The sequence below is a fragment of the Papaver somniferum genome, unplaced genomic scaffold (assembly GCF_003573695.1).
Source record: "Papaver somniferum cultivar HN1 unplaced genomic scaffold, ASM357369v1 unplaced-scaffold_135, whole genome shotgun sequence".
Classification (NCBI taxonomy): Eukaryota; Viridiplantae; Streptophyta; class Magnoliopsida; order Ranunculales; family Papaveraceae; genus Papaver; species Papaver somniferum.
In genome coordinates this window covers 1,161,603-1,216,335 of record NW_020622713.1, presented here as the reverse complement: position 1 = coordinate 1,216,335, position 54,733 = coordinate 1,161,603, and the positions used below count along the sequence as shown (strand labels likewise).

At 36.2% G+C, this 54,733-nt stretch overlaps 6 protein-coding genes and 1 non-coding gene across 8 annotated transcripts; 5 read left to right on the top strand and 2 right to left on the bottom strand.

Annotated features, from left to right (window-relative positions):
- The first annotated feature begins 11,606 nt into the window (after positions 1-11,606).
- On the top strand, positions 11,607-12,875 carry LOC113334171. The gene is made up of 2 exons (XM_026580521.1): positions 11,607-11,998; positions 12,415-12,875. The coding sequence occupies exons 1-2, from the start codon at positions 11,672-11,674 to the stop codon at positions 12,625-12,627; spliced, it is 540 nt and encodes a 179-aa protein (XP_026436306.1). The 5' UTR covers positions 11,607-11,671; the 3' UTR covers positions 12,628-12,875.
- An 852-nt stretch (positions 12,876-13,727) lies between these two features.
- On the top strand, positions 13,728-13,800 carry TRNAA-UGC. Its single transcript has one exon. It is a non-coding gene; the product is annotated as a tRNA-Ala (tRNA).
- Positions 13,801-17,190: 3,390 nt separating this feature from the next.
- On the top strand, positions 17,191-18,579 carry LOC113333910. Of its 2 annotated transcripts, none has more exons than XM_026580275.1 (2): positions 17,191-17,673; positions 18,101-18,579. In XM_026580275.1, exons 1-2 carry the CDS (start codon positions 17,329-17,331, stop codon positions 18,299-18,301), a joined length of 546 nt encoding a protein of 181 aa, XP_026436060.1. In that variant the 5' UTR covers positions 17,191-17,328; the 3' UTR covers positions 18,302-18,579. The 2 variants fall into 2 exon arrangements, with proteins under 2 accessions (XP_026436060.1, XP_026436061.1); XM_026580276.1 differs by having other exon boundaries at positions 18,087-18,579.
- Positions 18,580-31,263: 12,684 nt separating this feature from the next.
- On the bottom strand, positions 31,264-31,959 carry LOC113334267 (aspartic proteinase nepenthesin-2-like). The gene has a single exon (XM_026580603.1). The coding sequence runs from the start codon at positions 31,957-31,959 to the stop codon at positions 31,264-31,266; it is 696 nt and encodes a 231-aa protein (XP_026436388.1).
- Positions 31,960-32,210: 251 nt separating this feature from the next.
- Positions 32,211-47,024, top strand: LOC113334266 (probable mediator of RNA polymerase II transcription subunit 37e). The gene is made up of 5 exons (XM_026580601.1): positions 32,211-32,331; positions 44,838-44,984; positions 45,288-46,111; positions 46,160-46,277; positions 46,321-47,024. Exons 1-5 carry the CDS (start codon positions 32,211-32,213, stop codon positions 47,022-47,024), a joined length of 1,914 nt encoding a protein of 637 aa, XP_026436386.1.
- Positions 47,025-50,547: 3,523 nt separating this feature from the next.
- LOC113334188 lies at positions 50,548-52,008 on the top strand. Its single transcript, XM_026580534.1, has 2 exons — positions 50,548-50,986; positions 51,442-52,008. The coding sequence occupies exons 1-2, from the start codon at positions 50,660-50,662 to the stop codon at positions 51,652-51,654; spliced, it is 540 nt and encodes a 179-aa protein (XP_026436319.1). The 5' UTR covers positions 50,548-50,659; the 3' UTR covers positions 51,655-52,008.
- A 660-nt stretch (positions 52,009-52,668) lies between these two features.
- On the bottom strand, positions 52,669-53,505 carry LOC113334265 (F-box protein At1g11270-like). The gene has a single exon (XM_026580600.1). The coding sequence runs from the start codon at positions 53,503-53,505 to the stop codon at positions 52,669-52,671; it is 837 nt and encodes a 278-aa protein (XP_026436385.1).
- Positions 53,506-54,733: the final 1,228 nt, after the last annotated feature.

The following is a 54,733-nucleotide window of genomic DNA, read 5'->3' as shown; positions in this document are numbered from 1 at the left end:
CTTCTCCAATTATCTCTAATTCTGGATTTAGATATTTTCTTCTTATTGTGGATGATTTCTCCAGATTTACCTGGATATATTTATTGCATAATAAATCGCAAGTTTTTAACTATGTTAAACTTTTCAAAGCTCAGTCTGAGAATCGTTTTTCAACAATTCTGAAAATCTTTCAGAGTGATGGTGGTGGTGAATATATTTCTCATTATTTGCGTGATTTTTTTGCTTCTCATGGCATTCTACATCAATTTTCTTATCCTCACACACCACAAAAAAATGGTGTGTCTGAGCGCAAGATTCGACACATAGTTGAAACAGGTCTTGCTCTACTTCATCAAAGCCATATGCCTAAATCTTATTGGTCAAATGCTTTTGCAACAGCAGTCTACCTTATTAATCGTATGCTTTCTCATGTTTTGGGTGGTTACTCTCCATATTTTAAGTTATATAATGACACTTGGTCATATGTTCCTCGTCAGCCTCACATGAATATTATCGGCTGCAAATGGGTCTATTGAATTAAGCACAAATCAGATGGTACAATTGATCATCATAAATCGCGTTTCGTTGCAAAGGGGTATACTCAACAATTTGGTATTGATTATTACGAAACCTTCAGTCCAGTTATTAAGCTTGTTACTATTCATTTGGTTTAAGCATTGTTGTCTCTTGTTCTTGGCCTATTCGTCAGTTGGACGTGAAGAATGCTTTTTTGCATGGTTTCTTGGATCAAGAGGTCTACATGTCTCATCCTCCATGGTTTTTCGACCTAAGATATCCTAATCATGTTTGTAAGCTGAAAAAGGCTATCTATGGGCTAAAACAAGATCCTCGAGCTTGGTTTCAACGGTTACCTGTTATCTCTCCGAATTGGGTTTTGTTGCTTCCAAGTCAGTTGCTTCTTTGTTTGTTCGAAAATCTCCCACTGGTGTTCTGTTACTCCTTTTATATGTGGATGATATTATTATTACAGGGTCTGACTCTCGCTATTTTTCTCAACTGTTAGTGGCTCTCAAGCAACAATTCTCTATGACAGATTTGGGTGATCTACATTTTTTCCTTGCTATTGAGGCTTAACGGTCTTCTTCTGGTCTTCATTTATCTCAAACACGTTATACTCTTGACATTCTTCAGCGTGTTGATTTATTGACTGCAAAACAAGTTTATACTCCTATTGCCGCATGTTCAAAAAGTTCAGCTCATGAGGGTACTTTATTTCATGATGCTACTTTATATCGCAGTTTGGTAGGTGCATTATAGTATTTAACAATGACCATGTGGTGGGCCCGGGAAAGCGTATAAAATTGAAGCGAAATGAAACGGGCCTACAGTAATACCGCAAGTGCACGGTCGTCAGTTGTAGCTCGTGCAAGTACGGGTCGATCCACAGAGACTGGGTGTGTTTGGAGTTTCTAGCTATTTTGGGCTCTAAAATTGCTATTGGGCTTTAGGTATCAAAGGGTTGTGGTACCAATGGGTTATGAATACCCTTTGGAACTGTTGAGCTTTGAATACCCTTTGAGTAACTTGGGCGTAATGGGTTTGTTTGTAATGATGAAGTGCTTTAGGCCTTGGGCCTTTGAATGATTTTGGAATGAACTGTGAACTTGGGCTCAACAGTTCAATTGTGAACTGGGCTTGGGTTTTTGAGCCTGGCAGTGAACTAGGCTTTTGAGCTTTAAACAGATTACAATGGGCTTTTGTAAAACAAGGTAATGAATGCAGTAACAAAAACAGGAGAAACAAATGAGAAGAAAGAGCAAATAGTGGCAGTGGAGCTGTGATATTTACAAAGCAATGAAGATGGTAGTGAAATAATGAGACAATGGATGATAAAACAATAAACACAAGAAAACAGATACAAATACAAAACACAAAATAGGTGACAGAACAATGAAACTAAACAAGAACAATGGAACCAGGCCTAAGCCAAGGGCAGGGGGGAGTTTGTGCACTGATTTCAGTGCACAACAGCTTCAAAATGCAAGAAAAACAGTGAAGGAAAGTAAATTTAGCAGGGAACAAAATAGAACTGAAATTATAAGTGATTGTAAAGGATTTGTGGCTAAGCCAAGGCTTAGAATCCACCTTGTGTCCTAATCAAACAACATATTTCTAGGTTGAGTTGAACATCCTATGCATACATTAGAATGGGAGGAAAATCAGCTTGCTCACTGATATGCCTCTAGTATTGACTGTCTTTTGACAGCACAGTCAATCACAGGCATACCAGAGCACTGATTTCTTCCCATTGCACAAGCAAAACAGGCAACAAGATAACTATCCTAGCAATACATCATTCAACAGTGCACTAGGCTTCAACTGAGCCCTAACTGAAGAACTAGAACATGTTGACAGTAATTAAAAACATGATAAACATAATTAACATTTGAAATTGAAATTGAAATTAACTGAATTAAGAACTATAATTGAAATTCACAGAACATGGATAATTGAGGGCACTGGCTAGTCCAGGCCTCTGAGGTGGTGCTCTGGCTAATCCAGGCATACCCAACAACACTACAGTCCCTTCTATTTATACCCACAGACCCAATTTGGGTTTTCCCCCAAATTACAAAATTAGGGTTTGGTAATTCTTACCCATATTGATGTGATTTGACGAGTTTTTCTTCGACCCATTCTTCTCCTTGGTCCTCTGTTCCATTCCCATGCTTCTATTTCTTCTCTAGCCCTAGCTATTGTACCAATTTCTTTCCTAGGGTTTTCTGAGAAAGAAAAGAAAAGAAATTGGTAGGATAGATGGCTAGAAGATGGGGGGAATGATTATAGTGGAGTTGGTGGTGGTGTACGGTGTGAAGGAGTGGTGTTTGGTGGTACGGAAGTGGTGGTGGCGGACATGGTGTCTGTACACGGACATGAAGGGGGAAGAAGAAGGGAAGAGAAGAAGAAGTGAATCAGAAAACTCTCGATGGGCTTTAGGGTATAGGATATTTCGCTGTGGAGCAGGTACATCGGAGTTGATGATCAGCGGCGATGAGCGTTGGATGCAAAGAAGGAGGATTGATCCAACGGCTATGTGGAAGCGTATGTGGAGAAACCGTTGGATTCTGAAGTATAACGAAATTAACGGCACCAGATGGAGTTAGGTGTTGTAGTGTTAAGCGGAAGTATCGAGGTTTGATGCGCAGGCAAAGAAACGACCGTAGGATGCATATGCGATCCAATCTGACGGTCGGGAATGGAGGCGTGTATGGATATAGAAAATGGGTTTGGGTAAGGGTTTTGGGCCTTGGGTATGCCAAGCCCATATCTTCTTTAAGAACAATTCTTCCTTCTTGAGCCCATTCCTAGCTTTTTTGACGTGCGCTCCATTCTTTGCGGCTTCCTTGCGTAATTCTTCCCGGCTTTTCACTACTTTTCTGCTCTTTTCGCTCCGCGACTCATCCGAACTTCGTTTATTACCTAAAAATCCAAAATTAAGTAAGAAAAATATTTATTCTTGAAAACAATGAAAATACAGAATATGGGATAAAATGTAGAATTAATGCACAAAAGATGAGTTAAATGCCAAGAAAAATATATAAAAATATGCACTTTTTAGCACTCATCACCAGGCCTGATATTACTTATGTCGTTAACCAGGTTTGTCAGTTTATGCATGCTCCTACGGATATTCATTTTCTTCCGGTAAAGAGAATTCTTCGTTATCTCAAAGGCACGTTAGGCCGAGGTTTATTCTTTCGGCCATCATCCTCTTTTCAAGTTTCTGGGAGTTCTTCTCATATTGTTTATGCCTATAGTGATCAAGATTGGGCTGGTAGTCCCGGTGATCGTCGTTCCACAGCTGGTACTTGTGTTTTGTTGGTCCTAATTTAATCTCTTAGTCTTCAAAGAAACACCCTACGGTTTCTCGCTCTAGTACAGAGGCTGAATACCGTGCCTTAGCTCTTGATGCAGCAGAAGTTATTTGGATCATGTATCTCTTGCAGGACTTGGGTTTATACATCAAGCAACCACCTATTTTATTTTGTGATAATATCAGTGCTACATACATGGCTTCTAATCCTATCATGCATTCTCGTGCTAAACATATTGATATTGACTATCATTTTGTTCGAGAACGTGTTGCTCGTGGCTCTTTACTTGTTCGTTACATGCCTACTCAACATCAACTTGCAGACCTGTTTACCAAAGGACATCTCAAGCCACGATTTCATTATCTATCGTCCAAACTTTCACTGCGGGATACTCCATGTTCAGCTTGGGGGGGGGGGGGGGGGGGGGGGGGGGGGGGTGTTAACGCAACACACCTTTGGTGTGACATAGGACCATCTTGCTGTCTATAGATAATGTTGTACCGTATTGTATCTCATTGATTACTTTCCTAAAGGGAAACCTATGTACTTGATTAATATAAATAGATATCTCAACCCAGTTTAGGGTTAAGAGAGTTCATACAGCTTTATTTTTCAGCTTCATGACCAGCTTTGGTCGGATGATTATTCATTACCGTTCTCCTTGTGAAAAATTAGTTTGTTTTTGACAATTTCTTCTTCTATGTATAGTTTGAGGCTAGCTCCCAGCAATATCAGGGACGGAGCTATGTAGAGCTCAGGGGTGGCCCCCGCTCCCCTGTTTTTGCTTAATTCATTAGTGATCCTTCAAAATTCTTACTAATTAAAAGCAAAATCTCTTAATAACCCCTTCTAAATAAATTTTTCTGTCTATTAGCCCTTCATATATGAAATTTAGGGCTCCGCCCCTGAGCAATATGGAGACAACTAGTTGGACAACAACAAAGCGATTTTACATATCTGACGAAGCCGAAGGGGGAGGTTATATACTTCATAATTGTTATTTCTGCAGCACCATGGAGGTGTCATCAAATCATTTGTCTGTACCTGCAGCACCATGGAGGAGTCAACTAATCGTTTGGAAAATCTGGAACCATTTTCTTGAATAGTTTTGGTACAGATTAGGTTGCTCCTGAAGACGATAATTCTTACGGTACAAGTCATTTCCTCGATTAATACTTGCCCATTGTTTTCATCCTCACTGGAAATTTCCATCAAAGAAAGAAAGAAGTCTTGGTTTGTTTATACTGCTAAAATCAGCCATTTTTTGAGTGGACCTAGACATTAATACAGGTAATTAAGGTACCTCAGTTCCCTTTAATACTTTGCTTTCATTTGCTTGAAACTCCTTGGGAAATTTCGTCCTTATCTTTATTAAGTTTGGGAGTTGTTAAAAATACTAAAGCATGTAATCAATATTCATGTAATAGACTTCTTCTGTTCGAAGAAGAATAGTTAGTGCGAATTGAACAAAGAAATGAAGTACTTTTGGGTTATTTTTGCTATGGGTTGTCTTGCGTAGGTTATTTTCTCATGAATTTAACATTTTTCCTTCAAAGTGTGATTTCCATTTTGTCATGAGTTTAAGGTTTTTATTCCTCCATGGCTATTGCTCTAATATTTCAAAAACTGATTCTCATGTGATTCACACTTATCCCAAGTTTTGAACCTTTGTGACTACCCACCAATGTTTGAGACAGCAAAATTCTACCAATTATATGATTTATATTTATCATAATTTATGAACCATTGAGTCAAAGCTGAATTCAATAACGAACATGTTAACAAAAATGATCAATCACGTAACTTCATGACAATTGCACCGATATTGTAACCCAGAAAACAATAATTTGTCGTCCAAAAATTGAAAAACAAGCTTGATTTCAACCGACACCCAGGTACGCTCATATGATACAATACTCTGATCATTTATTAAATAAAGTAATTCCTGTTATAGGGGCAGGTTTTATCAGAGGGGAGGAACCATGATAGTAATGTCCCTCTAGTTGGTTAGGTGCTATCCAAATGGTTTTGTAAATTGTCTAGATTACCTTCCTCATTTTTTAACCTAAATCAAAGCTAAATTGAAAATCTGTTTTCTTTCTTCTTCTCTTCTCCTCCTCCCATCACCTGTAACCTTCATTAAAACTGAAAATTTAATCGTCTTCGATTAATCGGCGGTTCGAAAATTAATCAAGTGTAATGACTTATATGAGGTATGTTTTGAAAAACCAAGTTAGGGTTTAGTTTATTTTGTTCGATTTAAGTTTAATTTCTATCAAAAATTAGGGTTTTAGATGAAAATTGAAATTCAAATTTCTGGGTTTATGTGAGTTACGGTTGATTTTAACTCAACTACAAACCGTAACTGGAGATTTTGATGTTGTTACGGTTGGTAATAGTTCAATTACCAACCGTATGTTCTTATATCTGAGAATTTTCTTCAGTTACATTTTTTCTTTCAACCGTAAGTGAACTTACGGTTGATGTCGATACCAGAATTATGAACTGCAAATAACCCTGGAACCCAGAGTTCAGAAAGGTCACCAATTACGGTTCATAACTAAAATTCGAGATGAACCGTAAATACTGTTACGGTTGGTAACCATTTTAGTTTACGAACCGTAACTAAGTTACGGTTCGTTTCGAGCATTTGGTTACCAACCGTAACTGGTTTTACGATTGGGTTTTCCCCAAATTTAACCAGTTACGGTTGGTAGTTCATATTTTACGAACCGTAACTATGATTTACGGTTGGTTACGAGCAAAATTCCAACCGTAATTAGCTCTGAAAATGTAAAGAATTTGAATTTTTTACGTACTTTGAGCAACAAAGAACTAGTTGGGACTAATTTAGAAGTATACCTGGTCATTTTCAGGCACTGGTTCTTCACTTTATTGGTTAATTTTTTCAATTGATTGAGATTGACCTTCACTTTGGGTTAAAACATCTTTACCATCTCTAAATATTTTTTTTCAAATTCTAAAATATGATTTTATTTTGATTTAGAGTTAATTGAAGTGAAACTAAATCATTAACACTAACCTAGATTATCAACACTAAATTATATAAGGATTAATTAGTCATTTTTCAGTTTTTTGTATAAAGGGCACTTGAAATTACTATGTAATGACCCTTTTTTGTCCTATTAGATTCCGCCCTCGAATAAAACCTGTCGCCTTTATAACAGATTACTAAATAAAATCCGAAGTTAATCATCCTAATCCCTTTCCACTTGTATAAAATCACGGTTTACATAGTTATCCACTTTTCATATCAGTCCTGTGATGCGGTGTAGGATAACAAGTATGGTGGTGTAGGTTAAGAGTATTATATTCTATTCTTTTACTCTTATTCAGGCACTTGTCTTGTCAAGAAGTACTACTAGTACTATCATCATCTGCTCCACTCCTCCATTATTACTAGGGCTGCACACTAACCGCACCGAGACCGCAAACCGCACCGAAACCGCACTAACCGCACCGAAACCGCAGCGACCCGATGATCCAACGATCGGTCACGGTTTTCATTTTAATAACCGTTAGATCTACGGTTCGGTGAACGGTTCCACCCATAATCGCACACTAACCGCACCGAACAACCGATTAATAGGGACCGTCGATTAGTTTTTATCCTGATTAATCCTAGCCGTCTAGATTAAAGCCTCCACCATATATATTTTGAAACCCTAATCTCTTCGGCATTTTCTCTTCTTCATTTCTCTTCCTCTCACTCTTCATTTTCTCTTCAGCCTTCACCTCAGTCGCCTCCACCACCAGTAGACAGCAGACCCTGATCTTTTAAACCACCTCCATCAAGAGCACCACCACCTCTATGGATCTATCTAGTAAGTAAATAGATCTCATGTTCTATTTCTCATTCTCGTTTCGATTGATTTGTTTGTTTTTCAATTTCTAGGTTTTTTTTTAATTATTCTTCTGTTAGGACTTAGGGTTTCTTTTATCGAAATCGTTTGCTTGTTGTTTTGTGTTTATCAATCAATTTCTTTTGTCAAATCTTATTTTTCTGATTACAGTCATGGGTTTTTAATTTTAGGTTTTGGTTGAGTTAAGGGGATGAACTCAAGGAAGGAGTCTGAAAGCTATTATCATTCAGTTTGAGTTAAGGGAAGGAAGGATCTGATTACAGGTAACTACTAACTAGTTCAATCTTCATTTTGACTTGTTCTGGTTTTGAACTTAGGGTTTGTTGATGTAAAATGTTTTGAAAAAGGTTTGTTGATTAATGAAGTGATTTATGATCTGTGACTGTGTGAAAAAGGGTTTTAATGGGTGTTGAATTAGTCAGGTTTACTCTGAAATTGAAAGAGCAGTTTGGATTTTGCTTGTGTAATTGAGATATTAATGGTATGTGCCTGAAATTGAATGAATAGTTTCATTATGAAGTTCAGAATCAGAACTAACTTGATTGTTTTAAGAAATATGTGTGCTTGTATTAAGAAGTAAGAACTAACTTGTTTACCTTTGGCAGGGAAATGATTGGATCAAGTTCAGCTTCATTATCAAGCTGCAAGATGGCAAATGCATCTCCCTTTCCATCCACTGCAGCTGGTTCTACTGATGTGACACTATCTATAACACCTCAAGTTAATGCTACTCAAGAAACACAAGCTACACAGCAGGCTACACAGGATCCTGCACCTGAAGTTGTACCGAAGAAGAAGGGGAAAACTAGATCAAAAGTTTGGAATGACTTTATAAGGATCAGCGAAGAAAAAGCACAGTGTAAGCATTGTTATAAGAAATTGCAAGCACATAGTAGAGGAAATGGAACTTCCAGCATGAAGACACATTTAGGCACATGTCCAGAGAATCCCAACAAGAAGCTCAAGGGACAAAAGAGTTTGGTGTTTCCACCACCAAGGCCTGGACAGTCATCACAGCTGGTTGCTGTAAGTTATGACAAGGATATGTGTAGAAGAAGATTGACTGAGTTTGTCGTCATAGATGAACTGCCATTTAGAATTGTAGAAGAAGAAGGGTTTAGAAGATATAGTGAACAGCTTGAACCTAGATTCAAGGTGCCAAGCAGGATGACCATTTATAGAGATCTTTTAATTATGTACAAAGATGAGAAAGAGAAGTTGAAGAAATACTTCAAGGAAAGTAAACAAAGTTTCCCTCTTACAACTGATACATGGACCTCCCCAAACAACTTCAATTATATGTATGTGACAGTGCACTTTATTGATATCCATTGGAAACTTAAAAAGAGGATCATCCTGTTTTGCTTGATCAAGGGTCATACTGGAGAGGAGATTGGGAAAATGCTTGAGAAATGTTTGCTGGATTGGGGTCTAGAAGATTTTTTTGGTGTGACTTTGGACAATGTCAGTGCAAATAGTGTCGCAATTGAGTATCTTCAAACCAGTGTCATCAATTGGACAGGAGCAGTAGTGAGAGCTCAATACATGCAGGTATAATTACTTTTCTTAGCTCTATTGCTATGTTTATTCTATACTTCTAGTAGGTTGATAGCATATATATTCAATATGAAACTTGAAACTGACTCAATATGAAAACTGATTCTAGTAGGTTGATAGCAGGTTGTTTAAGTTACATTTTAGTGTAGGTTGATCAAGGTACATGAAATGACATGCTTTATGATATTTCTTTGTGCTTGTTACTGATTTTTTGATGATATTTCCTTGTTCCATTCTTATCAGGTAAGGTGTGTTGTGCATGTTCTTGCGCTTGTTGTCAAAGATGTTGTGTTGTTGTATCACAAGTCAGTTGGAAGGATCAGATCAGTTATCAAGTTTGTTACCGGTTCTTCCTCTAGGTTGGCCAAATTCAAAGAATGTGCTGCTCTCGAGAAGATTGATTGTAAGAAGATGGTTTTCCTTGATGTGAAGACCAGGTGGAATGCTACGTATCTGATGCTTGAAGCTGTCATTCCATATGAAAAGGTATTTAAGAGGTTAGAAAGGGAGGACAAGAGCTTTCGTTCTAAGTATATTTTCAAAGAATCTGAAAGTGAAGCTTTACCTAATACCGATGATGATACTGTTGTAGTTGATAATGAAGATTATTATCTTAGTTCATCTAGTTAATCTGAATGTGGGGGACATGTATCTAGAAAGAAGAATACTAAGAAAAAGAACAATCCCCGTCATCATGCTCCCTATGCTGCAGACTGATCATATGCTAGGTGTCTTGTTAAGTGTTTAAAAATCTTCTTTGATGTTACTGTTAAGTTCTCGGCTTCAGTTCAGGTCACTTCACATGAATTTCTATGGAAGTTGGCATTGATCCATGAACAGTTGGTTCGTCTTAGAGCTATAGGAAACCGAGATCCTCATATTTCTAGGATGGCAGAAATAATGTTTCGGAAGTATAACGCATATTGGGGGGATTATGAAGATATGAACTCTGTTATGTATTTTTCTAAGTTGTTTGATCCTCGGGAGAAAGAATCTAGTTTGAAATTTGATCTGGAATGTTTGTATGAGCAAGATGATTTCAGGGTTACCACTGTTTTGAAGGCTGTGAAACAAGATATGGGAAGACTTTATGATGAGTACACCAGCATGTATTCAAATGCCAATGCAGAGGAAGGTGAAATCATTACTTACTATTGATCATCATTAGTTCATTACTTAATATTGCTTATCTGCTTTTTATCATAAAGATTGTTATCATCATTACTTACTATTGATTGTTCTGATGTCTTATGTACTGGGTCAACAGCTGCTGCTGGTGTTGATGACATGGTTGTTTCTGTGCAAGAAGAGAACATTGAGGATATGCTTGAATCAAGGAAGAAAAGGCGAAGAATGAATGTTCATACTACTCATCCAAAGTCAGAACTTGAAAGGTATTTGCTTGATGACTGTGAAGCGTCTACCAGGGAGTTTGATATTCTGGCATGGTGGCAGGCTAATAGTACCAAGTACAAGGTGCTATCACTTATGGCGAAGGATATTTTGGCAATACCGGTGTCTTCTGTTGCATCAGAATCTGCATTCAGTACCGGAAAGCGCATTCTTACCCCATGGAGAAGCTCGCTATCTGCCATGACAGTTGAAGCACTTCTCTGTACGCAAAGCTGGCTGCATAAACCTATCTCTCTTGATTTTCTGTGTGACTATGTACTAGATGACAATTCCAACATTGAAGATGGTAATAGAATCTCTTCTCTTTTGACTTGAAATTTGAATGAATGTTATCTTCTTTTATCTGTTAGTTTTTATACTTTTTATCATTAGACTTCATTGAATATATTTGAATATTTCTTCTTTGCATTCTTGTTGCAGACATTTTGGGAAAGGATGAAGATTAAGGGGATGATTGTCTTGAGAGATGGATGGACTGCAATCTTTTACTGGTCTGCTACTTGAGAAATGAAGATCAAATGGATGACTCTTTTTCTTTTAATATCAACTCTTTATGCTACTTGCTTTTTAACTTTGGTTTTATCAGATTTTTTGGTTAATCTTTAGATTTAAGACTTTGGTCAGCTTGTTTATGTACAGGTGCAGGGTATAGGTGAAAACTGAACCGAACCGAACCGTAACCGAATAGTATCGGTGCGGTTAAAAACCGAACCGAATACTAAACAGTTCGGCTACAATTTTAATTGTGATAACCGCACCGAACACGGTTAGGTGAACGGTTTTAGCTATAACCGCACCGAACCGAACCGCGTGCAGGCGTAATTATTACCGAAAATGCTTCTCACCCATCAAAAACAAAATGAATGGTGAGAGATCACGACACCTATTGGGGGAGTGGTTTTGGGGTATGTAGCAGCTTCGATTTATTACTTTCTTTTACCCATTCTTCTCTTTTCTCTGTGCAAAAGAAATTTCTAGGGATTTCAAAAGAAACACAAAGAGATGGGAAAAACAAATGAAAACCAACAGTTAGATTTCCGCTCAATCTACGATGATGCTTGGTACACAGTAGATAGACTCGTTTTAAGCAAGCAAAACACTGTTCTTACTGTGAAATTCTTTGAGTTTGATGAAGATGATGATGAGAAGTTCACCGTCAAAGATTTCAAAACAGCGAATGAGTTGGATCAGTTTTTGAACAGGTTTCGTCCAGCTTGTCTTCAGGTACAGGATGGAGAGTGTTATGATATGATACGTGGATCGGATGTCTGTGCAGTACTCGAAGTAAGTGAAAATGATCACAAGTTCTACAATGGTGTCATTGAATCGGTGAGTTGACTCAATCATTGGTTTGTTGTGAAGTGTTAAGTTCTTTCATTTTGTTTGTATGGGTACCTGGTTTATGTGGTGGTGAGTTAGTGACTGATTCATTATTTTTATTTATGTGATACTAGCAACTTATGTTTTGATTCAGGGTTTTACCTTTAGTTGAATGTTTTATCCGACTCCATTAATCAGTAGATTCATTCCATAACGTGAGTTGTTGAATCGGCAGGTTTGCACAGTGGCTGATTCTTATTTGAGGTGTTTTACTGCAAATTCTTTTATCTCCTCCATATATGTTTGAATTCAGGGTTGTTAGATTTTGGTGTTAGTGGTGGTGTTGAGTGGACAGGAAATGCTATTTGCCAATTTGATTTTGTTTGAATGTTATTTTTGATATTGTTACATGGTGTTGACAACAGATTGAACGTGAACCTCACACACGCAAAGGAGGAGAAGAAAGGTGTTCCTGTATTTATGTTGTTGGTTGGCTAGAAGGTCCAAATGCTTGGTGTACTGAACAGATGGGGATTAATCGCATTTGCAAACTTCAACCAGGCTCCCCTCTATTTGATTACTCGCTCGCGTGTTTCATGAAGAAGTCAAGAGAACATCTTGATTCGCTTTCGAAATGATAATCGTGTCCAAGTCAAAGAGGTAATAGATGGGTTCGTAGTTTGGATTATCTGAAAGTCTTGTTTATCAGACTGTAAGAATTAAAGCAGGCAAACTTTACATTCTTCTGGAAACCACCATATACATGCTAGGTGGTGGTGGATTATAAGAAGGTAGTCTTATGAACTTTACATTCCTCTGCAAACTTCACTCCAGTCTTTTTCACTGCTAGCAGTAGATGTTTCATTCGCTTTGTTATAATCATGAATTTTCCACATCTTCACTGTGCGATCTTTCGGACGTGTCATGGTTAGACACCCATCCATTTCTAAGAATCCGTAGCAGGAACTCACAGTATACTCTAAGGAATTAGGATCACTCTAAACTTCTCAGACCCAATATCAAATGCCATTATGGATTCAACCTTTCCATATCGCCGCGACCCATCCAAGGTGCGATGCCACTGTACATAAACCCATTCGCATAAGCACTGTTATTTCCATTAAGTTTACATGGGGGTACATCTTCAATTTACCACAGAAATATAAATTTGCGTTTTCCAGTACTAGGATCGAACCCAAAATAACATTCCAAAATAACATTCCGGCTGCTCTAAACTTCTACGATGACTTTCTCTTTCTCTACATCCGTAAACACTGATGACTTGATCCATGGTGTTACTTCTCCGGTGCAGACGTTGTATATCTGAACAGCAAAGATGTCAACCAAACAGATCAATCCTCCCTCCAACAGGTCCCAGAAACAAAATTAGCTGACAAGAAAGACTCATAACCCCTTGTGTGACCCTGACTAGTTCTTGATGTACTCGGAACGGCAATAAGGGCATGCTTCCTGAAGATTCGGGGACGATTTACCAAGCTCCATTTCGTACTCATCTTGGGGCACAAAATTATCAACTTTTTACTGTTGTCAATAAGCTAATGATAAACCCAATAAAACTAGGTACCCTCCGACACCAACACATGTATTTACTTGAGCTTCAAATTGCTCGTTAAACCATGTTTACAGTTGCATTTTGTAATGACGTACAGAGTTAAAACGCTTACCAATCATGCGACTTCATATTGATGATTGTAAACAAGAAAAACTGTACAAGCATGGGGATGTAGCTCAAATGGTAGAGCGCTCTCTTTGCATGCGAGAGGTTCAGGGTTCGATACCCTGCGTCTCCATTTTTATTTTGCTTTTTCTTTGTGGTGATTTTCTTTTTTGTTTGGCCCATTTTTATTTTGCTTTTTCTTTGTGGTGATTTTCTTTTTTGTTTGGCAGAGAACTAAATACCCTGCATCAGTGCATCTCCATTTTTATTTTGCTTTATGAATTTGTACATGGCATCAAATACTGTCGAATTTTACTAAGCCAATCCACCGGTGTAAAATAAAGAGAGAAAATAGTGATTGAAACCAACAATTTTTTATTTTGCTTTTTCTTTGTGGTGATTTTCTTTTTTGTTTGGCAGAGAACTAAATACCCTGCATCAGTGCATCTCCATTTTTATTTTGCTTTATGATTTTGTACATGGCATCAAATACTGTCGAATTTTACTAAGCCAATCCACCGGTGTAAAATAAAGAGAGAAAATAGTGATTGAAACCAACAATTTTTTATTTTGCTTTTTCTTTGTGGTGATTTTCTTTTTTGTTTGGCAGAGAACTAAATACCCTGCATCAGTGCATCTCCATTTTTATTTTGCTTTATGATTTTGTACATGGCATCAAATACTATCGAATTTTACTAAGCCAATCCACCGGTGTAAAATAAAGAGAGAAAATAGTGATTGAAACCAACAATTTTTTATTTTGCTTTTTCTTTGTGGTGATTTTCTTTTTTGTTTGGCAGAGAACTAAATACCCTGCATCAGTGCATCTCCATTTTTATTTTGCTTTATGATTTTGTACATGGCATCAAATACTGTCGAATTTTACTAAGCCAATCCACCGGTGTAAAATAAAGAGAGAAAATAGTGATTAAAACCAACAATCCAGTCTTTTAAAATCTGGCGAGATTGGGGTATACTGAAACTAATTGGGATATACCCAATAAGACAAAATCTGGTCATTATAAAGTAAAACCAAACCACCCCTTAATCTTGTATTTTTTAAATGACTAATATGTCCTTGGGTAATTAACACTAAAATTCTGAATAGATTAATTAATTGAGTTTAGATTAAAAATTTGAAATTATGAATTCAGTAGATTAAACCTTTCATCTGTCTTACGGTCGGCATGTAAATATTTCCTACCATGTCGGCTATCGTAAAGTCGGCATGCACATAATTTATAACAGTGCCGGCTGAATTTTTAGCCGGCATGATAAGGATTTATAACCTCGCCGACCTGTACTTATACTAAACAGAAAACAGAATATGGGTAGATGTAATTCACTTTATTCATGCAATTTTGGTTACTACATTGATTGAAACATAAAAACGAATGCACTTAGCATGTGCATCAAGCCTTTGAACCCCTAAGCGACCCTAGTGGACGAGTTATAGTCTCGTGAGGGCTTACATAGAGGTATACCTATAAAACCTATACTAAAACTTCTAAAACCATCAATCTTCCTCCGACGAAGACGATACCGCATCCAAGTAGTCCGGGTTATCCTCTGGGATTCTTTCGGCCAAGAAGTGATAGCTTGCATCGAACGCGAATGCTTCCCCCTTTACCTCCAAGTAGCGCGCTTTCACGACTTCGTGCTACAAAAACAAACTTACATTTTTTAGTGGTGTTTCATTGGAAGATAAAACAACATGGATCATGTAAAACAAGAGTTTTTCCCGGCACAACCTATGCCCTTCTATGTGTTGAAGTCAAGGGTTTTTCACCAACACGAGGAGGTCTTGAAGGAGGACTAAGAGCTTTTAGAGCTTTCTTCTTTGCCTTTTCCAACCTAAACAAGAACAATTAAGAAAAAAATTTACAGGTCGGCAGGGTCGACAGGTTTAACCAATCCGGCGTAACAATAGCCGGAAGGGTCGACTAAAACATACGTGCCGGCTAAAGTATAGCCGGCAGGGTATCATCAAAATAGCCTGCCGGTTGATGACAAATATGAACATAGTAGAACATGAATTTTTCATATTACAGGTCGGCAAGGTCCATTACCCATACACTGCCGGCCAAATAACATCCGACATGGTCTTATATAAATACCTTTCCGGTTTTATATATTCTAGGCATCAGGAACCAAATATTCAAAACAAGGGGCCGGTAGGGTAAAAACTGATAACATGCTGGCTTCATCAAAAATTGCCGCCGGCAAGGTCTACATTTGAATAACCTGTCGGCCCTGCTAGTAGCAGTTACAGATACTAAACAGTTGGCAAGTTCTTCAACCTAAGATCTTGCCGACCAAACCCTAACTATGAAATGCCGGCAAGGTCGATAACATAGTACCTTGCCAGCATCGCAACTGCCAATTCACATTTTCGATTTTTCTGTCCTAATTTAACATGCAAACATCAAATCGAAGTACTAGAGTGAGTTTAAGTAGGCCCGTACTTTCTTAATCGCACCATTTCTTCGCTTTGAGCGGGTTCAATTTCTCCTTCTTCAACCGTTTTTTTTCTTCACTTTCCTAGGAACCAAACTTGCAATTCCAGGGTTATACTCATTGGGTTTTCGATTAGCGTCTTTCATACGAGTATCTTTACGTCTTGGCGGATCCATTCTTGCAGATTAATCGTAGTTTTCGAATGACGATTTCGATGAGTTAATCGTCGAGTTTTTTTGATGGTGGTGGTGGTGGGGGTCGGTATGGTGGGGAGGAGAAGAAGAAGAGAATAAGAAGATGAAATGAAGAGAATAAAAACTGATTTAGGGTAATTAAGATTATTAATGGGTAAGGGTAGTTTCGTAACTTACCCATTAGGACTCCCATAAAACCCTCAAAAAGAGTCCCTTTAAAATTGGGTATACCCCAATTAGTTTGAATATACCCTCAATCTCGCCAGGTTTTCAAATGTATGGATTTTTTTTTTTAATGTATGGAGAATTTTACATCCAGACCAATAGAGTTCAAGATTTGAATAGAGAATGGACACCCAACAATAACCAAAAAAAAAAAGAATATCAATTTATTTGGCTGTGTAGTAATAAGATAACAAGAAGAAATGATCAATGACATGATTTACATGAATTTTTGGCCTTTCATGAGAATTGCTCTGGTTAATATTCCAACCGAAAATGATGTATCAGCCAAAGTTGAAAAAGAAAACTTTGATCTCAACTGATCCGTGATACTCCATAATAGTTGGATGTGGACTAATGACGAAAATAAACATTTGAAAGCACATAAAGCCCCGATCAAGTGGGTCGTTTTAACAAAATCACGTGATGGTATAAATAATTGATCGCCTTACCCTGAGTGTAGGATATCAACTAGTAATGGTGTAGGCCTGTAGTGTAGGCTAAAGAGTTTAATGGTTCTGGTACTGTTAATTTTGACACATGTCTATCAATCACTTGATTCATTTTTCTAAAGTACGTTGTCCAGTACTACTGCATAAATAAACATGATGTACGATTATCATCGAATTCATTGAAATTACGTTTCACTGTTGGTTAAAGTTTTATCTTAAAATCTGCAGAACTTCTTCTGCTCTACCACCATTGTTACTATCTCATTTCTACTGCTCCTTTTCTTCTCTTTTATTTTTTCTCTGTAGAAGAAATTTTCTAAGATATTACAGGTAATTATGGTTCGGGGTCGTCCCAGAAAATTTAATCAAAACCCAGTGTTAGATTTCCGTTCAATCACTGATAATGCTTGGTATACAGTGGATAGACTAGTTTTCTGCAAGAAAAATAACACTCTTACTGTAAGGTTCATGGGGTTCGATAATAAAGATGATGATGAGGAACTTAGTGTCGAAGATTTCAAAACTTTGAAAGAATTAGATGAATTTGTGGACAGATTTCGTCCAGCTTGTGTTCAGTTGCAGGATGGAGAGTGTTATGATATGAGACGTGGATCGTATGTTTGTGCAGTATTTGATCCAAGTGAAGAGAATCACAAGTTTTACAACGCTGTTATTGAATCGGTGAGTCGACTCAGTTCCCCTTTCATTGCAAGAATTTTCATTTTCTCTGTATGAATTTGCGTTTTAGTTAGTTTAGAGCTTTCATGGTGGTGGTGGTGGGTTAACTTATGGTTTGATTCAGCTGAATGTTATTGAACCGGTGAGTGAGGCAATGACTGATTCATAATTGCTTGATTATCGAAAAAACAGGAGTTATTTGGCCCAAGTTACCGGTTCTTATATAGGTTCTTTTAGTGCGTATTTCTTTGATCCTCATTATCTGTTTAAATTCAGGATTAATTTTAACTTTTAAATTTTGGTGGTGGTGAACCTGGTGGTGGTGGGTGGTGGTGACATTTAAGGCACTGTCTACATTATACTTTGCTAGGAAATGCTACTTCATTGAATGCATTTTTTATATTATCGCATTACAGGTGGAATTTAGCAGATTGAACGTGAACCTCACAGACGCGAAGGAGGAGAAGCGTGTTGTTCTTGTATATATGTGGTTGGGTGGTTAGAAGGTCCAAACGCAAGGTGTACTGAACAGATGGGGATTAAACGCATTTATAAACTTCAAGCAGGATCCCCGTTATTTGATCAAGCGCTCGCATGTTTCGTGAAGATGGCACGAGCACAACTAACTTGAATTTGGTTTCAAATGGTAATAGTCTTATACCAGTCGGTCATTATTGATGTAAATGTTTGAATTTGGCAGAGTAGTGCCGCTTAAAGATAAATGCCGTGCGCAGTTTGGATTACTTCTTCTTTGGGGTCAGCGTAAGTTCTAAGTAGCATGGTATATGAAAACTAGGAAAATGTAGATTTTGTGGAATTATATGTACTGCTATGTCTTTTAGGACAGCCCGATATCATGAATTTTGTAAGTAATAGTAATTTGGTTAACTAGTTTTCCTCTCAATTCAATATACTTGCTTGGTGTTTTCTTAGCACTGACATCTAAGTTCTCTCCCATTTCTCTAAATGCTAAAACTACCAATCATGTATTTTCGAGTTCATAACCAGCTTTCGTCAGATGATTACCCATTATCATCCCCCCTATGAATAACTTCTTTGTTCCGGATTCCATGTTCTAAATTCATAGGCAACTAGTTAGACAATAACAAAGGCAAAGCAATTTTATATGCCAGACGATGGGGGTCTTTTACACTTCATAATTGTTATCTCTGCAACACCATGGAGGAATCATTTGTCTCTACTACATTGTCTTGTCTTGAGGAAAATCTGGAACCATTTCTTGAATAGTTTTGATGCAGATTAGGTTGCTGTCCTGAAGAAGTAAATTCTTACAATGCAAATCATTTTCTTCGATTAATACTTGCCCATAGTTTACACCTTCACTAGAAATTTCCATCAAGGAAAGAAAGAAGAAATAACAAGTCTGGGTTTGTTCATGTCGTGTTCATACTACTAAAAACAGTCATCCGCAGAAATGAAATCAATGAAATTTCTTCATTTGTTGAGTGGACCTAGACATAAATACATGCAGTTAAGGTACCTTAGTTCCCTTTACTACTTTGCTTTCATTTTCTTGTTTCGTCCTCATCTTTATCAAGTTTGGGAGTTGCTGAAAATACTGAAGCATGTACCCAAACAATATTCATTAAAGTTGTACTATATGTAATAATGAGACTTCTTCTGAGTTGGAAACAAGGATAGTTAATGCTGAATTGAAAAAAAGAAATGAAGTACTTTGATTCCTTATTCAGGGACTGACGTACATTTATCTTCTTCTTTTTCTCCGGAGCTTTGGTTCCCTTCTGTATCATCGGTTAATTTAGGCGTCACCAAAACAAGCATGTTTCCATAATTTGTCTAAACAATCTCCATGCATAGCAAGTGCAGATTTTAGAGAATTTGTAGCTGAATCAAGCTTGGTAGCAAACTTGGTTTCTACGGAACTAAAAGACATTTCAATTTTGTTGCCGAGCTTGGTTTCAAGTGCTGCGCTGAGCTTGGTTTCAAGTGTTGTGACAATGGCATCAATTTCAATTGGTGTTAACTTGTCTCCCATTGTAACGAAAGGTAGGTGGGTGAAAATTTAGGGTTTTGAGTTGTTGCGGAAGCTGTTGAAAGGATCTGTTTCTAGATAAAAATCTAAAAACTCTGTATCTGATACCAACTAGTGTAGCACATAACAGAGGTAACAGGGATAGGTTTAAGTTTCGTCAAAAACTTAATAGAAAACTGATTCTAGGATCAAGATTCTAAGACAAAAGATTGATAAACAAACTTGATAATAATACATGTTTTGTAAACAAGAGTTCCATCCTTTATATAGACTTACATGAACTGATTAAAGGAAAGAGTTTGACGAAAACTAGAAAAAGAAATACTTGCGAAACAAACTAACTTAATCTGACGTAATGGATCAACAGTCATTGTTGATCCAAAATCATGAGTTCAACTGTTACAGTTGATCCAGAAGAAAGGGATCAACAATCATTGTTGATACAGAGAAAGATGTACTACATCAATTTTATTACATGTTCTCATGAGTTTAACATTTTTCCTTCAGAATGTGATTTACATTCTTTCATGAGTTTTAAGTTTATGTTCCTCCATGGCTATTGCTCTGATATTTCAAAAACTGATTCTCATGTGATTTACACTTCTCACAAGGTCTGAACCTTTGTGACTACCGAGTATAGGATTTATACTTATCATAATTTATACTTACCATTGAGCCAAAGCTGAATTCGATAACAAACATGTAACAAAAATGATCAATCACGCAACTTATACCTATCATTTTGATGCTTCATGACAGAAGGTTGATTTCAACCGACGCCATGAACACTCATACGGCACAATACTCTAATTATTTAGAGCAGAACGGACATTTAAAATCACACTGAGCCCGCCACCAACGAGCAAAGTACCCGTCTGGCACATTTTTTATAAATAAAAATCATGCCATGAGTACAAATAAACTAATTTGAAGTTAATCATCTTTTAATCATATCCACTTTTATAAAATCACGGTTGACATGGTCATCCCCTTTTCTCTTATCAGGGTTGCCATGCGGTGTAGGATAACAAATACCGTGGTGTAGGTTAAGAGTATTATATTCTTATTCGGACATTTGTCTTGTATGAACTATGAAGCGTGCTGCAGTACACAACTGTCTTAAGTACTACTACTATCTACTATCATCTTCAGCTCCACTCCACCATTATTACTTTTACCCATTCTTCTCTTTCTCTCTGCAAAAGAAAATCTCTGGGGATTTCAAAAAAAGAAAGAGCAGAAAAATGGGAAAAACAAATCAAAACCAACAGTTAGATTTCCGCTCAATCTACGACGATGCTTGGTACACAGTGGATAGACTCGTTTTAAGCAAGCAAAACACTGTTCTTACTGTGAAATTCTTTGAGTTTGATGAAGATGATGATGAGATGTTCACTGTCAAGGATTTCAAAAGTGTAAATGAGTTGGATCAGTTTTTGAACAGGTTTCGTCCAGCTTGCCTTCAGGTACAGGATGGAGAGTGTTATGATATGAGACGTGGATCGGATGTCTGTGCATTACTCGAACAAGGTGAACATGATCAAAAGTTCTACAATGGCGTCATTGAATCGGTGAGTTGACTGTATGACTATTTACCGTAAGTGTTTTCATTTTCTTTCCATGTGCATGTGGTTTAAGTTAGGGTTTGTTGGTGGTGGTGAGGTAGTGAGTCTTATTGAATCGGTGGGTGAGTTAGTGACTGATTCATTTCTTGATTTATATGATATTGGCAATTTATGTTTTGATTCAGGACTTTAGGGTTTTACCTGTGGTTGAATGTTTTATCTGACTCCACTAATCACAACATGAGTTATTGAATCGGCGGGTTGACACAGTGCCTGATTCTTATTTGGGTTGTTTTAGTGAAAATTCTTTTCATCTCCTTATTATATGTAATATGTTTAAATTCATGGTTGCTAGATTGGTGTTAGTGGTGGTGTTGGGTGGACAGAAAACACTGCATTGTACATCTAGGAAATGCTATTATTGCCAATTTGGCTTCGTCGAATGTTATTTTTGATACTATTACATGGTGTTGACAACAGATAGAACGTGAACCTCACACACGCCAAGGAGGAGAAGAGCGCTGTTCCTGTATATATGTGGTTGGTTGGCTAGAAGGTCCAAATGCATGGTGTACTGAACAGATGGGTATTCAACGTATTTGTAAGCTTCAACAAGGATCCCCATTATTTGATCACGCGCTTGCATGTTTCATGAAGAGGTCACGCCAACATCTTGATTCGGTCTTGATATGATTATCGTATCTAAGTCAATGAGGTAACAAATGGGTTTGTTGTTTGGGTTATTTTGTTCTCTGTCAGCAGTAAGTTACAAGTAGTATATGGTACGAAAACTAGGAAAGTTAGACTTGGTGGAATCATTGATATCCTCTGCCTTTGTAAATATTGATATCCTCTAGTACAACTTGATGTTATGAATTCCGTAGTAATGGTTTAATTACTAGTTCTTTTGTCAAGTAAACTCTTCTCTCGTGTGTGTTTCCGTATTATGACCTCTTATTTCTACCAAAATTCCACATTCAGCACTGTAATTTTACGGAATGAAGGGAATTCCTTTGATTATGAACTTACTGAGAGTCTTCTTTATCAGACTGTAAGAATAAAAGCAGGCAACCTTTACATTCCTCTGAAAACCACCATATATGTGTGCATTCATACATGCTAGGTGGTGGTGGATTATAAGAAGGTAGTCTTATGTTCACTTCAGCCCAGTCCTACTGACGTACTGAGTTAAAACACTTACCAATCTTGCGACGTGATTGGTTGTCCCTAAACATGAAAAGCAGTACATGCATGGGGATGTAGCTCAAATGGTAGAGCGCTCGCTTTGCATGCGAGAAGTATAGGGTTTGATACCCTGCATCTCCATTTTTATTTTGCTTAATATTGTTCTTCTCCTTCCTCTTATCTTTGCCTGTTTCATCCATAATTCTCCTAAATCACGTTATATGTTTCATCCATAATTCTCCTAAATCACGTTATCAGACACGATGCTCTAACCAAGCAGCAAAATTTATATTTTTTTCTTGGCACATCATGTAATTTAAGGCTCAGACATTTTCTTTTCTAGGATCAAATTTCTGTCGTTTTTCAAACTTGTATTTTTTTTTCTTTTAATATATTTACTTGTGCAAGATGTATGGCTTTGCTCTGTTAGTTTAATGTGCTGTCTATATTTGTTAAAATTTTATTGTTTGTAACGTGTGTTTTAATAATGTATAGTGCATGCTGTATTAAATTTTTTGTGAAACAGTAATGCCGTTTCATTTCTGAATTAATGGTCATCCACTACCAATTAATGGTCATCCACTGATTAATGGTCATTCACTCAATTTTTGATGTTAATTAATGATCATCCAATAAGAAGTGTTGATTGTTGACATTGTCGACGGGTTACAATTGGGATTCAAATATGACTAAGATGATTCAAATATAACTTCTTTTAGCTTACAAAAAGTGATATGAGTCAGATTTATTTATTTTTTCATTTTTTTACTTCTTTCGTATACTAACGAACCACTATTTTGAAGTATGCAAACAAGAGATCCACTATCTTTAGTAAGCTATTCAACCTAAAGTAAGTGGTTGACATGTACAGTAAGATTCTCTTGACTCGTTGAGATGAAGAAATTTCTCAAATTATGCTAATTGTAGAAAAAATTTGAAAATATAAAGAACCCTAAAGTAATGTGGGTTAGGCGTACTGACTTATGTGAAGCATATGAAAAGGGACATATATATTGTGAGACAAAGATGTATTTTTGTCCCTGATAGTAATGACACCAAAGTATAAACATTAACCGAACATGGGATCAAGCTAAGATGTAATTCTAGCTCGCATCAAAAATAAAAGATTTAGGAATGAATCTTGTTAATGGTATCGGTACAAGCAATGTAATGCAGGTACCATAGTAGCAACCGATTTCCATAGGAATATCATACTTTATTTGGCAAGAAGAACTTTGTCTAGCCAATTGACTTTAGTTGATGTAGACCCATTTTATGCACTAATGAAAATACATAAATATCACGAGACGAAAATTCTCTAAACACTTGAGATATATCTGGATGAAAAGTATATTATCCCCCCTAAACGTAATATATATTCACTCTAAAGTACTTGAGTTGAATCTCACGTTTGTTACTAATAAGGCCACACCACTTATTTAATATCTCAAGATTCAATGTCTAACAGATAGTGGTTTCCCTCCCACCAGCTTAAGGAATTTAAACTAGTTGTTGAACTATTTCCTTATAATGTGACTACGATATTGGATCATCGAGCGAAGCAATGCTCAAATTTTGTTTCCAAGATGGAACAAAGATGAAAAGTCACAAAAGCTCTATATGTACCGAGAGCTAATCACCTTATTAAATTCCAAAGAGACCCATGCAAGTGGATATCATATGGAAACTCACAATGATGAGAATGTAATTGATTGCATCTTTTACATATAGTCTCTAATATATTTTGAAGGAATATATCTTAGAGAAACTAATGAGTCAATCTATTGAAATGTAAATCACTATAGTATTTGGATTATTGAATCCATATTGACTCCGACAATGAAATGTTGGATATTGACTCATACAGGCTTTGACATAACCATAAAGGCACTTTGGTTGTGACATGATGTTTCATTTTGAAAGGAATCATGCGTACATCACTGTCTTTGAGTGGACGAGACAATGGGAAAAAAATTGACAGAATGCGAAGTGACAGCATATCTCTCAATAAGCGTTTTCTAAAGTACTAGATGCACAACCCCTTTCCCATTATGCTTTTAGGTAAGAAAGCATATCACTCATTTTTACAAAGTTTTCAGTAAAACAGGATCGAGACCATCCTAAGATGCAAATGGTAAAATTTAACAGAAAACAAGGTGAAATTCAGAAAAATATCCATGCAGAATGCGGACCATTAAAGTGACTTATGGCTCTGGTGAATGTTTTGACGGACTAATTATAGTTCCCAAGAAATTTGCGTTTGGAAAACTACTAGCACATATTTTACATGTAAGGACTCACCATCCCTTGTAAATGTTAGCGAGTGTACATCAAAAGGACTTGATGGTTATTGCATGTTTAATAGGATCATTGCAGAGTATCCTATACCCCAAGGTCTCGCAAAGGATATATTCAAAGGTTACAGATGGTGCCTAAGGCATGGTTATGCGTACAAACATATCTTTAACTGCTTGGGGAATATGCAATATAGACGCATCTTTACTTAATTCGTTTTAGAACCCAATATTAGTCAACCTTTTATGTGTACCAGTTGGTAATTGGATTTAAGCCTGACATTCGTGTTCTTGCACATTTTTGGTTGCACTATATATGTGCCATTACGACTCCACATCGTACTACGATGGGTCTTCAAAACTGTTAAGTAGTTATGTTGGAAATGAGTTCCCAACAATTATCCGCATTTTAAACCTTTGGCAGGAGATATCTTACCGCTAGATTTGCGGGTTGTCATTTTAATGAGACAGTCTTCCCGTCATTAGGGGGAGATAAGAAAAAGTATTTTCTAAGGGAACGACAGGAATTGTCGTGGTGTGCTCCCATTGTGTCTCATATTGATTCTTGTACTCCACAAATGTAAACGTGAAGTGACAAAGAATAATCGATTTTCAGAATGTACACTGATGCTGCTAAAGTGATGAGATCACACATACCAGTTGTAAACCTACCTTCAAGGTTACAAATCCTCAATAAAGGATATACACCATAGACTAAGGTGTTACAAATACACTCAATGGAAGTGCGGTTGAGGCCGTGGCTCCATAAAGGAAGTTGGAGAGACCACTTGGTTCGATCAATCCTCACCTAGAAAGGAATTAGGTGAGTAAGGCACAACTTATTTATATCATCAGAACTCATAAGATTGTCTCTGAATATGTCCATGAGTCAAACTGAAGGACGCTCAGAAATTTAATGATTCCAGAGAACAATGACATCCCAAGTGGATTATGAGAATGCGCACGAGTCAATGAAAAGATCATGCGAGCATATTGATGATTAATTTCATATACACTTGCTTAAGGAAATAGAGCACGATGAGATCGAACCATTCTCCTTATTGCTTAATGTCAACGAATAGCATATTTGGCCTATACAATCCAGGTAGAACTTGGTTCTTTGACAAATATACAAGTATTTGGTGTGGTAGTGCTAACCAACCAAGTGTAAATCCTATTGGACACACATGATTAATTTGTCACAAAGCATAATGAGAAGAAAGCAGTCTTCAAGTATAAGGACTCACCTTGTGGCACGAGGTTTCTCACAAATCCCTGGAATTGTTCTCTTGTAATGATCTTTATAGTATTCCGCTACTTAGTTAGCTTGGTAATTTCAAAAGGACTTGAAATGCAGCATATGTATGTGGTTGTTACGTATCTTTGAAAGAATCAAAAGATAAAATATATTTACAAAAGTACTTGATAGTCTTTTGTTTCCCAAATCAAGTGACTCTAAACCGTAGAGTGCGTTTACAGTTAGATAGAACTCACTTTTAGATTGAAGCAATCAGGCGGATGTGGTATACCCGTCTAAGTGGCTATTTGATTTGGATGGGATAGACAAGTAAGTTATTTTTCCTTGCGTATTGACAAGAAAGTTCCTGATTTGGAATTGTAGCTATCTATCTCGATGGTAAATATGTAATGGGTACTCTTGATGTAATAAGAGACCTTAAAAGCTATTTGAAATCCGAATTTGAGATGAAAAATCTAGGGAAATCTCGAGCGAATACTGAGCTTGTGGTATATTATTCAACCAGTTTGCATATGTCTAAAATTGTCAGGAAATTTAACTGAGACATGCATCATGATAGCACTCCCACGATTAGTCGAGGTTCAAATGTATGTAAGTGACCATTTCGTTTAAAGGAAGATGACGAAAATGTATTGGGAGATGAAATTCCCATATCTAAGTACAATATACGCATTGTTGTACTTAGTATAGTAATCGATTAAATTTTGCACCCTCATGGAACTTTTTAGATAAATATAGCTCAGCGCCAACACAACGCCATTGGAATGGTACAATGAATGTAATCATGTACTTAAAAGTAACCATTGACATGAGTTTGTTTTATCCCTGCAAAGACATAAAAAGGAATGTTAAAGGAACTGCAGTCCAAAGGTTGTTGATTATGAAGGAACAATAATCTTTTCTCCAACAAAAGTAATCAGGGGGAGATATGGTAGACTATTTTCTAAGTCATTACCGATATTTAGTTTCGAAAAGTATATGACTAAAGGAACTATCTGGAACAACTCTGAAAGTAATCAGGGGGAGGATCCAAGGATATGATGTCGACATATTTTACTTTGAAATTGAAGATGTGTTGTACTCTTTTTCCCTTCGATCGAGAATAGTTTTTCCCAAAGGGTTTTGTTACTCGACAAGGTTTTTAGCGAGACAACACTAAAAACATCAAGTATGTTGAACGTTGAAGACATAAAGATCGTATTGATATTACAGAAAATATCTGAATCAAAGAAATGAAATGCGATAGTCTGTTAAGCAACGTAACTTTTAGAATCAACAACAGGGTTTTTATAAACGTTCAAGTCACCAAAGTAAAGTGTGATAAACTCCTTTTGACTGCATTAGACTAATGAAAATTGTCTGACATCAGGAGGAGCATCTAATGGTGTGTTGAACTCTTTTCCTTCACCGAGGTTACTTTTTCCCACAGGGTTTTGTTGCTCGGCAAGGTTTTTAATTAGACAACAACAAACACCGGGAATTAACTTCCCAACCAAGGCTATTGTCTTTTACACGAGGATTTTCTGCCTAAGAAGTTGTGAAGCAACTAATCAACTTCAACGAAGCAAAGTGATCATCTGCAATGGATCACCTTTACTTGCATCTGTCACGTTGTACTCTTTCCCCTTCGTCAAGGTTTTGTCCCACTGGGTTTCCTTGTCAAGGTTTTAATGAGGCAACATTATATGTTCTAAATTTGCTTAATATTGTACTCTTTTACTTTAGTTCAGGTTTTGTCCCTATGGGTTTTCCTGACGAAGTTTTAACGAGGCAATTAACTTAGACTCGTCGGTCTTTGAAGATCATATTGCATGTGATGAACTACATGTAAAGTACGAGATAACAACATGTGAATAGTTGTACCAAGGTTTTGTCCCACCGGGTTGTTCCTTATCAAAGTTTTTGTAAGGCAATTGATTTCGGCACAAGTCATCAAGGAGAGAACGACGTTTGAAGAACTATATGTAAAGCATTATGTATAAAGTTTTGTTATTGAACCGCACAAGGGGGAGTGTTACAGGGCCTGCGGCCCATGGATGTGCGGTCCAACTAAATTCCTAGGGTTGTATATAAGGGAAATTATGTAAAGATTCTATACTACTCTCCTAATAATATTTTTCTTCTCCTTCCTCTTATCTTTGCCTGTCCCATCCACAATTCTCCTAAATCAAATATCAATTTGTTTCGCTGCAGTAAGATAACAAAAAATGATTAGTGACATGATTTATTATCCAGCCCGATAGAGTTCCAACCGAAAATGATGTATCAACCAAAGTTGAAAAAAAAAAGGAAAAAGAACTTTGATCTCAACTGATCCGTGATATTCCAAAATAATACTCTAATCTCTTTTGAGTAAAAATTCCCAAATGTTGACTAACGACGAAAATAAACATGGGAAAATATTTGAAAGCACACAATGCGCGCTACAGACGAGCAAGTCCTGAACAAGTGGGCCGTTTTAAAAAAATCACAGAATGGGCATAAATGACAGGCAAGTGGTGCCATTTTAACAAGAAAACATTTCTCTGAGATTGGTGTGACATTATTTGCCAATGCATAAGTATTTAATCTTTAGCATCTCTCCGGAATCAACTACAATAGTACAACGATTTGTACAAATCATGTAGAGGCATCATGACAGTTGCGCCAATATTCTAACCCAAAAAAATGACGTCCAAATTTGAAAAATAAGATTGATCTCGATCAATAATTTTTTAAATAGAAAATCCATCAGATTGAACAAGGACTAATTTGGAACGCGCGATTGCGATATTTATATTAATTGGGGATATAGGAAAAAGACAAAAACAAGATTTAAATAGTAAATCAAGGTCACTCCATATCCATGTATTTTCACTAATTCCTAATTTATCCCTCATTAATCAGGTTTATTGGTTAATAAAAATTAGTTATGTTAATTGATTAGTTTGAAAATGATTTATAGAAATCTTTATCATTTTGGAGAGATTAGAAGTATGAATGCTGGGTTCAAAAATTTTGGTTGAGATGAGTGACCATAGTGACCAAAGAGATGTCTCTGAGTCTTCACGTTAGCAACAAATATGTCTTTTATGTTGAATCTTCTCCAGATGTAACTTTGGATTCACCATGGCAACACCTGTAAAACATTATGTCGGAACAGGCATGGTATTCATAGTTATATCAATGCCGACGCACCATATTTTCATGTACCAGGGAATATTCAATCAACACAGTGTGGTGGCGTTGTTGTCTGTCGTCCATCCATGCTGGCATTTGTTGGAAATTTTCATAAATGTTCGCCGCTATCCGGGGGTTGTCTGGGGGCGTAGCCATGGAGGCAGGGTCTTCATCAATTCTGGCATGGTCTTCATCACTTCTAACATGGTCTTCATCACTTCCGGCATGGTCTTTATCACTTCTGTCATGGTTTTCATCACTTCCGAATGTAAAAAGCAAAAATCGTTTTCAAAGTGGGGAATATTTAGGTTTCAAATCCCTAACCCTAACGAGAATGCTGACAGTGAAGATGGAAATGGGGGATGTGATTTTGTTTTTTGATTTTAAGTTTTTAGATTTTTATTTTGAGGGAAGGGTATTTTAGTATTTTTCCCCCCCAAAACACCCTTAGCAAACATTATTGGTTGAGAAAAATAATTTATATCCCCAATTAATATAAGTATCCCCCAATCGCGCGTTCCTAATTTGGGAAAGAATTGACCTTTTCGTTGTGGTTGCAATGTAGGATAACAAGTACAGTGGTGTAGGTTAAGAGTATCATATTCTTCTACTCTCTTATTCGGACATTTGTCTTGTCCGAGACTCTGAAGCGTGCTGCTGTATACAACATTGTATCTATTTATTGATTGTGTCTGACTGTCTACTTGATTCTCTTGGAATTATATTGGAGTTTTTCCATACAGATTGCTAAGAGAAATATTGGGTGTGGTTGTTAGACCCCTGCTTTTTCAATTTCCATATTTACAGTTACATTAACACCAAATAAGCTCAAATTTTTATGTATTAATCATACAAGCATGAGAGAAGTTTTCATTGAATTATAAATAAGATTGTGCATCCTTGAATTTATCGAAATAAGATCCATGCACCAAATGGTTAGCTCAAGAACAATGACTAAGTTGTACGTGAATCATCAAGCAATCATGTAATTCAATAACTCTCAAAAACTAAATGAATTATTTAATTTTCCAAAACAGTTTGTGAACATATTTTCATCTCGGAGTTCAAAAACTTTTTCTATCTGTAAGTTCATGAACTGTCCGAATCAATTTGTGTACTCAAGTTACGTAAAGTATCCAGAGACCTCTTAAAACAAATCACTTCTCTTAATGACCAAATCGGTTCGTATGTGAACTAGAGAATTTAAAAGCGTCTAGAGATCTAAAATCAACCAGTTCACGAGCTGACAAAATTAGTACGTACGTATAGGTAAGATAATAATAGATTTAGTTCATCAAGCATATTAGCAGTTCGTAAAATTCAGTTCGTGTACATGAGTATAATTTGATGTCCCCTATGCACTTCTTACGTAATTATGATATGTTGAACAATAAATTATCCTCAATTTATTACGCGATATATTTTTCGCAACTTCCATTACTTCAAATATAATTCGAGATTTATCAAGTACTAGCTTGAACTAGAAATTTATTCTTTGCAATATTCATTATAATACCAAAATCATACGACATTGTCTCAGTATATAGAATAGTAGAAATTTTATTAAATTAGAAGGTCGGTTTTCACATAACTTTGTTTATAAAGTCTTACTAGATGTATCTATTCTGTTTTCTTTGGTAGTCAATCTTCAAGGTCGAATGGTTAATTTATGATACTAAACACACACACAAAAACACACACACACATATAGTCCGAGATTAACATTAATAGACTATAAATCAAGATATAGTTTTAATCAAATACATCTAAAAACAAGCTTTACATGCCAAAACCTGTGAGTTTGACTGAAAAAAATTCTAACACATTTCGGTCTTTAAAAATTAATAATTTATAATGAATTCGCAAAAGTGGCACAATATTTCAGAAAAGAGCTTTAGCATCATTGCAATAGGATGTACTTGTCAATCTAAAAGAATTACGAGAATCGGTTTCCAGTAAGGTATATATGTAAATGAATTTGAACCTAACAATTTTAATAAAAAAAAGTTATGTTTAGTTCCTAATAAAGCGAAATAATTCAAACGAAATAATAATTGATTACATTTTTGACAAGTAAATTACTCATTGGCTAATTTCCAGCTAGATGGTATTGTCGCTTCAAGAATCCAATTCACAATATTTTGTAGCGAATGAAAGCGATTGATCCATAACATTGTACAAAATACGTTTATTAGATTGTTGCATTGCTCCTAAAATAAAAGCAGGCCTATTTGTATCCACTCGGAAAATTTCTAAGCAAATAATTCCATCAGATGTTACCACAAAATTAGCTTTATAATCTGGAATAACATAATCGGCTTGTTGAAGATGAATTGTTATGGAAGGATAATTAGTAATATCAAATCTTCCTCTTGGACGAAAACAAACATTAAAATTGTATTGTGAACCAATATATTCAATTCTGAGGTCGTTAAAATGTGCCTTCACCAAATCTGCAACTCTATCAAAATGATCTTTATACATAAAGGATATTGGAGTGCCAGAATCTATGACAGTGCCACCTTCTCCGTGACTGTTAAGCTTGAAAGTACCTCTAGGAAATCCCACTCTTTTGTTACCTACACTAATATCTTCTATATTTAAGTAATAAAAAGAAGTTCGAAACGTAGGTATAACAGTGGGAGTTATATATATTTTAAGACCTACATCTTTAATCGTCGCATCCGTACCAAACCTTAAATATGTATCTGATCCCTCAATATTCTGGTTCAACGTCTCAAAGCAATAAGAAAATTTACCTTGTCCAGCAGCACCTACAGTAGAAACTCTATAAATTAATGCTGTCGGGACCATCAAATTTTATTAATTAAACGATATATTAATTAACCGATAAATTAATAATTATTAATTTATATATTAATTAATATTTTATTAACTTATAGATAAATTTCATATTCATAATGTTAGACAAAATTGATGCTTTCGTCATTGTAAACTTCGATCAATAGATAACACAAGTTATAGACAATTTGGATGAACATACAGATAGTGAAATCACTCAAGACTTGCAAAATTTGATCGAGAAATTAGGCTATCGCAATTCAATGATTCTCGAAGATGTCCTAAATTATCCGAAAGAAAATGAAGTTACACAGTTGTTGACTGATGAAAAAATAATCGAGAGCATTACGGGAACTGATAAAGATGTGGAGGAAGATGATGAAAGTTTTACAATAGACCCCCCTTCACGAAGCGAGGCTATTAAAGCGACAATCACATTGAATAATTTCTTACTGAGCTATGAGAAAACAACACCAAAAATTCTTACAATGATAAAAAAAAATAAAGATGAAATTCAATGCGATATTGATTTTAGCAAAAAATAGAAGTCAATTAAATCATTTTTCAGAAAGTCTTCGTAAATCACTAATGTATTAAATATATATATGCATTATTAATTTATATTTCATATGGGGTCTACATAGGTAATCAAAAATGTATTATCTTATAATTTTAGCGAATTATTAATTTGGCACGTTGTCCCCGACTCGGGACCGGACAAAAATATTATTTAAAAGAGTTTATTAAATAATCGAGTATTAATTAAAAGAGTTTCTACTATAATTGGTTTATAAAAGACCATTGTCCTAATCCTAAACCAAGTATTCCTGCAATAATATCTGGTTTGCCATGTAAATGATTATTACCGAAAGAATTTTTGAAATTTTCTTGGAGAAAACCACAACCTATGCGTAATTCAATACTTTCAAGACCACCAGTATCGGATCCTAAAGTGAATTTTTCTTCAGCAACAATACCAAATGTAACTAATCCACTTATATATCTTGTTACATAAGTGCATTGACCATCAAAATTGCACTTATCTCCCTTGCAATGAGGATGCGTATTACAAGGAACATGACGATATGTACTTGACGAACGCCAAGGATAAATTGGCATATCTTGATTGAAAGATTTAGAGGCACCTTCGCATTGAAGCCACGTCTCATCACTACCTGAATCAATCATTAAATAATAATTCATGAATGATTGTCGTTTACCAGGAAAAGTACCTAAACCAACCTTTGCAACGTAAAACCTTATTGGTTCGTAAACTACAGGAAAACGTGCAACATCAAGATTCTTTGAGCGTGTAACATTTCTCTGGAGTAATATTTGCGACTCAATATAATGTGTTTGGAATTTATATTGTTTGACAAGTCTTTGAAGCCTTTCGTCTCTTGTTAAATGGTCACCTAAATACAAAGGTGATTCTTTGGAGTCTTTATCAATGATTTTCATACTAAACCCTTTTTTAGGATTCACCGCGATGACTGAGTTTAATATTAGTGAAACATGAGTAATTGCCAGAATAAAAATGAAAAGAGCTCCCCTCATTTTTGAAGTTTTGATTTTGATTTTGATTTTAATTTTGATTTTAATTTTATGAACATATATGTGTGCAGTTTTGAACTTCAACTTATAGTAGTGCATTGAAAAAATAAAATCTTACCTTATCTGTTTTTTGTTTTTTAGAAATTAAAGAGAATCTTTTGTTATTAATATGTATTAATACTCATGCATGCACATAATACAAGGACTACCATTTGGACTGATGCCAAAAAAATCTATTAAATCTTTGGATATCAAGATTCTTAAGAAAGCATATCAATCAGATCTTTGATTATAATTCCAACACGTATTTTACGTGAAAATTTTAAATGGATATTGTTAGAGCACAGCTCGGTCGAACTCGCAAGCGTTCCTATCTCAAGCTTATTTTTCAAGTTTAGTTGCCAAAACTATAAATCTTGATTTCTAGTCTACTTATAGCTAAGTCTCGGATTAGGATAATAAGTGTAGTTGAGATTTAGACTCCACGGCGTTCATCGAATGAATACGAAGAACTACTCAAGGGAACTTGTAAAACTTCATCAACAAAAGGTATGTCGAGACTTGAACTTATCTATTACTCAAAAGTCTATCTATTTTATCTCCTTTTTTGAGACAAAAGTCGTATTGCTATATAGACTTCAATTATACACATTTGCTATTTCGAGCTGAGTTAATTAACTCATTTATCTATTTCTCGAAATATGTGTTGGTAAGATTTCGCTTTAACCAAGTTCATCTTTACTCTTGACGAAAGTCATGTTGATTATTTCAATAACTTGAAAATCGCTTTGATGCTAATAGTTCGTGGATAACAACTATTGCCATCCTCTAAGAAAGTTTTAATGATTGAAATGAGAGTTTAGAACAAGTAAGCATGTTTGGATATAAGCATAGTGTGTATTCACATTTGTGTATAAATCCAAAACCGGGAACCTAAGTATGTATACCCGTATGTGTACTGGTTGGTTGTTGGAAGTCCGGAATCTAAGTATGTGTACCCGTACGCGCACTGGTGGAAGTTCGGGTTCCGTGAATTTCTGCTGGAGTTTGGAATGTGAAATGGTATGCGTACCCGTACGCGTACTGGCGTAACCAAACTCATTCCAGATACTTAGGTATGCGTACCCGTCTGCATACTTAAGTAGGTTACTTTCTAAAATCGGTTTGTTCATGAACTAAAACATTTATATAATAAGGAATGCAATCTTTTGCAAACTATGGCTATGATGTTCTTGAATATATTCGAGTGAATCAAAATCGATTTTGCTTCATTTGTGTCTTGTATACTTCTATGAGATCTAAGCAATAGAACAACTCTCTAACTAGTTTCATTTGGACTAGTTATGGTGAAGATGAATAAGGTTAATGTTAAAGTGCTCATATGGCTAACCATTGGTTAAGTATTGTTGAAACGACTGGTTACACGTTTAGGTACGGTTACCCAAACCTAAATGAAGTTACATTTCATTTGTGTATAACAAGCTAAGTTCGATCTAACGGTTGAAAGATATTATCTTGAATCTAATCAGTTTTTCATCTAACGGTGAATATTGGATGCTTTATTACCAAGGTAACTTAAATTGCAAACCCTGATTTAAAGACTATATAAAGGAGAACTCTAGCAACTGGGAAACCTAACCCCCAAACCTCCTGTGTGATACTAGTTGCATAAGCTAGAGTCGATTCTCCCTTAACCTTAGTTTTTTCACGAAACCCGGTAGGTTAACGAATTAAAGACTTCATTGGGATTGTGAAGCCAGACCCAACTATTTCTCTGTAGTTGCATGTGCTGATCTTTCTATTTTCTATCGTGACAGAGTACTATCTTCTTTAAGATTTGATCGAGATTTTATATCCGATAGGAAAGATAAAAAAGTAGTCACAAACACCTTTGTCTCATCGTTTGTGATTCCACAATATCTTGTTTCGTTATCGATTAAGATTATTGTGAGGTGATTGATATTTCTAGGCTGTTCTTTGGGAATATAAGTCTGATATATCAATTTGTTCTTGTTCACCTCGATTTATCAAAAGACAGAACAAAACTTGTAGGTTTATCTATGGGAGACAAATTTATCTATTCAATAGACTTTTCTGTGTGATACAGATTTGTTTATCAAGTCTTAGACTTTGGGTCGTAGAAACTCTTGGTTGTAGGTGAGATCAGCTAAGGGAATAAAGTGCGTAGTATCCTGATGGGATCAGAGACGTAAGGAACGCAACTGTACCTTGAATCAGTGTGAGATTGATTAGGGTTCAACTACATTCCAATCTGAAGTTCATTGGTAGTAGGCTAGTGTCTGTAGCTACTTAATACAGTGTGGTGTTCAAATCTGGACTAGGTCCCGAGGTTTTTCTACATTTGCGATTCCCTCGTTAACAAACTTCTGGTGTCTGTGTTATTTTTTTTCCGTATTATATTTTGTTATATAATTAAAATTCACAGGTTGTGCGTCGAATCGATCAATTGGTAAATCCAACCTTGGGTTGTTGACTGAAATTGATTGATCCTTGAACATTGGTATTTGGTACCGTTCAAGTTATTTCTCTTGTATTCAATCAGGCTCGCAAATTCTTATTTGTTTTATTGCGATTGAATCGAGAAATTGAGATATAAGTCTTTGATATACTTTTTCTAAAGATAGAGTCTGACTGTCTAGTTGATTTTCTTGAAAGTATATTGGAGTTAGTCCATACAGATTGCTAAGCGAAATATTAGGTTGTTGTACCCCCACTTTTTCAATTGGTGTCAGAGCAGGCAAAAACTATAAACCTAATAAGTTTGTGTTTGACTGATCCCTAAATTCTATCCCTATGGGAAATGTAGTTGGTAAACTTGCTCTCGGCATCTGTAACGCAGGCCTGAATTTCTTAAAGATTGTTCAAAGCTTATTATCCATAAGACCTCCGGTCTCTCAAGATAATCTCGCTCCATCTAAGACTTTGGAAAACTTGGATGATGAGGAAAAGCCTAAGAAAAAAAATTAAAAATTCTTCTAAAAAAATTGTTTGAGAAAACGTGTTCGATGCTCAAAGATATGGAATCTCATGATTAACTCTTAATATTTTTGAGGAATATTATCGTGATGGATCAATCGAAAAAGATCTATTTAAAGCGTTTTTAAATTCTTAGAAAAACTTGATTCTTTTAAGGAATTGAATCGTTCTGATAAATGTTCTAAGCCTGACAATTCATGTGTACAAACTATGTTTCCTACCAACTCCTATGATATTAATAAAAATTTCTCTGGTGAGTTTTGTGTAGGTTCTAATGATCGGAAAACGTTGTTCCTTGGTCATAGGAAAAAAGATTTAAAAAATTCTATTAACCCTGAGTGTCATCATTACTATGATTATAAACGTGGCACATGTCACAAATATCAACCGGCAAAGTTGCAGAAGGATCACTCTGCACTTCACGCCACTTGGTAACAAGGTTGGCTTTACCCCATTTGTATATAACTTGAAGTGGGGAAAGTAACGGTTGACTATTTTGTCTGGGTTAATTTATTTTGTAATATTTTTTCTTCTTTCCAAGGTTAGTTAAAAGTGATGTAGTCTCTCTACTATTCACTTACTGCACTGTACTGATTCCCTTAGTGTGCGAACCTTGGTTGGTAAACGTTTTAAGAAATCCTGCTTTCCTTTTGTTGATCGCGGTTCATGAATGGGTCCAAGCTCATTCTTGGGTCTATAAGAACTAAGGTACGCGTACCTTTCTTCTACCTTCTCTTGTCCGCGTACGTGAACGTTTCTAGGGTTCATGTATTATCTCCATTAAAATCCATCCTTGGGGATTCATAAGTAACTAAGGGTTTCTTTCATCGTCAAGGAGCAAATCAAGTAAGTTATTCCTTCTCCTTGTACTCTCAACTTCTAGATCTCGTGGGAAACTTCAAGGTTTCAAAAAGTTTGGATTCATCATCTTCTAGAATGACTTTTCCTCAAAATCAAGACTCTATTAGAATTAGATTTGTCAATGATTCTAGTAGTATGATCTTTGAAAGGATTTCTTCTAGTGGTTTTATTTTAGAAAAGAAGTTGGATATGGTTAGTGGTCATAAAGAAGATTTGATTTGTTTTGAGAAATTTGATCTTGAAAACATCTTGAATGGTCTTGGTGAAGGTTTTGATACTCTCACAAGAATCTTTTATGCTAACATTCATGATGTTAATCTTGATGACATGGAATTCAAGACCATGATAAATAGAGAAAGGATTCTTGTTAATAGAGAGTTGATTTCAAGGATTACCAAAATTCCTTTCGTTAATTTTCGCCTTCCTAGACCAAGTGATGAAAGACCATATTATGAAACCATCTCACATGGTCTTTGTGGAAAGAGTGTTAATTGGATTGAAGAAAAATTTTCTACTAAATTATCTTAGTCTTGCTTTGATATCGTTCGGAAAGCTTGGTATCTCTAATCTTTGTCCCTCCCCGGTTGAGAATTCTCGTTGGAGTCGTGAGTTTGCGGAGTTGGAATATTTCCTTTAGTTGGGAACTCAAAGTCTAGACATTTGTGGGTTTATCATTTATCAAATGTTGTCGATGACATCTTCCAACAAGAAGTTAGGCTATCCATTTTTGATGAAGCAAATTTGTCGCACCTTCTCAATTGCTCCCATTGGAAACTCTATTGGAACTCCCAAGCTTGTTCACCCTTGTACCTTTAAACGTATGAAGGAGAATGCTTGCAAGAGACAAATATGTAATACTCTTGTTGACTCATGTGATTCTTCCTCCATGAAGCTTCTTCACCAAATTCACAAGGGTGTTTGGAAAATTGATTCCAAGGTAAAGTGTGTGTAAGAACAATTACTTGTGATTGCTATTAAGTATCCGGAAATCAAGGAGGACATGGACAAGATTTGTGCCACATTTATGGTCTCCGACGATGAAGATGATGATTAGTTTTTTTTTTTTTTCGGATTTATACATTTTTTCTTGGAAACTTCTTATGATGAGAATCTATTCTTGTGTTTTAAGAAGGATAACTAGGGTTTGGAATAACGATTTTTCTGAGTACACATAGCTATGTCCAACGATTTTCGTCTTGCAATGTTTTTAGATTTATTTATTTAAATTCTAAAGTTTATTTGGAAGATGATTTTGGAGTATTAATCTTTATGGTTTTATATATTGCAAATTGTTATGGGATATGTGTGTTTGCATCCGTGAACTATGATTGTCCCATACATGGTCAAAAGTTAACTCTATTATATGTCGGTATGAAAGTATTGATAAAAGATAGATTGAGCTTTTGACATACAAAAGTTAAACCTATTATGTCTTTATGCAAATATTGATGGAAGATAGGATGAACTTTTGTTTACAAAGATTAAGTCTATTGTATGTATCTATGCAAATAGTGATGAAAAATAGAATGAATCTTTGAATATTCCGCAGTATTGGTCTTTGCCTGATCCACATCTTTGTGTAAATACTGTGAGGCTCCGTAAGTTTTCTTATGTGAGCATTTCCGATTAAATTAATCATGGATTCACTTGTGGTTATTTTAGTTGAGTATTTTGGATACAAAATTCATGTTTCATGAGATTTGTTAATGTCCAAAGAAATCATTCTTTTCTCGTAAAAGTAAGGTTGCTCTTTTTGTTCTTTTGGAATGACATTTTATGGGGGAGAGTTCTTAATTGAACTTGTGCTTAATTGTCAAATCTTTGTGGAGAGTGCGGCTGTGGAATGCTATATGGGTTATCTTGTATCTTTATAAAATCCTTGATGAATGCATTTAGTTTCGCTATATGTGCTTCTCTTTTGGTCATGAAGTGTCTCTATGGAAATTTCATTAGAATCCCACTAATTTTCGTACCTTTGCCAATTTTGTAGAAAAAAGGGGGAGAATTAATGTGTAGTTCACACTACAAATACATATGGTTTACAGATCATTATGTACGAGGGAGTGGTTTTCATGTGAGATGACGTATTGACTAAGAGGGAGTGATACATATCACCATAGTATTGTTGTGGAAGTTGTGATACAATTGAACTTTGATGCTAATACTATGACACTGTATTACAGTGATTGAGAGCTGATGTTTTCTCATTGTTATAACTACAGATCTTCAACAACAATGATGCAGAGTTGAACACATTTAGAATCATTGGAGTACTTGGAAGTGACGAAGATTTCGAGTAATATTGAAGAACCAATGAGATCAAGCATTTGGATTAGAAGCTACAAAGTTTATTTATTTTATATTTCATATGTATTGATAGTTTTGTCACTAAAATTGACAAAGGGGGAGATTGTTAGAGCACTGCTCGGTCGAACTTGCAAGCGTTGATATCTCAAGCTTGTTTGTCAAGTTTAGTTTCTAAAACTATAAGTCTTGATTTCTAGTTTACTTATATCTAAGTCTCGGATTAGGATAATAAGTGTAGTTGAGATTTAGACTCCACGGCGTTCATCGAATGAATACGAAGAACTACTCAAGGTAACTTGTAGAACTTCATCAACAAAAGGTATGTGCAGACTTGAATTTATCTATCACTCAAAAGTCTATCTAGCCTATCTCCTTTTTTGAGACAAAAGTCGTATTGCTATATAGACTTCAATTATACACATTTGCTATTTCGAGCTGAGTTAATTAACTCGCTTATCTATTTCTCGAAATATGTGTTGGTAAGATTTCGCTTTAACCAAGTTCATCTTTACTCTTGACGAAAGTCATGTTGATTATTTCAATAACTTGAAAATCGCTTTGATGATAATAGTTCGTGGATAACAACTATTGTTATCCTCTAAGAAAGTTTCAATGATTGAAATGAGAGTTTAGAAAAAGTAACCATGTTTGGATATAAGCATAGTGTGTATTCACATTTGTGTATAAATCCAAAACCGGGAACCTAGGTATGCGTACCCATACGTGTACTGGTTGGTTGTTGGAAGTCAGGAATCTAAGTACGTGTACCCGTACGAGTACTGGCGGAAGTTTGTGTTCCGTGAATTTCTGTTGGAGTTTGGAATGTGAAATGGTATGCGTACCCATACGCGTACTGGCGTAACCAAACTCGGTCCGGCTACTTAGGTATGCTTACCCGTTTGCATACTTAAGTAGGTTACTTTCTAAAATCGGTTTGTTCATGAACTAAAACATTTATATAATAAGGAATGCAATATTTTGCAAACCGCGGCTATGAAGTTCATGAATTGATTCGAGTGAATCAAAATCGATTTTGCAACAATTGTGTCTTGTATACTTCTATGAGATCTATGCCACGGTTGGATGACCAACGATGCCCGTTGAAACCCCACACTATCGGATAATCGCAGTCGCTAAGTGGGGACAATGTCGGTGGAGGGATGGGTCTTTTGGAACTTCGTTAATATGACATCGACCTAATCTATTGTATATATTTGTTGGATTATGTGTGCATTATATAGGTGCGATTTCATCCTAGAAAACTATTTATTATTACATTTGTTTAAGGAAGTAGATGAATGAACTTGTTTGCATAATCGAAAGGGAAATCATGATTGGTCTTGTTCTGTATTGAATATATTTTGGATTACCATCGGAAGATGACAAAGGTAGAACCTATCTTAACTTATATGTTGATACTTGAGGTATACCTGGACATAGCCTATATAATATAGCTAGTTGTAATCTGTCACAATTTACATTGGAAATCAAGGTGTAAACGATCACAAGCTATATTGGAATGCAAGTTGTAACCTGTCACAAGTTATTTTGGGATTAAAGTATAACCAGTCACAAGATAAATTGTGAAGTTAGTTGTAACCGTTCACAAGTTACTTCGGGAAGCAAGATCTAACCAGTCACAAGCTACTTTGTGGAGCAAGGTGTAACCGATTACAACCTATATTGGGAATCATGTTATAACCAGTCACAACATTTTTTTTTGAGTGATGGTTTAGTTGGTTCTATCCTTCCATGGTTCACATATTTCCTCATGGTGTGTGTGAATTAGGGTTTTGGGTTTGTTAAGATGAGAATCTTATAGATGTCGACATTATTTGAACATGTACATAACTCCTATCATTAAGTTTTCAAAGATATTCCCTGATTCTCAAGGTGATCCTGGTCTGAAATATTGAAAAGCATTTAATTATGATTTCCATCATATATGTTTTAATTACCAGCAATTAAAGCATATCCTCTGGAAAATATTATTAGTTAATGTGCTAGACTAATAATAGAAGTTTTCTATGAGTGTTTTCATAAATATGGTTTGGCATTTAAGTGGAAATAGGAAAACCGAATTTAGGTACTTTAATGAGAATATCTTGAGAGTATTTTCGGTTTTGGAATTTCCTTATTTTCCAAACAACCTTGGTGTATAAATACTTGAGTTTGCATTTCTTGCAAACTATCCTAAGAGCGAGGTAAACTTCATTCTTGTTATTTCTGGTGGATCCGTCTATCCGGAGAGGAAAGTACCCTAATTAGACGAAATCTCTTACGACCGCTCGTTTAAAGAATTATGTGGATCAAGAAGCTAAACGAGTATCGTTGGTGGGTAACTAAATAATTGTAGTGGTATTAGTTTTCGATTGTTGATTTGATTGATTAACGGGTTGTTGAAACATTGATTACACCTAGTTTGTTTATTCTTGAGAACCTTCTCTTCTGATATAAGGCTCACTCAAAATAGATCAAAGTATTGATGGGATCTTTAAAACCATCTTCGGATCTATAAACATCTTTTGGTAATCCATTTTAAAAGACTCAGTTCTGTGTGTGATTGATCACAAGAGGATCCAAGTTGTGTTGTACAACTTATTATTGAAGACAAACGAAGATTTGAAGACAACGAAGTTTTTCTTATTAGTTTTCGTATCTTGTGAATTGTGTTCACAACCTTGATCGGATGAGATCCAACTAGAATCGGTTCATCTTTAATAGACTTGATTGATTAGTTGTGTGAGATCGGTATCGCTTTATAGTTTCTCTTTGAGATCTATAATGATTGATTGCGAATCTAGAGTTTGATTATTTCGGTAATCAAAAGATAGATTGATCTAACCAGACAAAGGAGACTATTATATTAAACAAAATAGCCTTTGTCAACGACACATTAATATCTTATAGAAAGATTGATTAGAGTGGTTACCAAAAAGATTCTTCCTTTGCTGTTTGGAATACGATACAAAGGATTGTTATTCACGTGCGTGACTCTAGAAGTTGAAGGCGCAGGGATACCGAGGAAACTAAGTAGATATGGGTAGTCTTCTTGGTCTCAACTATACGAAGTTGGTATTAGATTTTGTATAACAGTTTAATTCTGAGAGTATACAAAACTGGACTAGGTCCCGGGATTTTTTTGAATTTGAAGTTTCCTCCTTAATTAACAAAATCTTGCCATGTCATTTTTTTCCGCATTATAATTGTTATTATAATTAAGTAAATTACACATGTACGTTAACTCCGTAACACTTGATATTGATCCTATAGAGTTTCGGTTTAATAACGTACTTATTATCAAGTGCACATTTTGTTGTCGTATCGTCTCTATCATGTATCAATAGTCAATCACACAAGTGATCTTGTTGTTGTATTGTGTTGTCTATCACATCTCGCCAAGAGTCCTACAACACTAATCATTTTTAAATATAAAATCCTTCCTTCTTCTAAGCTTTTAATCCTAAAAATTTGGGGTACTGTTCCCTCCCTTTCCCTAAGAAATAGCTAGTTTTTAACCAAACAAAGGTACACGAGGACTTCCTAAGCGGTCACCTATTTTAGTACTGGTCTCACCTTGTATTATCTATCACTAGCTCGCCAAGAGCTACCTTATTTTCATAGGAGAATGGCTGAGGTTTTATCGTTGGCTCGCCAAGTCTATGAGCGTTCCTCTTTTAACCTGGCTTACGATAAGATGTGCAGAAAACTACACATGTTAACAAAAATAGTTACGTAATTAATACTTATGATTTTGTTTCTTCACGCCAACCACACCAACAATCTAATTAACCCAAAAAAATATTTTGCCATCCAATGTTGATAAAGAAGCTTGATTTTAATCGACACCCGAATATACTCGTATCGTACGATATTGTATTCATTTCAGTAATGCTACATTTACCGTGAGAATTTTCGGAAGAAATCACGAGAAACAACCCTTGGCCCCATCAAGAGAAAAACAAGTGGGTCCGGCAGTACTGTCTCTCGTATTCGCCACGGGAGATATTCAAGAAAATCCATCCGGCGGATTTGACGGAATAAGGACTGGGTAGGAGATGTACGGTTGAAAACACGATTTTATACCAGTGCTGGCATGCGGTGTGTAGGATTAATTACAAGTATAGTGGTGTAGGTTGAGATTATTATATTCTTTTAATCTTCTTATACGGATATTTGTCTTGTCTGAAGTGTCTTTTAATTTGGAGAAGAACGGACCTTTTCTTTGTGGTTGCAGTGTAGGATAACAAGTGTAGGGGTGTAGGTTAAGAGTATTATATTCTTATACTCTCTTATTCGGACATTTGTCTGGAGGACTAGTTTGATTCTACTTCTTCCTCTTCTTTATTCTTGAGGACTAGTACTACTTCATCTCATGCTCCATTCCTTCATTTTTTCTTTCTCTCCGCAGAAGAAATTTCTAGGGATTTCTCATGCTCCACTCCTTCATCTTCTCTTTCTCTCTGCAGAGGAAATTTCTAGGGATTTAAAAAAAAAAAACAACTCTTAGATTTCCGTTCAATCACCGATTATGCTCGGTATACAGTGGATAAACTCGTTTTAAGCAAGAAAAACAATGTCCTCACCGTGAAACCCCTATAGGGGTACTTCTTTCTAAGTTCGATTTAGGTTTTGAAGAAACAACACAATGGTGAGTTTCCATCTTCTTCGTATATAGAATAGTAAGTCACCACAAGTTCTTCTACAGTTATTCTAGGAGTTTATCAGAGTTGTTACTTATTAGTAGAATGAGCTGAGCTCAGATTAGGTGGTGTACTGAGTAGAGAATTTTTGGGGTTTTTCACTTCAAGACTTCGAATAGCAGGCAGGACATCTAGCTATCCTATATTTAGAACTCCTAGTATTTCCTTATTTGAGTATATCTTTATTTAGAGTTCTAGTAATATTTTAGGTATCTAGCTTAAGCCTATATAAACAGGCATAAGGATTGTCTCTTAATACAATCTTTTAATCAAACATATTATTTATCAGTCTTATTATTCGTTAAACACGAATTCTCTTTTTATCTTTTCTTAATTTCTTCTTAAATATCGTCTATTTCGCATCGCTTTACTTCATTTTATCTTACTCGTATTGTTATTAAAATGTTTAGCAGTAAAGAAGGAGCAGCAATTGGAATAGATTTAGGACAACAAAGTCATGCGTTGCAGTATGGCAACATGGTCATGTAGAGATTATTGCTAATGACCAAGGGAATCGTACTACTCCATCTTATGTTGCCTTTACTGATACTGAACGTTTGATTGGAGATGCTGCTATGGATCAAGCTGCTTTTAATCCTGCCAACACCATTTTCAGTAAGTGTATATTAGGTTATTGTAAATTACTAGTTTAGTATCTTTATGTTATGAAAGAAATGAGGTATACTCGTATGTATACATGTGTATGATCTTAGGTTATTGAAACCCAGCCAATTGATCATTTCGTATTTGGCATGAAACTGCACCAATCTTAATCTTCCAAATTATTGTGGTTCTCCAGAAAGGGTATCAAACTTTGATATCCATATCAAACTTTAATTAAGCCACGCAAGCCGTTGGTGGTTATTTATGTCTTTAGTACTTTTCTGTTGTTTTCTGAGTTTGTTTTTTGCTTTGTAGATGCAAAACGATTAATTGGCAGGAAAATCAGCAATAGCCTTGTTCAGAGTTGTCCCTTCAAAGTCATTGCTGGCATGGACGAGATACCCATGATTCAAGTCGATGACAAGGGAAAGGATATACAGTTTTCAGCTGAGGAAATCTCATCCATGGTTCTGATTAAGATGCGAGACACTGCCGAACCTTATCTTGGTTCGAGCGTTAAGAATGCTGTTATTACAGTCCCTGCTTACTTCAACGATTCTCAGCGTCATGCTGCCAGGGATGATGGTACAATTGCTGGTCTAAATGTAGAGCGAATCATTAGTCAACCAACGACGGCTGCTTTTGCTTATGCCGTCGATCAGCGAGGAACAAATAATGATGCGGAGAATGTTCTTATTTTTGATCTTGGTGGTAGTTTTAATGTCTCACTATTCACAATAGAAAGTAATATATTTGAAGTCAAGGCTACAACTGGAGATACACATCTTGGAGGAGTGGAGTACGATAATCGTATGTTAAATCACTTCGTTCAAGAGTTCAAGAGGAAGCATAACAAGGACGTTAGTGGGAACCCAAGGGCTCTGACGAGGTTGAGAACATCATGTGAGAAGGCAAAGAGGATTCTCTCGTCTACTACCCAGACAACCATTGCACTTGATTCTTTGTATGAAGGAATCGATTTTCATATGTCTATTACTCGTGCTAAATTCGAAGACGTGAACTTGGATTTGTTCCTGAAATGCATGGAACATGTTGAGAAGTGTTTGAGAGATGCAGAAATGGACAAGAGCTCTGTTCACCAAGTTGTCCTTGTCGGTGGATCCACTAGAATTCCCAAGGTTCAGTCTTTATTTCGATAGTTTTTTAACGGAAAGGAACTATGCAAGAGCATCAACCCTGATGAGGCTGTTGCTTATGGTGCTGCAGTGCAAGCTGCAATTTTGAGTGCGGATGATGAGAAGATTAATGACTGGCTGTTGTTGGCTGCGACTCCTCATTCTCTTGGTATTGGGCCACATGGAGATGTTATGAATGTGTTGGTCTCAAGGAATGGTTCCCACCATGAAGGAGGGGAAATTCACTATGATCTCCGACGAACAAAGGCATGTGTCGATTGCTGTGTATGAGGGTGAAAGAGCCAGAAGCAGCGAGAATAACCTTTTGGGTAAACTCACTTTGTCGGAAACTACTCCAGCACCAAATGGTGTTCACGACATTTCCGTGTGCTTCAGTATTGACACAGATGGTATATTAACTGTTTTTGCTGAGGACAAGTTAACAAAGAGCGAAAATAAGGTTAAATTTACAATTGACAAGGGTAGGTTGTCGAAAGATGAGATTGAGAGTTTGGTTCTAGAAGCTGAGAAATACCAGCAAGAAGATCAAGAACACCAGAAGAAGGTAGAGTCAAGGAACTTATTGGAGAACTACACATACAACATGAGGAATACAATCAATAATTCTGGATGGAAGCTAGCATTGGATAATAAGAAGAAGCTCGAGGATGCAGTCAACGGTGCCATTCAGTGGTTGGATGAGAATGAATTAGCTGACGCAGATGATGTTAACGACAAGAGGAAGGAGTTGGAGAATGTGTGCATCCCCATCATAGGCAAGATTTACCAGCAAGGTGGTGCTGCACCCAAAATCGAGGAAGACAAGAGGAAGGAGTTGGAGAATGTATGCAACCCTATGATAGCCAAGATTTACCAGCAAGGTGGTGCTGCACCCAAAATTGAGGAAGTCGATTAAAGTGAGTTATCTTTTCTACTTTTGATTCATCTAATTTCTTGTCTTAGAAATCTCGAACGTTTATTCCTCTCTCCGATGATCACTTTTTATATTTCGATATACTTGGTTAAATTTTAGGTAGTTATTTCTCTTTTATGTCATTCTGACGACCAGATGGTTGCTGTTGGCTAAAAATATTTTAGAAGCCTCAGTTCGAAAGTACTTCTAACATACAGAGTTGGGTGATGGTGATTGCATATTAGCAAAGCATACAGAATTGCTATCTATTGTTGCACTTTTTTAACTACTACCATTTTTAAGTGTTACTGTGTTAATACGGATACATGACTATCTAGTATCTACCATTTGATTATTTTCTCTAAAGTGTGTCACTGTGTTGTACAACTGCATAAAGTTGAGATGATGAACGATTATCATCTTCTTTATTCAAGTATAGTTTTACTTGAAAATCTGCAGAATTTCTACTGTTCCTTTTCCTCTTTGTACAAGAAATTACAGCTAGTTATGGGTCGGGGTCGTCCCAGAAAAATGAAGCAAAACCCAGTGTTGGATTTCCGTTCAATCAGCGATGATGCTTGGTATACTGTTGATAGATTATTTCTTTTCAGGAAAATGGAACTTAGTGTGGGGGTCTTTTTCTAAAGTCTGCAATGGTTTCACGGCATCAGATTAATTGCACAATCGGAAGTCCCAAGTCTTATGGATTTCACGAAATGTTTGATCTTTTGGCTTGTTTTGCTATGGTTAATTTTTTTTCTTCTTTTTTGTCTGGTCCAAAGTGCTACGGTTTGTCTTGCATAGTTTATTTTGTTTTAACATTTTTCCTTCAAAATGTGATTTACATTTTCTCATGAGTTTTAACTTTTAAGTTCTTATCCAAAAATTAAAAAAAAATCTACTTGAAGGCCAACGTCATAAATGAATGAGTTGGTAATGTTTACCTGCTTCAGTATCTTATATACTAGTACTATTTTCGTAGATGATACTTTTTCTTGCAACTCATAGTAAATTTATAATTATGAAGCGTGGAGATTTGAGACAACAACACTCTATAAATTATGCGATTTATATTAATCATGATTTACTAACCATTGAGTGACCAAAGCTGAATTCGACAAACCAACATGTTAACAAAATATGATCAAACCCACCCTTCCCGTCGGGTTCATTTCTAACCGGCAAATTCAGGATAACACTATTTTAAGTTTAACACACGAAATTTTAATTTCTTTAAAAAGAGAAAGAACAATAAGGAATTCATGGCCATTAAGCTTGATCTTTCTAAAGCATTTTGACAGATTGACATAGCCTTTCATTCTTGTTGTTTTCTGAAAATTACGTTTTCCCCAGGTGTATACACATAAATCATCACTCGCCACGTGTCCAGGGAATTACACGTGGAGAGCACACAGTTTGGAACATCAAGACACGATGCAACATATCAACACCCAAGTAACATCTGTCATCAGCATATGTTCATTATCGAACTGATCCGATGGTTAGGAATCATGGAGCACTGAAAGAACGAGCTACCGCGAAGCACTGAAGAACTCCCAAGGATTCACTTTATTCCATCTCGAGAAGGATCTAAGATCAACGACCAGGGATAATCCAACTGACATGGATGTGATGGGAGCCGCAGACAGCTGTCTGGCGCGTGCAGACAGCCCCAACCACCCGCACTAAACACTCTAGACATAGGGTACATGTCAACCAACCTGTGGAGGAGAAAGAAGTGACTCGTCGTCGGAAGGCATAACCGCTGGGGGCATCAGTTGAAGACGAAGACACCAGCGGATCAGCACAAAGAACAAGAAGATAAGGTGGCAGTCGACCTTAGCAGTGGACCCCATGTAGTATCCCTATAAATACCCCTCTCCATTAAGAGAGAAGGGGTCGACCAGTTTTGAGTAACTAGGGAAGCGTATAGGAAAGAGAAATAAGAAGAGTAAGTATGAATCATATTTCCCCTATAGCATCGTTGTTCACTTAAAGTCATTCGACTATCTTTGTAACCCCTCAATACATAGTGAAACACCAACCCCATGGACGTAGGCCTTAGTGCTGAACCACGTAAATAACTGTCTTATTGACATTTCAGTACCTTACTTTCTGTTATTATGATTATGCTTTGTGATATATGCATCTTAACTGTGTAGAATGGCTGAATCAATCCCTCCCGACTAGAGAATGACGAGTCCGAAAACTCTGAGTCGACGAGTCATACTGTTTTGTGCCATTTCACATCTGTTTTACTTCTTATAACGCTTTTATTTACAAATGTGAATATTGTTTGTGAAAACATGGATACCACCGTGATTTACGTGTTCACACCAGGATTAGTGTCACATTATTTGAGTAGAAAATCCATCCGACTGAATATGGATTAATTAGGAGAAGAGTGGAGCTTTTCTTTGTGGTTGCACACCGTAGTATAACAAGTACAGTGGTGTAGGCTAACAACATGTTTGTTTTTTCCTCTACATAGGTAGAGGGTTCTACGTAGAGGTTTACCTCTATATCTATATAAATATCATTATATAATGTCTCTTAAAATCATGTTTGTTTGACCATTATCTAACAACTCTATATTGTGCAGCAAATTTTATATATTTCTCATTTTACTCTTGTAAAATTCAAAAAATCCATGAAGACCATTACAACCAAAGATGTTCAAAAATTGCAAAAAAAATATATATTAGAAAATACAATCAAAGATGTTCTCTTATTCTGAAACGGGGACGAAAGTATCATTTTTTCTGAAACGGGGTAAAAGTATCACTTTTTTTGAAACGGGGCAAAATATCACTTTTTCTGAAAAGAGGCGAAAATATCACTTTTTCTGAAACAACGCAAAAATATCACTTTTTTCTGAAACGGGCGAAAGTATCACTTTTTCTGAAACGGGACAAAAAAAAATCACTTTTTCTGAAAAAATCATTTTTCTGAAACGGAAAAAATATCACTTTTTCTGAAACTGAGCAAAAATATCACTTTTTCTGAACAGGGAAAAATATCACTTTTTTTGGAACGGGCGAAAATATCACTTTTTCTGAAATGGGGCGAAAGTATCATTTTTTTCTAAAACGGGGCTAAAGTGTCACTTTTTCTGAGACGGAGCAAAATATCACTTTTCATAAACAACACGAAAGTATCCATTTTTATGAAAAGGGAGAAAATGTCACTTTTTCTGAAACAGAGAAAATTTTAGATTTTGAATTAAGGATTATTTTTAGACAATATAAATTTGTTCAACGATATATTAATTATTTGAAGATTTAATAGAGATAGAAGGTCAAAGATAACACCTAATTGTTACTATTTAATTTCCTTTATATAAATTGAGATTTGCCTCTATTTATATAGAGATATTGGAAAAAAACAAACAACAATACTAATGGGACCCACCACTACATAGAGCCTAATAGAGGTTAGCGTCTCCGTGGTGGAAAAAACAAACATGCTGTGAGAGTATTATATTCTTTTCTTTCACTCTTATTCAGACGCTTGTCTTATCATGAAGTACTACTAGTACTATCATCCTCTGCTCCATTATTACTTTTACCCAATATTCTTCTCTTTTCTCTCTGCAGAAGAAGAAATTTCTGGGGATTTCAAAAAAGAAGAGCAAAAAAATGGGAAAAACAGATCAAAACCAACAGTTAGATTTCCGTTCAATCTACGATGATGCTTGGTACACAGTAGATAGACTCGTTTTAAGCAAGCAAAACACTGTTCTTACTGTGAAATTCTTTGAGTTTGATGAAGATGATGATGAGATGTTCAATGTGAAAGATTACAAAACAGTGAATGAGTTGGATCAGTTTTTGAACCGGTTTCGTCCAGCTTGTCTTCAGGTACAAGATGGAGAGTGTTATGATATGAGACGTGGATCGGATGTCTGTGCATTACTCGAACAAGGTGAAGATGATCAAAAGTTCTACAATGGTGTCATTGAATCGGTGAGTTGGCTCTATCACTGATTTATTTTAAGTGTTAAGTTCTTTCATTTTCTTTGTTTCATTTCTTTGTATGTGCATGTGGTTTATGTTAGGGTATTGGTGGTGGTGAGTTAGTGAGTGTTATTGAATCGGTGGGTGAGTTAGTGACTGATTCAAATCTTGATTTATGTGATACTAGCCATTTATGTTTGATTCAGAGTTTTAGGGGTTTACCTTTAGTTGATTGTTTTATCTGAGTCCACTAATCAGTAGATGCTATAACGTGAGTTATTGAATCGGCGGGTTGACACAGTAGCTGATTCTTAATTGGGTTGTTTTAGTGCAAATTCTTTTATCATTCAGGGTTTTAGAGTTTGGTGTTAGTGGTGGTGGTGGGTGGTGTTGGTGAGGACATAGAAAATGCTATTGCCAATCTGACTTTGTTGAATATTGATATTATATGGTATTAACAACAGATCGAACGTGAACCTCACACACGCAAAGGAGGAGAAGAAAGGTGTTCCAGCATACTTGTGGTGGGTTGGCTAGAAGGTCCAAATGCTTGGTGTACTGAACAGATGGGGATTAAACGCATTTGCAAACTTCAACCAGGATCCCCATTATTTGATTACTCGCTCGCATGTTTCATGAAGAGGTCACGACAACATCTCGATTCACTTTTGAAATGATAACCGTATGCAAGTCGGTAAGGTAATAGAAGGGTCCGGAGTGTGGGTTATTTTGTTTATGCTTAGCAGCAAGTTACTAGTATGGTAGGAAAACCAGGGAAGTAGGAAGTTATGGATGGAATCATATCTCTACCTTTGTAAATACTCATGTCCTCTAGTGCAACTCGATTTTATTAGATTGGTCGTAAATTCGTCTCTTGTGTTTGCTTAGCACAATCTTCTCTCGTGTTTGCTTAGCACAACCTATTAGTAGTTTTCTTTACACTTTTACTTTACCAGTTTCCCAATATGTTTTAACAGTAAATCATGTATTCCCAGTGGGTTCTTGATGACAAATACTAGTCTTACATTTCAGAGTTTGCATAAGATGTCTCAAACAAGCAAAAAACAGCTGATTTTACAGGCGAATAAAGTACACAACATTTCTTAAAGACAATTATCAGAAAGGAAAGTTGATGCACTTAGCTTGGGGACTCAGCTCACTAGTGTTGCAGTTTCTTCTGAACAGGCAGAAGATTTTATACAAAAGTTGAACATATAGTACTGCAATTTTCTGGAATGCAGGAAATTCCTTTGATTTTAAACTCCCTGAAAGTCTTGTTTATCAGGTTGTAAGAATAAAACCTGGCAAACTTTACATTCCTCTGGAAACCCCCATATATGTGTTGATCCGTGCTAGGTGGTGGATTATAGGTTTCTAAGATAATCTGGTCTTTTCCAGCAACTGAATGAAAGTAAACAGGCATATGAAAAGATATATAAGAAGGTAGTCTGACATTCACTTCAGTCCAATCTTTTTCACTACTAGCAGTAGATGTTCCAGTCTCTTTGTTGTGATCATGAAATTTCCACATCTTCACTGTGCGATCTTTTCGACGTATCACGGTTAGACATCCATCCATTTCTAATAATCCATAGCAGGAACGCACAGTATACTCTAAAATGGTGAATTTGGGAATTAGGATCACCCTAAACTTCTCCGATCCGATATCGAATGTCCATTATGGATTCAGATTACTCAACCGCCTCTACATAATCATTGCTACGTATCCAAGGTGCAATGCCACTGTACATAAACCAATATATGGAACCATTTTCACAAGCACTGATATTTCCATTTGGTTTACATGGAGGTGCATCATCAATTATTCTCCACATATTGTCCCCTACAGTCAAGACCTCGCAAACTTGCCGTTTTTTGAATCTACCTGCATACCACAGAAAGATAACTTTATGTTTTCCAGTACTGGGATCGAACCCAAAATAACATTCCGGCTGCTCATAAACTTTCAAGATGACATTCTCTTTCTCTACATTTGTAAACACCGACGACTTGATCCATGGTGTTACTTCTCCGGTGCTGACATTGTATATCTGAACAGCAAAGATGTCAGGCAAACAGATGAATCCTCTAATAGGTCCCAAAGTTGTAAGATTTGAAATTGACTGAATTTTCCTGACGGTGTGAATTTTGACTCCTCTGCTATCAAAGTGCAAATTACCTGACAAGAAAGACTCATAACCCCTGGTGTGATCCTGACTATATCCTGCGGTACTCGGAACCACAATTAAGAAACCTGGGCGTGCTTCAGAAAGGCTATGGTGTAAATTGATGAAGTGTGCATCGTGTTCGATAATCGATTTCCAACTTTTACACACGCACTTGAACCGCATAAGTGACTTCACTGGCAGTCTGCTCAGTATCTGAAAAACCACGAAATCGTCGTCGATAATTAAACTACTGTCAATGTGATCTGCATTATTATAATCAACACATATAACCCTCCTCCTCTTCGCACTTCTTGTGTTTCCTCCTCTTGTTTCGCTGCTTCTGCTTCTCCACATCCACATATCTAACTTGTTAATTATTGAAGACTAATTAATTATTTCCTAAAGTTAGCCATTTTTTATTTAGGGAAGGGGTTTCCTAAACCGGTTAGAATTCTTGGTGGCCAAGTTTGTAACCTATATAAATAGATAGTTAGGCCATGTAGAATTTGTACATTGTGTAGAAAACGATTAAGAGATCGGTGAGAGATTTCTTGTATAGCTTTTAGGGCTAAAGTTAGGGTTTCGTTGTGAGAGAATATTGGTGAGGAACAAGAGACAAGGTTATCGTCTCGGGTAATTGTTGCGGAGTAACCAAGGGTTTTCTGGGATTCACACGACGTTGTAATCGTTTTTGTTCGTAGTGGATTTGAGTTGGTGCGGCTCAAAGTGGACGTAGAAAATATATACAAGTTGTATGTATTGGTCGAACCACTATAAATCTTGTGTCTTGTGAGTTGATTTATCTTTCTCGTATTATCATAGTTGTTTGTGCTTGGTTTACCTATTATTCATCATAATATCTCAAGATCCGTGATTCCGCGGTTGTCAGTGATTCCCTAAGTAAATCCTGACAACTGGTATCAGAGCCCGGGTTAGAGCTTTAGGGTTTATCGTAGTACAATTGGAGTGGGAGTTATGGGTGATAATAACGAAAGTACGGTAGCTAGGGTTAAAGTTTTTAATGGGAAGAACTTTGCGTTTTGGAAGTCTCAGATCGAAGACTACCTATATGAGAAATACCTTGCTGATCCATTGGGTGGAGTTGCGAAAAAGGGAGCACGCAAAGACGATGAATGGAATACTCTTGATCACAAGTGTGTAGCCGTGATCCGTAGATTCCTAACGGAGGAAGTCTACTATAACGTACAAGAGGAATCTAGTACGAAGAATCTTATGGATAAACTTGAAAAGTTGTATCAAAAGTCATCAGCCTCTGGGAAGATTAGGTTGTGTGAACAATTATTTAATCTGAAGATGCAAGAAGGCGAAGCGATTTCAGCACATCTTGGGAAGTTTGAATTGATTATTTCTCAGCTTTCAAAAGTTAGTATTACTTTTGATGATGAAGTTCAAGCTTTACGGTTGTTGTCGTCATTACCAAAGAGTTGGGAGACTGCAAGGACAACCATTAGCAATTCTGCAGGGAGCGAGAAGTTGAAGCTTGATGATGTGCAACAAAGGTTGATCGCTGAAGAGGAGAGAAGAATAAAACAAGGTTATGTTTCTAGTTCTTCAAGCTCGGCCTTAA

Bases quoted from the DNA above. Each gene is read 5' to 3' on its own strand.
- LOC113334171 (XM_026580521.1), top strand. From the start codon at position 11,672: ATGGGAAAAACAAATGAAAACCAACAGTTAGATTTCCGCTCAATCTAC. The intron at 11,999-12,414 runs GTGAGTTGACTC...TGTTGACAACAG, and splicing joins ACAATGGTGTCATTGAATCG to ATTGAACGTGAACCTCACAC.
- LOC113333910 (XM_026580275.1), top strand. From the start codon at position 17,329: ATGGTTCGGGGTCGTCCCAGAAAATTTAATCAAAACCCAGTGTTAGAT. The intron at 17,674-18,100 runs GTGAGTCGACTC...GGAATTTAGCAG, and splicing joins ACAACGCTGTTATTGAATCG to ATTGAACGTGAACCTCACAG.
- LOC113334267 (XM_026580603.1), bottom strand. From the start codon at position 31,959: ATGGTCCCGACAGCATTAATTTATAGAGTTTCTACTGTAGGTGCTGCT.
- LOC113334266 (XM_026580601.1), top strand. From the start codon at position 32,211: ATGATTCTCGAAGATGTCCTAAATTATCCGAAAGAAAATGAAGTTACA. The intron at 46,112-46,159 runs GTTCAGTCTTTA...GAACTATGCAAG, and splicing joins GATCCACTAGAATTCCCAAG to AGCATCAACCCTGATGAGGC. The intron at 46,278-46,320 runs GTATTGGGCCAC...GTTGGTCTCAAG, and splicing joins TGCGACTCCTCATTCTCTTG to GAATGGTTCCCACCATGAAG.
- LOC113334188 (XM_026580534.1), top strand. From the start codon at position 50,660: ATGGGAAAAACAGATCAAAACCAACAGTTAGATTTCCGTTCAATCTAC. The intron at 50,987-51,441 runs GTGAGTTGGCTC...TATTAACAACAG, and splicing joins ACAATGGTGTCATTGAATCG to ATCGAACGTGAACCTCACAC.
- LOC113334265 (XM_026580600.1), bottom strand. From the start codon at position 53,505: ATGTGGATGTGGAGAAGCAGAAGCAGCGAAACAAGAGGAGGAAACACA.